The sequence below is a fragment of the Antechinus flavipes genome, chromosome 2, assembly GCF_016432865.1.
Source record: "Antechinus flavipes isolate AdamAnt ecotype Samford, QLD, Australia chromosome 2, AdamAnt_v2, whole genome shotgun sequence".
NCBI lineage: Eukaryota > Metazoa > Chordata > Mammalia > Dasyuromorphia > Dasyuridae > Antechinus > Antechinus flavipes.
The window spans coordinates 153,751,937-153,824,025 of NC_067399.1; the positions used below are offsets into that span (position 1 = coordinate 153,751,937).

At 34.4% G+C, this 72,089-nt stretch overlaps 2 protein-coding genes across 4 annotated transcripts; both read right to left on the minus strand.

Moving 5' to 3' along the window:
* Positions 1–1,092: 1,092 nt before the first annotated feature.
* GZF1 (GDNF inducible zinc finger protein 1) lies at positions 1,093–19,327 on the minus strand. 3 transcript variants are annotated; one of them, XM_051975838.1, is made up of 6 exons: positions 18,110–19,327; positions 14,893–16,252; positions 12,994–13,088; positions 9,731–9,898; positions 7,407–7,564; positions 1,093–5,451 (listed from the first exon to the last, which is right to left on the minus strand). In XM_051975838.1, the coding sequence occupies exons 1-6, from the start codon at positions 18,240–18,242 to the stop codon at positions 5,101–5,103; spliced, it is 2,265 nt and encodes a 754-aa protein (XP_051831798.1). In that variant the 5' UTR covers positions 18,243–19,327; the 3' UTR covers positions 1,093–5,100. The 3 variants fall into 3 exon arrangements, with proteins under 3 accessions (XP_051831798.1, XP_051831799.1, XP_051831800.1); XM_051975839.1 differs by having other exon boundaries at positions 14,893–16,262; positions 18,110–18,206; XM_051975840.1 differs by lacking the exon at positions 18,110–19,327 and adding an exon at positions 17,927–18,093 and having other exon boundaries at positions 14,893–16,262.
* A 1,005-nt stretch (positions 19,328–20,332) lies between these two features.
* LOC127546506 (GDNF-inducible zinc finger protein 1-like) lies at positions 20,333–39,991 on the minus strand. The gene is made up of 6 exons (XM_051973584.1): positions 38,706–39,991; positions 30,932–31,843; positions 29,430–29,524; positions 25,724–25,891; positions 23,042–23,199; positions 20,333–21,023 (listed from the first exon to the last, which is right to left on the minus strand). Exons 1-6 carry the CDS (start codon positions 39,989–39,991, stop codon positions 20,781–20,783), a joined length of 2,862 nt encoding a protein of 953 aa, XP_051829544.1. The 3' UTR covers positions 20,333–20,780.
* Between the last annotated feature and the right edge of the window lie 32,098 nt (positions 39,992–72,089).

Below are 72,089 nucleotides of genomic sequence, written 5' to 3' on the forward strand. Positions count from 1 at the left end.
TTTAAATTATACTGTTTGTATGGTGTTTTGTGATTGCTAATTCATGTTTTCATAGGGCTTTAGGGCTTTCAAAGTACTTTCTCCATAAAACTGAAGCATATGATGCAAATATCATTTTATAAATAAGAAACTTTTAGAGATACTGTAGTCACATATCTAATGTCTTACAACTAGATCTCATACATGCCCAATGTGGCATTTGTCTTTACTATTAAGTTACTAATACTTTTTCACTACATAGTAAACTCAAGTACTTTGAGTAAGATTTGACCAAAAATGGTTGCCAAGGCATTCCAAGTTTTCAAATTTTCTTCAGACCTATACCACCAGAGACATATCATGGCCTATTAGTGCAGGGAATAACTTGGCTTTTTTGAAAGCTGTAACTCAAGCCAGATAGTAATGGAGGTATCTTATCCCTTCTAGATACCTGGGGATATATCTGATTTATACAAGATATACTGCCAACCAAAATTTTAGGTCAAATATGTCTAGCTTGACATATATTGAATAAATTTACAGTGTTTCTTGCAAGGTAGTAGTTGCACATCAACCTTTAGATATATATTGGGAATGAATGTCCTCTGATAATTTTCATTGAAAGGATGCCCCAGTGAGAATGCTGGACAGAATTTATGCTGAGATTTCACTTACTATTTTCAGGTCAAAGTGAAGATACCTCATTTCTACGAATTGATTACATGACAGTTTTATTGAACAAATATGACTCTCTCTTCCTACCCCACCTCCAGATCCTGAGAAACAAATTGCTCATTACCTTCTACATTGTCATTTAAAAAAGTAACTTCACTGATGGATTTATCATTGATGAAATCAGATGAGGAATACTTTTTCTGTGCTTTATACACTGCAGTAATAACATTTACTACATCTAAATTCACTACCTGCAAATTTACTAACAGATGAATTGGATGGAATCTTACTGGATCTAAAATCTGTTTATCAGAGAGTATCTTGTTCATTTTCTCAGTGAGGATGTAATAAGCAAAGGTATATTATTATGACAACCAAAGTATAAATTCTGAAAATTAGAAAAATCATAAGAATTAAAATCATTAAAATGGCAAAAACTACATGCAAAAATAAAATTTTATTTTTCTCCAAAAACACATTTTTCATAAGCTCTCTAAACATTTGATCAATTCTTCTGATACTATAAATGGAAAAGATTATTATAAGCAATATAACCAATAAAAATAAATGTAGAATTAGTTTTTACAACAACAGTTTGAAGCAATTAAGCACAGGCACAATTTGAAGCATCTAGTCCTTATAGATAGAAGCACATTTTATTTGAAGTCTTTAGAATGTTAAGGAATGTTAATAACAAATATAGAAAAGTATTCATAAAATAAAGAAAAATAACTAATTTGTTTTCAGTTGTCCAGAAAATGCATCAATTGATGTACCTACTGCTTTTAGTGCTCATTCAGTGGAGTATAACAAAATACTTTTGTCATTTACATGGCAGCTAAATGGCACAATGGACAAAGCACTAGGCCTGGAATCAGGAAGACCTGAATTCAAATCTTACCTCAAATACGTTAGCTTGTTACCCTGAGTAAGGCACTCCACCTGCTTCAGTTTCTACTAATGTGGCTGTGAAGATAAAGTGAGGTATTAAGTGTTTACTTAAATGCTTATTCCCATCTTCCCTTTTTCTATGGGAGTATGTTATAAAGGAGTTTGGAATTCTGTATATTTTCAAGATCATAGTTGGAAAAGTTTGAGTTCTGACTCTATAACCCCATTTGGGGTTTTCTTGGCAAAGAAACCTGGTATTTCCAGGTCATTTTACTGGTGAGGAATAAGATAAAGTTAGGTGAATTGCTCAGTCACACTGCTAAATAAATGTTGAACTTCATTATTCCTGACTTGATTGTTCAGCAGTCTATCCACTGTGCCACTTAGCTGCTAATGGTTATTTGGTCCAACCCATGCCTTAACAAGCAACATACTCAGCTTTTGCTTGAAAATATTTAATGACGGGAATATCTATTACCTCTTCTCATGGAAGCCCAGAATCCTTTTTGGATAGGTCCAATTGATCTAATCCTTCAAATTATAGCTTTTTTCGATCTTTGAATATAACTAATGCCCTTATTGTTTCATCCTGTTTCTTCAGGATCATTCTTCCTATGACAGTCTCAAAGGCCATCCTAGTTATGCCCATGAACTTTTGGTTGGTTACTTAAAAGTTCTCTTTAAATAAAGGTCCTAAAAATAATTTATTCCTTAGGTTCTCTTCCCTAAAATTGACAAACCAACCTTTCAAAATCAACACAGGTAGTTATTAGGATTTATGAAGGAAAAGACTACAGAATGCAGAAACAGATTGAAATTGATACTCCAGATGAATAGTAGTATAAAAGGGAAAGGATGCAAAAAATGTGAAAATTGAGGGGAGTTGACAATTCTTTTCCTCCCTCAACATATCTGATAATTGTATCAAGATTTTGAACTTGGTTAAGTGGAAGATGGTGGATAGTATCCTGATGAAATAATGTTGGAGGGGAGGCAAACTGATGACATCAGTTTTGGAAATGTTGAGTTTGAGATTCCTATAGAACACTAAAGATTCCTCAGTTCTCAACTACATCCTATAATAGGATGTACTATACATACATATAGAACAGTAGAAAACTCACTCTAAGAATTTATATTAACAAATATAGCACTCTTCCTGTTTTTTATATATAATTCCCACAAACTTCAGTATTGCTTCAAACAGCAATATCAATACTAATAAGGTGAAGTTGATGTTGGAATCCTTACTAACTGCTAACTAATTAGAGTTATGATAGTTACATTAACCAAGATTTCTCAATATTAGATATTGTACTATCATAATAAAATGTATTATGTACATATGTACATAATTAAAATGTAATTTCTACATCAGTTTCAAAAAATTTTCTGACAATACTGTGATTATCAGTATAGAAATAGATTAACAATTTATACAGTTGAATTAAATTATTTAAAAAACCGCTATTTTTAACATATAAAATATATATTATAAAAGTATTTTAATTTCAACAGTATACCACAAAATAGCTTACATAACCATTCATTTTATAAATTGTTTACACAATTAAAGATAATTGATTGTGCTTTAGTCACAATAACTACTCAGGTTTTATCTGAGTCTAGATTTCATTAAAATATTGGATATAAAGAATTTAATAATTATAGCACAGTGAACTTAAAGTAAACATTCATCAAAAGATTGAACAGGTAAAATTTTATTGTTCCTTAAAAAGTTACAAAAATTTAAGACCATCAAACGAATCATTAAATAAAAATCTAGCATCCAAATTCTTTCTGAGTGACTTTTTTTTTCCAAGAAAAAGCAGATTAAGTATATAGGTTTTTCCTCTCCAAAAAAAAAAAAAAAAAGTTTTTAAAAAAGCTGAAACCAATTTTTTACTCTGGATACAGAGCTAGAATGTAATTTTTTAAATTGTAGTTGTAATGGTGAAACTCAAGTCACTGTGATTATTTTACTAAAAATAGATTAAATGTGTGAACTAGTATAAGAAATGGTCAAATTACTGCCCAAAAGAGAAAAGACTTTTTTTCCAGAGAAACCTTTCATAAAGCACTTTCCAGTGATTTCTTGAAAACAAAATACAATCTCCCCCATACAATTTTTGTTCATAGAAAATTTAGCAAAATAACATTTAGAGGAAACACAAGGGATAGGTTAAAATATTTGACATGAACATATGGATTTTCGCTAAGGACCATATTTGAACCAAAGCTTTTCACCAAAATACAGCAAATTCAAAAAACGAACTTTAATCAGAGCTCAAATTGGACAAAAGTATGTTTGTTTTGTTAGTTAAAAGAATACCAGCAGCATGTGCCACAAAAGAGACTTTTCAAGGGACACCACGAGATAAAAACAAGCATTATTCTTTAAAGTTCAATGAATATAATTACACAGGGAATTTTAAATACCTGCTGAAATCTTTTAATTACCAAAATACAACCTAGTACTAAAAATTTAGAGTTGTGACCATTTAGAACATCTCAAGTAAGCATATGTTTGGAATTCTATAATATGTGCTTGTCATAAGAAAATTCTGATTTTAAATAATAAAGTCTGGATAATTATGCCTCTATCCAAAAGTAGCAATAAATCAGAAGGTGGGAAAATTTAGTAGTAGTCAAAGCTACTACAATGAACTCCAAATATTTACACAAACACTACATTTTGCCAGAAGAATAAAGCTACTATAGTCATCAACAAACTCTCAAATTCTTGCATAATCTTTTAGCACCTTGTCACAAAAACTGAACTACTGCTGGATTCTTTGGTAACAATTAGGCTTGGACTTTCAGAAATGACAAGATGTGTGTGATCTTATTTGTAGAGCCAATGAAGAGATATTATTGGATTTATGATTAAAAATTCTTAATTGGTCCTTTTCTGTGCCTAAGTGATACTAAAAATGAGCTCAATAATAAACTTTTTCAATATGAAAAAGGGTCTCATTACAATGATCCTAACGCTTCAATTATTTGGCTTGATTAATCAGGGAAGACACTTGGCAAAATATGGTCCCAACATTATTTCATCAAGGAATCAACTCAACTGGAAAAATATCCTAAGATTATCACATAAATATAATTTTACAGAAGGCTGGTGTGGATTGAGGCAATGAGAAGATTACAAAGGATATAGTAACAAAAAATTAAGAGAGTGAATTGATAATGGGTAAAAAACTAGGTTCAAAAGAGCTTATCTGAATGTTTTTAAAAAATAAGAATCAAGCCTTACAATAAAAACAACAGATCTACTCAAAGTAGAATTCTAATTGTTGAGGAAAGTGTAGTCAACAACATCATGCAGATCAGGGTCTGAAAACTGAGATTTTTAAAAATGTTTTGCTAAAGATGTGCAAGTACCATGGATTTCAGGAAAATCTGAGGATATCATTCATAAAAGCCCATTTTTTCTTTTGTGCCCAAGGGAAATTTTACGTCTATGCTACTGGCATGGTTCTGAGCACAGGCAATGTGTTCAAAGAAGTCTCTCCTATTTTGGATTTTCTCAGCAAACACTTGAGGCAATCATTCTATGTTTGACAAAGCATGAAGTGATGGTTGAATTGGGTCTGTCTGTGTATGAAGTACTGTAAGATCACTTAATGTGGTAGCTATGAGGGCTTCCTGGGGGACTACAGGATCATCTGATTTACAGTCTAAATCTGTAGGACTGTTTTCATGTAAAGCAGTCAGAGCTCCTTGGACTGCAGTCAAATTTTGAAAGTGGCCATTTTCTGCAAATGAGAGCAGCTTTTCAGATATTTTGGGTGATGGATAGTCTTCATCCATTTGTTCAGTTTTATGGCTATCTTCATTCTTGGGTGAACCTTCTACAATAACAAGGAAAGATTTCCACGGTGTATTCTTATCATGTATCTACAAAGAAAAGACAAATGTCATCATTAAATGATTCAAGGACTCTAGATTCAAATTAGTAGTGTATCTTCTGCTTAAACTGGGATTCTATGTACTTTAGGCTTTATCTCTACAAAATTGGATCTAGTACTAAGATAATTGGAAAATGCTTAAGAATCCTTGAAAAGAAAATGATTAACTTGCTTGGGCACATGGGAACTGAAATGAAATAAATTATCCAAATTCATCTGTCATAAGAAAAAGGGGAGCAGAGACGGAGGGGAAATTTAAATGAAATTATACTAAAATATAAGCCAAGAACCATAAGTATAAATTTAAAAGATCATGTCAACCTATAAATATCATTATATTTCTAAAGCTTGAAGAAAAAAGTTAAGGAAAGATGATGGGAGGAAACCTATGGAATACTCCTACTCAAAGAAGCTCTAATTCTTTTTTTTCTACCTAGAGGTCCTGAAACTGCTATTAGAAGCTGGAGAGGGAGAGAAATGTAATTCACTATCATAGAGCACACAAAGAAATAATAAGAGGCAAGAGGTAATATAAGGGAGAAAGGGAGGATGAGAGTGACCTATGTGGGCATCCTCTAATGTTCTGTTCAAGTAATCTTAGAAAGCTTTTAGTTCAGATTAGATTTCAGAAACTCTGAATTCCTGTTCAAGTTGGAGGAGATGTAAGAAGTTATGTTTAAATCCCAGAATGAAAATACCTTCTAAACTTATAGCCAACATAACATGGTGATAATAGATGAATAAAATAATAAATGGCATGGAATTGTCGAAGGGATTTGGAGAGCAGGGGAGGGGAAAGGAGGAAGAGAGTACTATCTGTTTCTTTCATTGCTATCACATGTGGAGGGCATAGGAGAGAAAACTGGCAAGATACTTCTTTCCAAAAGCTCATGATATTAGCATTCCCTTGGCTTGATGAGAAATAATTGTTATACTAATCCGAACAGACTATTTTTTTTTTTTGTAAAAAAAAGTAGAACACTGATCAAAATAGAAAACAGAATTAAGAAAATTTCAAACGGACCTATTTTGCTAGTTGTTAAAAGGCTCTCGTTTGAAATACAAACGCAGAGGAATCTAACAACTGTGGTATATTACATAAAGCTGCATTCAATATAAACTGCAACTTAAAAACTATTTAAAGTCAGTGACTTGTTTTTGTGTTAAATGTTTTAAGATTTGAAATACTTCTCATATTTTCACCTTCAATTTCTGATGTTCACTATTCTAAATTGCCCCAGTGCAATCTAGAAAAATAAAAAGTTCAAATAGGCCAATATTTTTATGTGGTGCTTTTATGTAATTTCTCTGAGCATACATACATACACACACATATATAAACATGCATATATTTATACATTTTTTCTTTCAAAGTGATTTCTTTTCAGGGGTGGAGTTTATATTGGACCAATTCCTGCCCTTGCAAATTATCACACCACTATTATTCCTCTCATAAAAATAAAGAATTGAAAAAGACTGTCTGGTGACTAACAAAACTATCTGACTTTACTTATATTTCTAATGTACTGGACTCACTTAACTGTAAAAAATACATTTCTAAATTGCCCCAGTGCCATAGCTCATTTATATAATTTTAGAAAAAGAAAGAGTTCAAATAGGCCAATATTTTCACGTGGTGCTTTTACGTAATTTCTCTGAGCACACACACATACATATATAAATGTATATGTATGTATTTATATTTTTTCTGCTTCCAAAGTGATTTCTTTTCAGGAATGGAGTTTACACGATCAATTTCTGGGCTTGCAATTATCACACTACTATTATTCTCAGAAAAAGAAAAGAACTGTTAGACTGCCTGGTACCTAAAAAATTATCTGACTTATAGTTCTAATGCACTGGCTCACTGAACTGTGAAAAATATATATCAGAGGGGAAGACAGCACATGAAAGAGAACATGTAAACCATGGATTCCCCCTTACGGAAGTGTGCCGCCGGAGAGTGGACTTGTCAGTGAAGGTGCGCCCACATGCATTGCACATAAATGGCTTCTCTCCTGTGTGGATGCGATGATGACGCTGCAAGGCATTAAGCTGTGTGAACTGCTTACCACACTGATCACAACAATATGGACGTTCACCTGAAAAAAAGAAATACTACTTATTGGTGAGGTTTCTGCTGCCAAATACAGCCACGATTTCATAAGCATGCTCTTAACTATGCCGTTTTCGAGGACACCATTAGGAAGAGAAAGGGAAAGTAAGATGGACTTGTTGGTGTTACACCAAGGCCCAAGTCCTGGGGTCCAAGCCATCTTGGTCAGGCACTTGTTGGTCCAGGATAGACTTTAGAAAGCCTGAATTCCAGTTCATGGTAAGAGAAGGAGAGAAATTTACATTTAATTCCCACCATGGAAGTTATCTTTTAAATGCAGAGCCAACACAACACAGTGAAGGAGGAGGAACAGAATGAAAGGGCATTATGAGAGTCCAGAAGGGGCACTGAATAAAGAAAAGTTTTTGACTCATTCCAATTTCTAAATAAAATTATACCCAATATCTTGAACCAGGGCCACAGATGGCATACCTGCAGGTAAACATTAGCTCTACCAACCAAATCACTATTAGAGTTTGCAGGAATCCAAGTCTTAGAAGGTCCAAGACTAGTTCTTCCCTCCCTATACCATGAATAAATTTACATATTTAGAAAAAAAAGTTATTTGATACATTTTTTTAAAAAATTTAAGTTGTCCCTTTCCTCCCCACCCATATTAATTGTGTGACTCTGGGAAATTCAAACCTTTCAGAATTCTAGGCAACACTCAAAAGACTTTGTGCCAATCTATACTGGTAGAAGTTATTCATCAGGGTGTTGCCTGGTACAATTACAGGTTCAAACCCTAGATGGATAGACAGAAGGACAAAAAGGCAGATGACAGATGAATATGCCTATAATTTTAATATAAATTATAACTAACATTTTCTTGTCTATAGGTCTCTGTCTACTAAAAAAAAAAATCTCATTATTTTGATACTTAGTTAAAAACTTCAAACACTGGCAGCTAGGTGGCGTAGTAGTTAGCGCCTCAGTCCTAAAGTCAGGAGGACCTGAGTTCAAATTTGATCTCATACAGTCAACACTTACTAGCTGTGTAACCCTGGGCAAATCACTTAACCCCAATTGCCTCAGCCAAAAAAACAATACAAAACAAAAAACAACTTTAAACAACAAGAGCACAGTTTTTATCATGACAACTAGAAAAAAAAAATGCTTAATTTCCTATTTCCAGGTTTAATTAGTTGCTATTCTGATCGACTCTTCCATTCCCATCTAGCCACACTAGCAGCCAGGAAACATTAAATGAAAAAAAAAATGACACTTTAACACCCTATGTCCTTAGTGAACAGAGTCAACTATGGAGTCAGGAAGACAAAGGTTAAAGTCCTGTCTCTTGAGACATCCTAGCTGAGTATGAACACAACCACAACCTCTCAATGCCCCCAAGCAACCCTTGAAGGCTTTCAGATTCCAATAATCTGTATTGGTGGAGAGTTTTCACACTGGGAGTTCTTTAGACTGATGAAGTCATTGGTTTGAACCAAAACCATAATCAATATTCCTACTGAAACAGTACAGTATTTTTTCAGGTTACAAATAAGACAGGCTATTCCATTATGAAAACTCACATATACGTGATTTTTAAGCATTCAATACGACTGATAAGCCTGGCTATGGCAATGATGATGATGAAGTTTAGGCTCTACTATCCCACCACCATCCCCAGAAAATTCCACTCTTCATGCACAGTTACTTATTTAGTAATAAATTGTTTTGAAATAGTAAAGGATCAAAACCTTTGTTGAGGCAGTAAAACCCAACAGGTACCATTTTCCAACTCTGCATAGGTTAAACAAAAAGCTGATTCAAACTCTAGTGACAGTGAAGGAGGAGTAGCACCAATGGAACAAAAAAGGAAAGGAAAATCTTTGAGGACTTCACATTCCTCATCCTCCCACAACCTTAGACCGATCCTTGGACTGATTCTAAAAAGGACTGAAGAAAAAGTCATGTCTGCCCCTATTGAGGGGGAAAGAAAAGAAGTGTGCTTGCTCACCTGGAGCTCACTTAGAGTGGCTGCACTGAGAACCACAACACAAAAAAGAACATTGTTGTCCGTGGGACAAAATGTTCTAAGGCACATACACAAAAAAGATTTTCGCACACATTTTGGGATGTAACCTATTTGTAAATTGAAGATACTTTGTTTGCAAAATGAGTGCCTTCTCCATACTAGTTCAAGTCATACCTGTATGGACTTTAATATGCTGGTAAAGTGAATTCCTCTGTGCAAATGTTCTGAAGCAAACTTCACATTTAAAGGGTTTAGATCCTGTGTGAATCCGATTATGATGTTTCAAATACTCCTTAGAAGCAAAACTTTTGCCACATGTTTCACACATAAAAGGTCTTTCCCCTAATGAAACATTAAAAAAAATTTAAACAAAAATTTATACTAATATAAAGTAGCAACAAAAACAAATGGTATTTATATCAACATGTATATTGGTAAATTATCACTGCCAATAACCTATACCAATTCAATAATAACAATTATAAGTAAATGAGCTGGTTACACGGTAAGGCACAACATGGTAAGGCACAACATGGTAAGGCTGGAGTGTAAAATATTTTCCATACCTACTCAAGATTCTACAGGTTAAAAGCATTTTTGTCATGGATTCCCTTAGCAGTCTGAATTTTTATGGGCTTCTCCAAAAGTTTTAAAAGAAATAAAATATATCAAATAAAAAAGGAAACTAATGATCTTGAAATTCAATTATCAAGTATTATAGAAAAAAAAAGTTCATAGACCTCAGATTAAGCATTCCTGCACCAGAAGTAGAAGTACTGCTTTAGATAGTTTTAATTTTTTAACTTTTTTATGTATTCCCTTGAATAAAAGAGTTATAGAAAAAAGATTCTGGAAAGATGACAGAATAACATAAGTATTTATCTGACTCTCCCAAATTCCCCTACAAATAATTTAAAATAATGCCTTAAAGGGAATTTTAGAGCAGAGTGGCAGAAACAATTAAAAGTTGGGGTAAAGCAGCTTCTAGTCTAAGACAATTGAAAGGAAATTAGGAAAGACCTGACCTCCTGGAGAAGGGGTCTGCATTGAATGAAGTTGCAGATATATCCCTATCACCAAATAACAAGGAGGGAGGTGGGGGGAGAGGAAAGAGAACTGTGGATGGCAGTCTCACCTTTAGGAACTTTTGCCTTACAGTGTAGGAGTCAGACAATTGACTGAGAAAAGAACAAAGGGCCTAAACTAGCATTGGAGCCCAGGTGTGGTGATCAGAGGTGGAATCAAGCTGTAGCTATGGGCAAGGAGGAGTGAGAACACAATGGTAAATGTGATGGCAGAAGATGAAGGACTCTCTTATCTGTGGTTCCATTCAAGGGAGTACTGAGTTCCTACTTCCAGGGCAAAGGTGTGAGTTGCAGTTTGCAGCTCTTGAAGAGATCAGGGAAAGTAATAGCATTTGGGGTGACAGTGTTGCTGGGGACCTTGATCACAGCTAAAAAGGAGTATCTGATATCAGGAGCCCAAATAGAGTTCAGAAAACTAGAGCGTGAAAAACCCTGAAGCCTGAGACATTATTTCCCCACACCCTGGGTCTAGAGGCTGATTTGAAAATAAAATTATAAGCCAAGAAATAAGCCGCCAAAAATAATGAGTAAGCAAAAGCGAGAGCCTAACCATAGATAACTACAGTGATAAAGAACAGGATTCAAGCTCAGAATATAATGAAGTGAAAAACAATTACTTTAAGATGCTACAAAGAAAAATATAAGATGGTCACACACCCAAAAAAAGCATTCTTGGAAGAACTCAAAAAGGACTTTTAAAATCAAGTAAGAGAGGTTAAGAAAAATCAAAAGAAAAAAAAAAGTAATGCAAGAAAATCAAGAAAATAATGTCAACCAATTGAAAAAGAAGAACCTAAAACTTACCAAAGAAAATAACTCCTTAAAATTTAGAATTGGGCAAGGGGAAGCTGGTGACTTTATAAGATATCAAGAAATAATAAAATTAAAAGAATGGGGAAAAAAAGAAAAAAAATTCAAATATCTCATTAGAAAAACAAATGCTTATCAAGATAAGTTTTAAACCTATACATAACTTAGTCATAAAAGATGGTATCTTAAGCAAATTAAAGGAAAAAAGAAGAAACTGTTTTTCACAACTGTGGATAGAAGAAAAATTTGTGACCAAACAAGTGATAAGATAAAAATGGAATTTTTGATTATATAAAATTTATTTTGTCATGTAAAAATATTAAGTGAGAAAATATTTGCAGCTAATTTCTCTGCTAAAGGTATCATATTCAAAATATGTAACTAACTGGTTCAAATTTATAAAAACAAAAGCTATTCTCCAAAAGATAAATGACCAAAGAATAAGTTTCAAAGGAAGTAATCCAAAAAAATCAAGTCACACTGGAAAAAATGCTCCAAAATCACTACTAATTAGGAAAATGAGAATTAAAACAATCCTAAGATTCCATTTCACACCATCCAACTGAGAAAGAAGAAAAGTAAAATGACAAAAGAAATTAAACTGATTCCATGTCATTTTTAAACTGATCCTACTTAAAATCAATTGATTTTGTTCTATAGCTACTTAAGTCATGGTTCTTTGTCTCTGAACTTCGTTCAAAAATTTAGCTGGCTTGTAATATTTAGGAATTTATTCAGGAATTTAGGAATAAAGTTTAGGAATTCAGTTCTGGTATACTAATCACACTGTATTCTAGCCTCAAGGAAAATCTGCTATCCTTGAAGAAAGTAGGTAGACATCCCAGAATCTAATCCACTATCTCTAGATATAAGGGGAAGAAGGGAAAAAGGAAGAAGGAAGGGAAGAAGGGAAGAAGAGCAGGGAGGAGTAGAGATGGAGAGGAAGGAAGAAAGAATTTTTCTTTTATTCTTGAGGAAAAGAGGGAATGAGGAGCTAATTTGGACAGCCTCCACACATCTCTCAAAAAAAAAAAAAAAAAAAGAGAGAGACAGAAACATTTTAAAAACATAAGCATCTGTATTTCTGTATCCTACCAATAAAACCTAGCTGGAAAAGACAGAAAAATTCCAACACAAAAACTTCAGAATACTAATATATTTGGTAAGTTATTGGGAACGGAAGACAGGCTAGAAGGAAGCTTAGGTAAACACTTCATAGAATTTGAAAATAAAGTTAAACTACACATTTAAAAAAAAAAAAACTGAACTAAGAATCTCATTTTTATAGCTGAAGAGATATCACAAACCAAATGAAATTCCAAAACAAAATAAAACCAAACCAACATATATATCAAGTGAGTCCTGTTTTTTTAAAGTTATTATTGTCATTAAAATACATTTGAATAGGAAATTTAATTATTTTGTCCTCTTTTGGCCATCTGTAAAACTAAAGGATGTTACACATTTCTAAATTTCTTTTAAGTTCTAACATTAGCGATTCTGTGACTTTTTCTTTTATAGGTATGACAACAGCATACTTACCTGTATGACACCTTTTATGATATATCAGCATGTGGTTTTGAGTGAATCTTGCACCACATTCATCACAGACAAAAGGTTTTTCACCAGTATGAATTCTGAAATTACAACAGTATAATTCAGAATGCTTTTAACTTCAATTTTTTGGGCCTGTCTCTCTCTAAGAAAAGTGCCCCCCCCCCATTCTAATCTTCTTGAAATAAATTAATCTTGATCAAAACCATCTTTAACAGACCAATGAAAAGTTTAAAATAAATGGAGCTATCATCTTCACAAAAAAACCCTCAAAAACTAACATGACTCTAATATAATCACTCTGAATTTTCATTTACATCTGTTGGTTCATTTTAAAAGATATCTGTAAAGAGACCACATCTTCATATAATTTTAATTTAAATAAATTTTTTCATAAACTGCACAACTGCCACTATCTCAAGTTATACTCATTAATAAAACTTCTATAGTATCATCAATCGTAAGTATCTAAATGAACCATTTAATTTTTTTAAATTTTAGTTTTTTTTATTGTAATTGAGAATTTTTAATTCTCAAGAAAAAAGTAAGCTAGCACATCTCACTTTCTAAGGAACCATTTTTTTTTTGGATAAACTGTTACATATTTTCCAACTGTTAAGAAACTTATGATAATGCCTCATTTTTATGTGCTATCAGCAGTTAAAATGACTTTAACATATAAACCTGATATTACTTTAAAAATATGTATGCATTATGAAACTCTTTTATACTTCTGTCTCCACAGTCCTCCCTAACCCAAAAGGCTGAGTATGGTATTTCCCATTCTACACATTTTTAAAAGTCAATTCTTTTTGCCTCAGAGGTAGAGACCCCGGTAATTACAAGAGTTCTGATTGTTACCGATTCACCTCCAAATATAAGGCATTAGGAAAACTTCAGATCATTTTAAAAAATGCTTAAAGTGATTGCTATGATAATTTATTAAGTGTAATTTATTGTGTCTTTTAACAAACTCAACTAGATACTAAAAAAAGAAAAACCTATCGCATTTCCCTTCCCAGTACAAGAGCTTGCATAATTAAGCAAGTAATAAATCTTCATTCATTGCTTCCTAAGTGTAGGCATTGAGATAATAGTATTTTAAAATTCAAATGTGGAATTATGTTACAAGTTTTCAGGTATACTGGCTGGGGGCCCCCTAGTGGATGAGGCATCCCATTGCAGTCTCTTCATACTTGATTGTTGTTAATAATTATAGAAGAATAAATTTCAACTCTACCTTGGAAAACAAGGGGGAAACAACCCTTAAGCCACAGATCTTCTAGTTACATAGTGCTGGATTACAAACAAGTGTTCTGAGAACTATCCAAGCCCTCTACTGTAGCTTGCAGCCAATATTGATAAGTTCTTCAGGTCAGATAGGAGCAGAGTTTAAATTTAACCAATTAGATCAGGAATTCTTAACTTTATATTGCCATGAACCACTTTGGAAGTTGGCTTAAGTCAATGGGCCATTTCTCAGAATAATATTTTTAAATGCATAACATACACAAGATTACTAAGAAAACTAATTATATCAAAATATTTTTTAAAAAAATTCATGGATCCTACATTAAGAAATTTTGCTTTAAATTTGTAAAAATGACAAATTAAGCCCTGCAATTTCTAGATGAATATTCCATCCAGATTCGCAAATCCAGAAGAAGTCCATTACTTCAGCCTTTAAAAGGTCTTAATTCAAATAGGCAAAAACAAAACAAAACAAAAAATAAACCATCTGGCCAAAGTTATGGTTTAAAGCATGAAAACCCTATCTGCAAATAAAAGACTGTACTTTACAAGAATGTTTCCTTCTAAAGTCTCAAAGTGTTATGTGAGTCTCCATTTTCTAACCTTTTCTACAAGTACAGTGAAGTCTAGTCATACCTCATGTGTGTTTTCAGGGCAGAAGGCTGAGAAAACTTAGCTTCACACTCAGTGCACCCATATGGTTTGTCCCCTGTGTGAGTTCGTTCATGAAGCCTCAGAGCTGTTTTGGAGCTCAAGCCTTTGCCACACTGCTGGCACTGATGGCGCTCCCCACCACCTTCATGAACCTGAAGAATATGCCTTTTAACATCTTTTTTCCTCTTGAATTTTTTTCCACAGAGTTCACAAGGGAAATGGCGCTCACTGCTATGAACATGACGCTGATGACTCTTCAAATTACAGCGGTTGGCAAATGTCTGGCTGCACGTATCACAGCGATAAATTATTTCAGCAGCAATGCCATGATTGTGTTTGATGTGTTTCAGGAAACTCTTCTCATAGAGAAACTCCTTTTCACAAGTGGTACACTTAAAATTGCTCTTTTTCTTATCATCTTCTTCCTCAGCTTTTTTCAAAGCTTCCTCTAACTCAAAGCCGGCATCACTTTCCTCATTCTTTGGCTCCACATTTTTTGACACTGGCTCTATAACCATTTCCACATCCAGTATGCTTTGGTCTTCTGGGGATTTGTTCTCCCCAACATCATCTGTAGCACTTTTTTGCTGTTCTCTGAGTCTCCTTGTATATTTCTTCTTAGGGATTTCCACAAATACCTTCCTCCCAGCCAGCCTTCCACTAGCTCTTCTAATTTTAGGATAGGGAGGTTTCATAACTTCTTTTTTCTTATCTACTTTGTCCTTTGACTTTCTCAGTGGTGTCTGTGGTATTAAACCATTGCTATTTCTTTCGACAGGATAATCTGAAGAATCAGAAAGGCTATCAGTGTTAGGGACTTCTACCATTATACTAGCCTTAGAATCAAGTAGAACATCATTTTTTTGAGAGTTATTATTCTCTCCTGGCTCCTGAGACTCTGAAAAGTTCTGAAGCTCTAAAAGTACAGATTCCAACATTTGTTTCTTTAACTGAAAACAAGTTTCAGATAAGTCTAAACACTTAAGTTTTTCAGCCATTTCCAACATTCTCTGCACACGGTCTTCTTCTACCTGGACCTTTGCAGTATAGACAAATTCAAGGAAAGAAGCAAAGTCAACAACTTGTACTTCATTTAAATATACATTTGTCCTTGTTCCATCCATGTTCGATTCATTAAGGAACATCTCCTTAAAAAACTTGCTTGTGGCTGCCAGTACAGCTTTATGAGCCACAAATTCTTCTCGTACACCTTGATATTCCACACTAACAGTCACATCACACAAGTGACCAAGAAGACGTAATTGGTGCATTTCATTCAAAAGATTAATTGGCGATGATTTGGACTGTAGTAGAACTGCACCACTTTCCATCTTTTTTCTTTCTGAAAACAGCTTGAAAAGAAAAAGTTAGTTAAAAATAGCATCAACTATTGACATTGAAATACTAAACAATTAAATGTATTATTTTAATTTTATAGGGAATATAAAAAGTTCAATGGTTAGTCATTCCTTCTCCTGCCCCATCTACTCTTTTATCTATTCTCTATAAGAGCTCATCTAAAGGATTTCAATGTGTAGATGACTCCCATGGGCTTCAATCCCAATGAACACTTCATTTCCACCCCTCAAACTATCACTACATTTTAAGTATAGCAGGCTCTGATAGGTGGGATTGTTTTATCTTGATCCAGACCTTCATTCCCCTGGCCATCTTTAGAGCATAACAAAATTCCTGCACCTGACCCCTGCTTTCTATCATCCCTTTATGTGATGTGTTTCCCTATTACAACATAAATTTCTGAAATAAATGTTTTAATCTATAACACTTATCATTTGAATTATTTGAATCAACAGAAATTGAATTCCAGGTAGGTATTTCAAATACCCTGAAGAAAATAATATTCCTTCTATTCAAACTATTCTCTACTTTCAAGTTATTAAAGAAATTATAATTGTTTTCTTAGTTACTTACAATTTTAAAATATCAGAATAATGTTCCTATGATAACTTTCACTGGTATCTTAATAGTAATGAATTAAAATCCTTAACCTGTTGTTCATGGTTATCCATAACTCAATTAATTCATAAATCTGATGTCAACATTTCTCTTCCATTACTTCCCTAATAAACAGCCCACCGGTGTCTAGCTCCCTTAACATGCTATAACATTTCTTTGCTCTTTGTAGAATGTTCCTCTAATTCTTTTACAATTCTTCATGTGTTACTATTTTCCAATTCCAATTCAAGTCTCACACCTTCAAAGATGTATTCCCAGATTGTCCCATAATTAGCCTCACTCAAGTCACTTAGCTTAAGAAACTTTATTGTTATTTATGTATGTATAACCTCTCCTCTTTTACTTATCTTTGTATCACCTTACATATAGTAGATACACACAAAAAAAGTTATTTGTTGATATTAGGTATGAAAATCGGTGGACTTAATGTAAACACAACAAACCACGAAATCCTAATTTAAATTTGGCTGGGCCACCTGATTTCAAGGTTTTTTAACAGGATCATTAGAACCTCAGAAAGAAAACCAAATCTATCACATATGTACTTGTCTCCTATCACCTTAGCAGAGAAACAGAGGAGGAAAAGGGACTTCTGATTTCACAAAGTTGGAAGACAGCAGACCATGCAGTTCTTCTCCCTTACCTAAGGACAGGTTTTGCACCTGCACTACAGAAGGGGGCCGACCACCTGACTCAGATCCCGGACCGCATGAAGCCCAAGGACGGGCCAAAGGGCTGCCCGGCCCAAACTGGCCGGAATAGGGTGGCCGCGAGCAGGGAGAGGGGAGGGTACTGCCCCAATCCCGGGTAATTTGCCCTCACTGGGTGCCGCGCGTCCTTATTGGGGCCCCTCCCACCCCCGCCCGGCGCTTTCGCTCGCCGGCTCCCGGGGCCCCAAGTCGCGCGCCCCTTCACCTAGGCCCGCGGGGGCGCCTCCACCACACAGTCGGGCCAAGAAGGACCAAGGGCAGCCACGGTTACGGGGGAAGCTTGGAACCGGCTGGGACGCTGCTCTAGAGGCCGGGGCCGGGACACTCACCCGGCACCGAACATCCGCCTGGACGAGGTCCGGGTAGTACGGATGTGGGGAGAAGGCAAAGGGGCAGAAGGAGGAGGCGGCCGCCCGGGCAGCTCGCCTCCCTTCGGCTCGCAGCTCATTGGCTGCTGGGGCGCTCCCTCCCTCCCCAACCCTCCTGCTCCACTGCACGCGCCCCTCCCTCACCGGCCGTTGCCCCAGCCTCTCCCCGCTCCCCTAGGGAGGAGGGGGTTGGGGGGCGCGCTTTCCCAGTTCTTTTCCTATGGCGCCCGCCCACAGCAACTATCACAGCGATTTCGGGACCGCCATCTTGGGTCATATGGCATGACCACGCTTGGGTCACGTGGCGGACTGCGCTTCATTACGTCATGGGTACCTAGCAGAGCCACTAGATTAGGTTGTACTTTGCTACCTCGAAAAGCTTTCTGGGTGGTATCCTAGTAGTTATCTCCGCGGCGGGCGCTCCCATTACAGCTCCCTTTGAGCCAACCCGGGTGGCCGGTGGAGGATCTGGTTAACAGCAGATTTCTGTCCAAGGGGCTTCCTTTCCTTCGGCTCCGCGGCGATCCCGGGAGAGGAGGGCGCGGCACCTCGTCTAGGCCCGGGACAGCACTCAAATACTCAAACCCCTAAATGCCTCATTTCTCTTTTGTGCGGACCCGGCAAAGCTGCTAGTCACTGGGTAACAACTCAGGCCTAAAGTGAAAGTCTTGTCTTCCAGACTAACTCTCTCTTCTAGTCGGTGCGCCCAGACTCTCCCAGTCACCAAACCCTGTCCCTGCCCAAACTCCAAACATTCATGTGGGCTGCTCCCTAATTTGATAACCTTCCTCAAAGTCCTTTAAATAAAAAATAAAAGTCATTGAGACCTTTTTAATACGTAATCCTATCTTTGTTCGGCATCCACAGTGTAAGTGTGGGGCGTCTTGGGAGGCTTCTCTCTGCAAGTGAAGATTGTTCCCTAATAGGAAGGGAATCTTAGATTCATTCTAAGACAACAAGGAAGTGCAAATGTTAAAGGTACACAGAAGTGTAAATACAAAGTACTAAAAGGCCTCTGGGGCATGAAAATAGAACCCTAGAGTCAAGTAAGGGAAAAACTCAGACCAATGTTCGAGTGTAAGTGCAAAGAGCTGTGCTAGGTTCTCGGGATACAAAGGAAAAAAATTGGTAGAGTGTCCTGACCTCTAGCAATGGACTGAGATCTTGGGCCCTTGGAACTTTTGAGACCAGCACTGCACTCTACACTGCTTTCATTTAATCACCTGCTTTATTAGGTCAGTGCCTGTAGGATGTCATTGCATTTAAATTGGTGATAACTTAGATAAGTAGTTTTTGTTTTTTTTTTTAATTGAAAAAAAATTTATAATTTAGCCCCACATCTTTATCAATAGAAGCCGCTAGGTGGCGCGGTGAATAGAGTAACACAGAGTCAGGAAGACTCACCTTCCTGAGTTCAAATCCAGCCTCAGATACTTCCTGCCTGTGTGACCCTGGGCAAGGTACTTAACCCGGTTCACCTCAGTTTCCTCATCTGTAAAATGAGCTGGAGAAGAAAATGGAAAATCACTCCAGAATCTTCACCAGGAAAACCCCAAACGAGACTACGAAGTCAGACACGATTGAAATGACTGAACGACAGACTTTGTCAATGGCTTTGCATCTTACCTAGGTATTTGCTTTAAAATGCTGATTCCCATAGCTAACAGCTTAGAAAAGTTATTGCTTAAAGTTAAACAGTAGATTAGTCTTACCTATATAAAAGCATGAAACTCATTTTGCTTCAAGTTTTTCCTTTAGACATAAGCAATAACTGTCATTTGCCTGATCCTTTGATAGTTAGCAATACATCTTCAAGAAATATTTATCACCTAGCTAAAAAATGAAGGCATTTGCTACTGGCATGCTGTCCTAAAGTCATTACTATATTCAAAGAATGCTACTGGCTTGTAGCCTTAAAGAAAAATATCTTACTCAGTAAAGAAGAAAAAAGCTCTAAAACAGGTATTCAATCAGAACAAAATGATTTCATAAAAATAAATGAACACCATTGTCAATCTAAATGTTTGTAAATTACGTATGTGTTTCAATGTTCTATGACCTTTGGCCAGGTTTTAAGCTGCAGTTTCCCTAGTGAATTTAGATAAACCTTAATATATGATTCAGATTATGTTAAAGAAATGGTAAAATACAAATGTGACACTAAAATTGTATTTTCTTTTGTGATTTCCTAAACTGCTGATAAGTTTTTACAAAACTACAAATTCATGAATTTCTATAATATAAAATTAGTTTGCATTGTAAGAGACTAATACACATCATAATTCGACCATTATTATTTGCTTATTTTAAAGATTCGAATAAGATGTTTATAAAATATAAAACAGCCACATCAATATCAGTCAAATAAAAGGTAAAATTTCACTTCCCATTTTTATTCATTTCAAAAAACCCTCTAAATCCTACCATTGCATGAATGATTTCATGTTTTTATACCCTAAAAGCTTCTAAAAACTATTCTATAAATATATACAAATAAATTAGTCACTGTGTAACTAATACCATATTGTGTCCCCTAGAATTAGATGTAATAGTTTATATAAATGGTATGTAGAATTTAATATAAAAGGATTACTAATAGCATAATGCATTTATAATATGTGAATAAAAGTTCCAAGAACTGAAATCTATTAAAACAAACTTGTTTTTGCTGATGAGTCATATATCACTCCTAAAAAAATCAGATGGCTTGCTATATAATCAAAATGAAACATCTATAGTTGAACTAAGATTTAAATTCTTAATCATGTTATGTGATTGTAACACATAAACAGCTTTATCAAGATAGGTATTATTTTTACATATATACCAAGGAATTGTTATTGGCACTAGTAGTAATACTAGTGGTTATAACATTAGCAGTTTTCACAATTGCATTCTCTGGTTTATATAGTCTACCTTGGTCAACTGACCAAATTTCAGGTGTCGACTCCTCACCCATACACACATCTGATAAGGTCTCAATTTTTGACCAGTTGTGGTCTTTTTTAGTAGTAAGATCTATCAGGAAACTTCTCCAATGTGCATTTCGATCATGGATCTAACAGAAATGGGAGAAAAAAAAAAAAGAGTATTGGTTAAAAATGCTCTTGAGAAAAACCAATATGTAGAAATCATAAGTATCCTAAATCATGGTAATAGATTTTTTAAAATTAGCAGTGACAATATCAAAATGCCAACTAAAATAATATCCATGCTATGAAATTGATTTTTACTGTTTACTACTGCTGACACCCCATGGGCTAATAATACCCATTTCAGTTGCCTCTAGTGTTAAGTTTTGAAAAATGTTAATTACAATCTGAATAAAATTTCATGATTTAGTTATTTTGAATATTTTAAAAAATCATTTAAATTAGGTTTTATTACAATTTACTGGACTGAAAGTAAGGAAATCTAGTCTTATCTCTGATATTAGCCTTATGACTATTAAATTATTTAACTCTTCTTGGCTACAATTTTATCATCTGTCAAATGATGAAACTGAACTATACTATCTCTGCCATCTCTTCTTAGAATTTAAAAAGTATCTCCGTGGTCTTATCCTAATAAAGTTATGAAAATAATATTTGACACTGCCAATCCTTTCTAGGCATTCAGAAATATTTGATAATTTGCAGTTCTTATTGTAGAGCACGGGCTAGCTTCCTGGAGGGCTTCAAGGTCAGCTAGAGTCAGGATAAATCAAAGTCCTTGGTCTTTAGGGATAGAAGTGAAGGAGGCAGGCAAGCTGCCATGAGGCTTGCCAAAGATCTATCCTGGATTCCAGAGCCACCAACCTCTCTTCCTTGTCCTGCTGCCAAGTACCTCTCACTTCTCTCATCCTACCCCCCCCAATCCTTGCCTACAATTATCTTATTACCAAACATTGAGCAAGCACCAAAGGTGAGGAGAGCCATGATCCATATATATGCTAATAAAGCCATTGTCTCACATCAAATAGGTAATTAGCCTTAAGTGCTCTACATTCTCAGATTCACAGCTCCTAAACAAAAAAACTAAAAAAATTTAGGACATACTTGTGCATATAATACCCATTATATTCTATATAATCAATCCAGAATTAGCTTTAGACTAACACAATTATTCTATGTTCCTTGTATGCTTAATAATGCCAGGGAAGGACCATTGAAGAGCAAGTCAATGAAATATTTAAGGCTATATAGCAAAATGTACCTATTGTTTAATAAAAAATATAAACAGCAAAAGATAATTAAGATTGTAAATACATCGAGGCAGCATGAAATAAGGGATAGAGTGATCAGCATAGAATTAGGAAGATCTTGATGACTTAAACCTTTTAATGCTTACTAGCTGTGTATTCACTGGCAAATCACTGACTCTCTTTCTAAACATCAAATTTATCTATAAAACAGATTGGATACCTGTAATAATAATTACCTGGTTATTGTTAAGTTTATTGTAACTATTGGCTGTAACTTAGAAATGTTTGCACAGAGATTCTCCATTTTCTCCTCAAAACATTCCCAGTGTGGAATGTAGGGGACAGGATTTTATTTTCTTCAAATACTTTCATTTTGCAAAGAGGGAAACATGAAAGGTTGGGAGAGTAACCTAAGTATATTGACTTCCCAGTAATAATACTTTTTATTTGATTTACGCCATCTTCCACTTTAACCAGTATTGTCAGAAGACAAAAAAATTGATTTTTTACACTTATTATCTAAAAACCCTGTAGAAATAATACTCAGAAAACATTGCTGTTCCAGAATCGTAAGGCCAGTTACTCCTATTATTCAGCATGCCCTAATAAAATATGATTGCTAGGTGGAGCAGTAATTTTGTTCTGTTTCATTGACAGAGGCCAATTAATAAATGTATGCTGTTCATCATAAGGAGTGGCAAAGGAGCACAATTCTATAAGAATAGCTAGAAAAGCAATCCAAAGCACATATTACTCCAGTTCTGTTGTCTTCATATTTAGTTAAGAAGGCCAAAAATAAAGAAAAATAAATTGGAATTTAGATAAAATTAGTAGCTGTTTACACTAATTTCAATCAAATGAATATATATTTAAACTATGGAGAATCAACTTACCGACACGTGCCTCCTCAATGTTGACATGTCTGTAAAAGTTCTCTCACAAGCCCGACATTTATATGGTTTTTCTCCTGTGTGAATGCGTTGATGGCGTCTGAGAGCTCCTTGCTGAGTGAAAGTTTTCCCACATTGTTCACAGAAGTATGGACGAGTTTCTGGAAACAGGTGTCCAAAAAAAATGAAAGAAATACGTGGCACTGCTAGAAAAACACCGCTAACAAACTGGATGCCCATCATTTGGCTAATGGCTAACCATATCGATATATCAATGTGCTATACATTATATCTTGTTACATAGTAAGAAATAACAAGAGAAATTGAAATCTGAAAAATCTCCTATAAATTGATGCAGAATAGTTCCTGTAATATAAATAATTAAATCTATTCCTTGTTTTCATTAGCGAGGTAGGGGATTACAGGTCATGCCTAGTATATTATTTTGTATTTGTGATCTTTGCTTAACTGTCTGACATGGTCATAAGTCCAGAAAGGGGAAGGATAGAGAAATAACTATGACATAAAAACAAAAGTTATGAAAACTTGTTTTATTGACCTGAGCTATGGAAAATTTTTATTCTGGAAATACTTTTCCCCAAAAAACTAGTAAATGGAAACTAATTTTCAAAGATAATTTTTATTCTAGATTTGTACATAAAACTTGATTCTAAATTATACATCGTTTCCAGTGTACCACAAAGCTGTCAATTGTATTATTAATAATGTAGTATAAGTTCAGCAATTTAATAACTGATTTCTTGTTTTAGTTTTTGTTCATATCGGGGGAAGTGGCTTAAGTTTCATTTTATGAATGAAGCTATGCATGATTCGGAATGGCTGCATAGAAATTACAGACAGGACTGAAATAAAAACACATTTTAAAATTTGATAATTTTTTTTCTTGTATCTTGTTCAAAACCAACAACTAAGAACAGAGTTAAAGTACCAACTCTTCTCTATATATCAAACTAAGCCCTTTACTCCTTAAGCCCCTTATTCCCAACAATTCTATGAATTTGATAGACAAAAATGATTTCCACTTTGAATAATTTCTGACTCAAAACTCTGGCAGATAAATTGTAATCTTGGATTTGAAACCATGTTTACTAAGTTTCTGTTACCATTATTTTCAGCTCAAGAGTACAGTCTATTATTGACTCCTTTTCATCTTATTTTAAAGTTTAATATTTTTAAAGATTTTGTTATGAAACAATAAAAATTTAGTGCAATTTTGAATATCACCTTTACAGACAAGTCAATGTTAAGGAAGCATGTGTCAGTAAGTTGATTCTCCATAGGTTGAATGTATATTCATTTGCTTGAAATTAGTGTGAACAACTTAATTTTCTTTATTCAAATTTATATATATAATATGCATTTATGTCAAAAATATTAAATTATAGAACTTAGAAAAGGATGTTAATAGAAAAATTGTTTGTTTGTGTGAGGGGTGAGTTTAAATCAGCATTGAAATAGCTTCAAACTAAGACATGCTACATCTGATCCTGCTTAAATTAGTAATTATAGGATCTTAGAAGTAGGAGAGCTTTAGGAAGTAATTTAATCTATCAGCCCTTTTTACTTTTAAAATGATGAAATTAAAACTCTGTGATGCTATGTTACTTGTCTAAAACTCAGGTGTCCTGAATTCCTGAAAAATGATATAAATGCTATACAATGCCCCTACATTGATATTCCTATTTCAATTCCTGTAGCATGTAAGTGGCAAAGTATTAAAACACCATTCATATGGTATTTTGCTTTTTTGACTGTTTTATGTGATTATATATTGTCACTACAAATTGATTGTAAGTTATTAGAGGGCAGGGGCCAAGCAGTATGTTTCTTTCATATTCACTTAATATATGTTCAATAAATATTTTTTCCAGTGACCTTAAATAGGCTTCCTTCTTTAGAACAAGAGTCAGAAGTTATGTAAAATCTGTAAGTTAAATACTTTCCATTCTAAGCATTGGCTCTAATAATTTGCTAACTAGGAATTTAGGTAGTATGAGTGTAGTACAATATAGTAGTAGAAAGGTCATGGTTCAATCAGAAACTTTAGGTTGTGAGTCTTGTTGTGAAATAGGACAGCTCATTGAATCTTTCAAAGCTTCTGTGAGTAAACCTGTAAAATGAGGACTATAATTGTCATATCAATCAGTATGAAAATTCAATAAACTAAATTTGTTAAAGTACAAACTTTGTAGAAAGTGTCAGGCTAGGCACTGAAAGTATTTCAAAGTTTAGATTATAGACTTAGTCCCTCTCCTGATGCAGATTGTAATCAAATAGTTCAAACAAAAGAATTTCTAAGTACATTACAATTTATATAAATGTGTGAAAATGTGTGCTTTTATTAAGGAAGATAAAATGTTCCAAAAGTTTAGTGGGGTTTTAAATTACTAGAACTATTAAATTACACTAACTAAAAGTTACTTTAGTTAAAGCTGTCAGTATAATTTTAAATTAAAATTAAAAATTTTTATTTAAATTTATTTTAAAATTAAAATTTAATTTAAATTTAAAATTTATTAAAAATTAAAAATTAAAAAAAATTTAAACTGTACAAAAACTCTTAGAATACCCTGTATAAGAAAAATGTTAATGCTTTAGTAAATATGAAAACTTGATTTCTAAAAGAAATAACTTATTTGCTCTGTTCTTTAAGTATATCTTTACCTGCATGAACATTGCTATGTTGAGCTAACGAGGCTCTCAATCCAAATGTTTTTCCACACACATCACATTTATAAGGCTTAGCTCCCATATGGCATCGTTTATGGCATTTTAAGTATTCATTGGTGGCAAAATGTTTTCCACAGACATCACATTTAAAGAGACGTTCGCCTAAAATTATAAAATAAAGTCAAGGATTTGCAAATTGTTTATAAGCAGTTCTGTCATTGCATCTCTCATTATAATTCAGGAGCTGGAAGTGTATCTTTAACCTTCATAGATAACATTTCTCTTGCTTTTAAATTGCTGTCCTCTTCACTATAAAATTTCCATACTACAATTTTGTTCATGTTTCTCTTATTCTCTATTTAAGCATGAGGATAACTAATCACTTTTATTTATGCATTCCTAAGACATTTTTTGCAAAAACTGTAATGATATACTAAATGTTCCTTCACAGAGTTTTTTTTTTTTTTTTTTTTTTTTTTTTTAATCTTGTAAAGCACATACTGTGCTTGGAAGAGAAATGTCTTATCTGGTCATCTTTCCTCTTCCTTGTGACTACCAAGCTTACCACCATCTTTTCAGTCATCCAAGTTTAACATCAAGGCATCTTTATTCTATGTGTCCCATTCCTAAATTCAATCTCTTGCCAAGTCCTACTGCTATTTTTTGCATAAGCCCCTACCTCTCATCTGGCTGCTGTTACCCTAAGGTAAACACTTGGTACCTATTCCTATTTGCTACCTGAAACAGCTATTGGTTTATCTCCATTTCACATCTTACCACCACAGTCCATCCTCTACTTAGCTGACAAATTGATCTTTCTAAGACATAGGTCTCCCATGTCATCTACTGCTTAGCAAACACCAGTAGCTCCCTATCTCCAAGATCAAATATAAAATCCTCGTTTGTGGTGAGCTTTTTCTTCTCAAAACACAGCCAGGTGATAAAAGTTCAGATCTTTTATTATCTCTAATATAGCCCGGTTAGCTTAGAGGCCTATCTCTCTGCTTGGTTCCAAGAGCTCTCTCCAAATGTCTTTAAATCCAAAGGTCTGGTCCTTCAGCCTCTGCCTCTGCTTTCTTCAGCCTCCAACCAGCTCCAGTCTTCATGTCATTCCGGTGAAATCTCGACTTGTAGCGTCTTCCTCTGAAGAACTTCTTCGACTGGCCCATTGGCCTATTTATGCTCCTTCCAGAGAGAGGGATTATGGGTTTTCTCCCATAGTGCTCTCTGGCCCAAAAAGCTTCAAGGGAGGTGTGAACTCATTGAACTCCAATGAGTAGAGGTGTGAACACAAGCCTTGTATTAATTAGTTCTACTTAGTACCTTGTTTCAGGTTCTGCCCAAAACATCTTCTTGTAAGATTAGATCAACTCTAATTAGTTAGCAGTTAGTAAGGATTCCAACATCTCCCCCTTTCTTTTGTTTTAAAACACAGGGGGTTTCTGAGGGGGTACACATAAATCCATCAATATGGGCCAGAACTTTGTAACAGATATACATGGTATACACAAATCCATCAATATGGGAGGCATTATACATAATTTACATAAGCACATAGCAATATAACACAGGCTAGTAGTAGTGTAACAAATAACATGAATCATCCTGAAAATTTACACATGTCCATAAGTCCTAGAAACAGTCCAATAGGATTCCATTGTCCATTAGTTCATGTGCCAGGAATCTAATAATTCCTGTAAGCTCTGAAGTACTGCAAAAGGTCTCATCAACAATTTTTCATCTCAGGGAACCCAATGATTCTTGCTGTTTTTTCAGGAACTGAAAGCTGAAGATTTTAAAGTTCTTTTGACAGTCTCATTGTCAGTTTTGCCACCAATTCCATCATAAACTCCCCCCTCCTACTTTCCAATGTTCTTAGATACTTCAACAATGTGTGATGTAGTGAAACTGGTCTCCCTGCTAGTTTCACTACTCCCACAAGATATTTCATATCCCAACATTCCTCCTCTTCACTTCTTAGTTTCCTTCAAGGCCCAATAAAAATCCCTCCTTTTATAAGAAGTCCTCCCTGATCTCTCTTAATGATAGTATTTTCTTTTTGTTGGTTATCTTTAATTGATCCTGTTTATATCTTGTTTGTACATGTTTTCCTCATGAAAATGGTAAGCTCTGTAAGCACAGAATGGATTATATTTTGCCTGCTTCTTGTATCCTTAGTGCTTAACAATGCCTGGCATATAACAGAGGCTTAATAAGTCTTAACTGATTGAATGGTCACTGATATCTGCAAACATTAATTTTGACTTATTTTTTAAGAAACTGAAATTAAATTCTGGTCACTTATTTGTGTAATCACAACCTTTTCAGTAATCAATAAAAATTATTTGTTTTTATTACAGATCACTAATCCTTTATTAGATAAAACACTTTCTCAAAGCCATTATTTGTGATTATAAAGTATCACAATAAATGTCTAAGTGAGATAAGTAGCATATACATTTTTGACCACTTTGTAAAGGAGTACTGAGGCATATGCCAATAGCTGAAGTGTTTTGAAATCAATATCTGAAACTAGAAAAGTGAATATATCACAAATGTCACCATTTTTCAGAAGTGTCCCCGCATAAATCCACTGCAAGAATTCACCAATGTGCTGGAAGCCTTTATTATTTTCTCTCCATAGTACAAGCATCTCAGTGGAATACTCAGACTGTTCACATGTCATTCATTATACTTGTTACTAATAACTAATTTATCTTTTTTTCTATCACATTTAATTAAATTCTTTCTTAAACTCTTTACTTGTGTTTTGGTTTTTTTTTTTTTTTTTTTTTTTTTTTTTGAGGTTCATGTGTTATGTGATATACTCTGCTCAGATCCAATATGTTCCTCTTAACTACCCCGTCTGTTATTCATTGTGAATTCAGCAAACTGCTTCATGGCTTGCCCCTATACAATGTTAGTAAAATGTTGATATTCATGGGGCAGCTAGGTGCCACAGTGGATAGAGCACCAGCCCTGAAGTCAGGAGGACCTGAGTTCAAATGTGGTCTTAGACACTTAACACTTCCTAGCTGTGTGACTCTGGGCAAGTCACTTAACCCCAATTGCCTCAGCCCCCTCTCTCCTTCCCAAATGCTGATATTCAGAAGACACTTCTTTGTTTCTGGATTAATTTTTAATAACATTTTAGGAGTTTTGAAATTTTTTGAAAGCAATATAGAACTTGATTCAGCTTACCATAATCATAGTTTACATTATAAGATTTCCTGCATTTAAAATTCTGGATTATTTTTGCATAATTGAAACATTTGTTACTTTTACACAGTATTTTAAATTACTAAAAACGCTTTATATTTGATTAATCTAGAATGGATTTATTCATTTTTCTAAATTTTTTATACTTCTCTACTTCACATGGAAAGCTCAAAAAATTACCACATTTCACCAATTATGGCATAAACTTCCTGAATCAACCAAGAAGTATTTCATAAAAACATATTACATACCAGGACTAGCTTTTAGGCCCAAATTGTACATAAATTTTCAACTCATAAGGCAGAATTTTTACTGTAAATAACATGTTGTTTTTGTTAAACCTCAGTATGTCAATTTATATATGTGGTGAAAATAACTTCTAATCTAATCACTTGAATATATAGAGGAATATTTCCAGATATCAAATTAGGGTTCATGCTACACATGAAGATATTACAAGTCTCTGGTCTTAAATACAAACCTGTATGAGTCCGCTTGTGGCCATTTAATTTTCCTTTATCTGCAAAGCTAGCTCCACAATCCTCACAAATACATGGTTTTTCTCCAGTATGAGACCTATATCCAAGAAATAAAGAAAAAAAATGCAGATTTCAATAGTTGCATAAAACTTATAGATTATTTTATATTGAACTTATTTTACTGAGCAAAATGTATGTATTATATGTAGAAATAATTTATAATGGATTTATAAAAATGATTTATATCTCTTCTTCCTAATTTGTGGATATAACTATTGTTTGTTGATTTGATTTTTTTTTTGTTTTTTTACTAATTTATTTTTTACAAATTATGGCTTCCTGGATAAGAGAAGGAATTATCTAGATATGATGCTGATGTAAAAGAAAACAAAATACAATCCATAGGTCATCCTATTTAGGTGTTGATGGATATTTCAAATTTCAACCATTATACCTAACTCTTAAGGAAAGCAGAAGGATATAACTGCCAATATGTAAAACTGAAATTGGAGGACCTTTGTTGATTATGATTTGTCTCATTTTAGATGAGGTACTTCACCTCTGTGGGCCTCAGTTTCTCATGTACATCTAACGAAAAACTAGAAAACATCTAAGATTCTTTAAAGATCTATATCCTATGACTAAATACACCTCCATCATCCTGAGTAATTTAGAGCTTAGGTCCTACATTTGATTATAAAGACTGAGAAAATTAAGAATGAATCAAATGAGGATGTTTAGATATGGACAACGATTTAAGGTAATATAATCATAACCCTAGCATGCCTGTATTAGAAAATACATTCTTATTTGATTTTTTATGCTTTTCTTTTAAAGCAACTGGAAATTAAAAACTAATGCTAGATAATATTGATTGCCAAATTTTAAGAACCAAAAAACAAATTAAATCTGCTATACCACATTTAATTAAATCTAAAAACTGATTGTTTCCTCTCTTTGCATTTCACAGAATGTTCCCTTGAAGATTACAGATAAAAAAACAGATACTGGATACAAAACATCCCAAAAATTATCTCTTTAAATGTAAATTTTTAAGAATATATTATAAAGTAGAATCTTTAAGAAGCATAGAATAACAATTTAAAATTATATGCTTTAAATGGTTTGATTCCAACTCTTGCTAAAAAGAATTCATTTATTAAATTTCCCATTTTAACAAAATAATTTTATAGTTATATTTGGCAAACAATTAAAAATGAATTATTTGGGGTCAGCTAGGTGGTGTAGTGGATAGAGCACCAGCCCTGAAGTCAGGAGGACCTGAAGTCAAATCTGGCCTTAGACACTTAATACTTCCTAGCTGTATGACCCTGGGCAAGTCACTTACCCCCAATTGCCTCAGGAAAAAACCGAATTATTTTTAATTCATCAACACTGATAGAAATATTATACCAATATTGCAAGTTAACTCAAGAAAAACAATCATGAAAAAATGGGGGCAGGAATAGGTGACTAAAGAAAAGAAGGATTTGCAAAGGCTAACCTTGTGTGAATTTTAAGTTGGGATGGTTGAGCAAATTTAGCATGGCAGACACCACATTCATAAGGTTTCTCTCCTGTGTGGGTTCTCATATGGAATACCAGTGCTGTTCTGGAACTCAAAATTTTTCCACACACTGAACAAAGTGGTCGTTTTACTCTTCCTTCATGCTTTCGCATGTAATGCGTTCTTACATCTCGCTTTCGTTTGAAAGTAGCATTACAAAGAGTGCAAGCAAACTGCCTCTCTTCTGTATGCACACACGCTCGATGCTCTTTACAACTATTATAACTAGCAAAGGACTTGCTACAGATATCACACTGATAGACTTTTCCAGGAAGGGACTGATGTACATCTTTACAGTGATCCACATATTTTTTCCGGGATACAAACTGTTGATCACACTTATCACAAGTTATAACATAAGTTGACTTCTTCATTATTGTCATATTATTTACTTTCTTTATCTTAAAATTTTCATCTGATTCATTATCTTCTGCATCTTTTTCATTTGAAAAGTCATCATCTGTGCAGACAACTTCATTATCTTTGCTATCATTCATTTCGACTTCAGAAAAACCAGCATCATAATCTCCTTCCTCTTCTCCTTTAATACTTGATTTTTCATCCTGATTGCCTTTATTCACTTCAGTTTCTCTGTCATCATTTTTTTCATTTTCCTTTTCTTCTGTTTCATTACTAGAATCAATTGCATTAGATGAGCTGCCAGCATCTTCATAGTTGAGGGTGTCTTTGTTGCTGGTTCCCAATGGTAAACTATTACCTGAAGACTGTTCCCATGTTTCTTTAGTGAAATCTATTTCATAGTTTGCTGTCTTTGATCTGCTAGGAGGTGGAACAACCATCCAGTATACTGGCATAGTTTTTCTATCTTGTTTTAATTCATGTATTTTTCTGTAGGAGAAAAGAACACAACAAAATGCAACTTATAGTAGGTAAAAACATTTATATGAATGTCTTGTCTTGTGAGTAGGCTATCTTTTAACTTATGGAAGTAATTCTGTAATAGTTGAAGACATTAAGTTTTAAAACATTTTTGATTCTAACATAGCAAACAGTGCCCTACAAAGTTAATATGATTTCTTCCTAATTTAAAAGAGAGTATCTCATTCCTTAATGGTCTTCATTTATCCATAACAATGGAATAATAGGAAATTGAGTGCTCTCAGAAAACTAGTAGGAATCTTGGACTAGAATGGCAATATTCCTCTATAAAAATCTTTTGTACTGAAAACTATGGACTAGAAGTCTGGTCATATGGATTCTAAAACAATGGATCTGCCACTGATCAAGTATGTTATTTTGGATAACTGTATAGCAGAAAGAGTGTTACACTTAGGATCAGGCAAGTTGGGTTAAAACCCCAGTAATCTTGTATAATTTGTATAACTCAGTGAATAGCTATACACAGTAGATAGAATACTAGGCTTGATCTTTACTAATACTAATACTAAGACTGATCTTTATGAAGTTGTCAACTGATATAAAATATTCTGGGGATTAAAATATCTATAACCTTTGACCCACTGCTAAACATATACTCCAAGGAGTCACTGACAAAAATAGCATTGCATACTAAAGTATTTATAACAGCAGTTTTTGTAATGCACAGAACTAGAAACAAAATAGATGTCCATCAGAAGAGAGAATGGCTCAATAAATTGTGGTACATTAATTGAATGGAAAATTATTGTTTTGTAAGAAATAATTAACATGATGAACACAGATTTATGTAAAAATTTACATGATGCAAAATAAAGTAAGTAGAACCAAGAAAACAATATACAGTCATCCCTCAACATTTGTAGGAGTTGGGATACAAAACTCTCACGAATGTGAAAAATCACAAATAATTCTAGGTCTCACCCCAACCTTTAGTTTTAATAATTCTGATCATTTTATTTAACAAAAAAAAAATAAGTAAAATAACACAATGCACCCATTAAAAAGTTGTAGTTTCTACTGTCTCAAGACACATTAGTATCTCATATACTATGTAGTATCTCACATACTACACATGGAGCCCCAACATAACTGCAGCAAGTGCTTTACAAATTTCCTTTTTAAAAAAGTACAAGATATAACTGTCACTGCAGGAGAAAATCACATGAATGAGTCTAGATAGCAGAGACAAAAAGGAAGCATTCCCAAAGAAAGTATGCAGCTTATAGTTCTTTAGTGTGCTAAAAGTTTTTAACAAAATTTAACATAATAAATTTATGTATGTATACTTATGTTAGTACATGACTGAAAAAGATTAATAATATTAATAATAATATTCCAAAAATAAATAAATCCACAAATGACCAAAACCACAAATGTGAAATCCTAATATTGAGGGAAGACTATACACAGTGACCAAAGCAATGCAAATGGAAAAACTAACCACAAGGCAGTCAAAAATGTAATATTATGAAAGTATAAAGAATGATTTTGGCCCCAAGGAAAAGTTATGAAATGATTTACTTTCCTCCTATAAATCTTTGCAGAAATAAGAAATCCATGAGTGTGGAACATTTTTTATAATATCTGATATTTTTAATGTATGAATAGGTTTTGCAAGGTTTTTTTTTTTCCCCTCCTTGTGAGAAAGTCAAAAAGAAGGGAGTCTGAGGTGATAATCTGTTCTGTTTTAGACATGTTAAGATTAAGATGTCTACAGAACAGCTTCAATTGGATTTGGAGCTCTGGAGAAAATTGGTATAGAAATATAGATATCATCATCATAAAGATGATAATTGAATTCATGAAAAGTAATGAACTCACTAAGTGAAATAGTATAAATGAAAAAGAGAATAGGATAGGACAGAGTTCTGGGAGTCACCCAGGCATGACACAAATGAAAATCCAGCAAAGGAGACTAAGGAGAAGTCAGAAAGAGAGGGAGTAAAGTCATGGAAACCTAGACATAAGGATTCAACACGAATAGGGTGATCAGCAATGTCAAAGATGCAGAAAGATCCAAAGGGATGAACATTGAGAAAAGGCTTTTAGATTCAGTAATTAATTATGAGAGCATTGGTAACTTTGGAGAGAACAATTTTCATTACATGAGGAAGTTGGAAACTGGAAAGCAGAGAAATTAGGGAAAAAAGAGAGGAAGTAGAACAGCAAGTTTAGATGATTTAAGGAGTATAGTGAAGAAAAAGGAAGGAGAGAAGGAGGAAGAGGAGGAAAAGAAAAAAGAGGAAGGGGAGGAGGAAGAAAAGGAAGAGAAGAAAGAAGAAGAGGAGGAGAAGCAGTAGCAGCAAGAGAATAATGACCAGTGGAGATAGATCAAAAGAGTTTGTTTTGTTTTGTTTTGTTTTTATGGATGGGAGAAACAAATATTCTGATAGGCGAAGTGGAAGAAACCATTAAATAGGGAGAGACTAAATATTAAATGAAGTAAGAATGATAATAGAAGCAATCTCCCAAGAGGAGATGAATGGCATAGAAAGGAGTAACATCTTCATTTGAAACAGGAGTGAAAGAGAAAATAATGGAGTATGTGAGTATTATAGGAGGTGAATGAAAAAAAGGAGGGCATTCTTTCCCAGGGCCTCACATTTTTTAGGGCTAAAGATGAGTTCCTCAGCTTAAGAGGATGGGAGAGGAGGATACAGTAGGAGGCTTGAGGAAAGAGAACAATGTTTGAAACAACTACTGTAGCAAGCAATGAAGCAAATTAAGGGAGGAACAAAACTTATGCCTTGCTTCAATGAGGACCAACTGAAATTAGATTTTAAAATGTTAATGGATACAATTAGCAAAGTTTTGTGATTTTCTTTCTATTTCCATTCAGTAACACATGAATAGAGCAAAGAAATAGATGGTGGGAGTAGTCCAGGGCTGGGATTTAGGCTGTGCTTGAGTGGCAGTAGGACAAAGCTAGTATTTCACGAGTATATAATAGTATGGAGTTGAACTGTTTCAAGCAAAAGGTGAAATAAAAGAGAGGAAAGTTTAGCTGGAAGCCTAAGGCTGAATAAAGATTATCAGATGTTCTTTGAACCCACTTTTCCTTATTTCAACTCAGTTTAGAGAAAACATTTTTCTGAGAAAAATTTAAAGCAAAATCCGTTAATAGAATAATTAAGATTACAAAAATAGCATGTGGCAATAACATGTTGTCTGACATGATTTTGAGTTCAGAGCTGATATTATAAGGCGTGTGACCTCAGACATGGTATTAGACTTTTCAGCGTCTCAGTTTCCTCACCCATGAAATGGGAATAATACTTATACTACTTTCCTCTCTATTACATTGTATTATGTAAAAACTTTTGAGAACTATCACAGAATCTTGAAATTCAAAGAGACTTCAGCAACAACATAATCTTAACTGATATCCAAGAGCTCCTTATTTGACATCTCCAAGAAGTAATTGTCCAGCTGATGTTGAAATTTAAAGGTTTTTTGCTATCCTGACTACCCTTCTTTGGACATTCTTTAACTCACTAATGTCCTTCTTAAAAATTAGTCCTCTGGCTTGGAAAGACTTACATGAACTGATGCTGAGTGAAATGAGCAGAATCGGAGATCATTATACACTTCAACAACAATACTGTATGAGGATATATTCTGATGGAAGTGGATCTCTTCGACAAAGAGAAGATCTAATTCAGTTCCAATTGATCAACAATGGACAGAATCAGTTATACCCAGAGAAGGAACACTGGGAAATGAATGTGAACTGTTTGCTGTGGACTACTTGCATTTTTGTTTTTCTTCCCGGGTTATTTATACCTTCTGAATCCAATTCTCCCTGTGCAACAAGAGAACTGTTCGGTTCTGCATACATATATTATATCTAGGATATACTATAACCTATATAACATGTATAAGACTGCTTGCCATCTGGGGGAAGGGGTGGAGGGAGGTAAAGGAAAAGTGGGAACAGAAGTGAGTGCGAAGGATGATGTTGTAAAAAAAATTACCCACGCATATGTTCTGTCAATAAAAAGTTATTTTAAAAAATTAGTCCTCTGGACAGCTAGTAAGTATCTGAGGCAGAATTTGAACTCTAGTCTTCCTTACTTTAGGCTCAGCATTTATCCACCACACCATCTAACTGAGGGTTCATATTACATTAATATCATGTTAGCTTTTTAGCCAGTTATGTTATAATAATACATTTAAAGAGGTTAAGAATCAATTGGGTGACTAGACTCAAAGATTAGCTGTTAATGGTTCAGTGTCAAGATATGAGAATGTCTCTAGTACAATAGCAGCATTTGCTCTTGGCCCTGTGCTATTTTTTTTATCAATCATATATAAAATTATAGATAATAAACTCATTAAATTTGCAAGTGACTCAAAAGTGGAAGAGATGGCTAACATACTAGGTGACATTAGGAATCCAAAAAGATCTTGATGGGCTGAAGCAGTGGGCTGAATCTAATAAGAAATCCAATAGGGATAAATGTGAAGTCTTATCCTTGAATTCAAAGAATCAACACCTCAAGTTTAGGATGAAGAAGATATGTTTAAACAGCAGTTTGTCTGAAAAAGATCTGAGTTTTAGTGGACTTCAGACTCAGTGTGAATTAGCAGTACAACGAGGAAGACAATAAAGCTAATGTAATTCTAGGCTGAATTAAATCATTCTAAGAATAAGAAGGTAACGGACCCTTTAACTTTATCCTGGTCAGTGAAGCCTGAAATAAAAAACTTCCTATTGCATAGTTCCAAAGTGAAATAAGATGCCTTGGGAAATAATGAGTTTTCCTCCTCAATAGAGTTCTTCAAGTAGAGACTGGATAATCATACATCATACATGTTATAAAAGGAATCACTTTTGAGTATGATTTGGACTATATGATTTTTGCTTCTCAACTCAAATTCTATGAATCTGCCAAGACCAAGGCACTGGCTATCTAAGCTCAAGGTGCAGCCTAGCCTCTCAGAAAATAAGGGAATGTCTCTTTACTCTGAAGGTTATCAAGTGAAAAAGGAAGTGTTCCAGGGACAGCTAAGTGGCACAGTGGATAGAGCACCAGCCCTGAAGTCAGGAGGACCTGAGTTCAAATGTGACCTCCAACACTTAACACTTCCTAGCTGTGTGACCCTGTGCAAGGCTCTTAACACCAATTGCCTCAGGGAGAAAAAAAGGGAGAGATAGAAAAGGAAGTGTTCCATTAATAAAAAAAAAAAAAAGAGTTCAATATGAAAATAAAGGATGTGAATAATCAGAGAAGAATACTACAGAACAGGATGTGGTAGTCCAGATAAACTCTACAGTAAAAATATCAACATCTACATTTATATAATGTTTAAAGGTTTTTAAAATGCTTTACAAATATCTTATTCTTACAACAGCTCTAAGAGGTCAGTGTTACTGTTATATCCAGTTATAGATGAAGAAACTGAAAAAGACTGAAGCTGAATGACTTGCCAAAAAGTTGTAAAGCTAGTAAGTATGTGAGACTGCATCTGACCTCAGAGTTTCCTGAGGTCCAAGCCCAGCTTCACTGTGCTACCTCCCTGCCACTATGGAAAGAAAGGAGAGCTACTTAATGTATTTATCAGGAAGAGTGGTGCAGAGAGAAGAACAAAAAGTCTGAATCTCTATTTCTTGTTTCATGCCACCTCATTGAACTAAAAGTGTTGGTAAATATGATTTTTAAAAGTGATCTTTAAAAAATCAGGGAGAATGGAAAAGAGATTAGAAAACTGGAGAAAGGCAAATATTTCCCCAATTTTCAAAACAGTAAAGTTTACAAAACTTAGGCCAGTGACCTTGATTTTTTTCTTTGATAAAATTCTAGAACATGCCAGAATGCTTTATTTCCTTGTAATCAGGAGAGTGCTATAGTTTATATAGATTTTAATAAACATTTGATAAAGCCTCTTTGACTATGTTTATGGAAGAAGTAGATATTATTATTAGGTGGATTCAAAATTAGTTTAATTTCCAAACTATAATTACTAATTGTTCAATTCAGCTTGGATTATGGTCTCTAGTGGAGGGCCTGAGGGATATATGCTTGGCCCTGTACTATTTACCATGTTTTTTGAATAACTTAAAGGCATAGATATCATGTCTATCAGACATACCAATGAAATAAAGCCAGTAAGGAATGCTAATAGACTAGATAATTCAGAATTCAGAAAGATTTGAAAATGTTAAAATAACATTTGGGCCAAATATGAGAAGATGAGTATGGGTAAAATCTAACTTCTTGTTGTTCAGTCATTCAATCCCATCTAACTCTTCATAATCTCATGGACCATAGCATGCCAAGCCCTTCTATCCTCATAAAGTCTTAACACTTGGATTCAAAAAATTAGAGATGTATGTTTTGATAGTTTGAAAAGATCTGAGGGATTTTATGGATTATTTATGGAATACAAACTCAATATGAATTGAGTGTAGCATGCAGAATAGCTTACATTTAAGAAGTGTTCAAGTCTAATGTTGATACATCCAGTATACTCTGGTTAAGTTATCCTATTATTTGTAGTATCAATAGATAATTTCAATGTGCAGAGCTTAAAATAAAATTTGTTATTTTTGATCTTATATGATTAAACATACCTGTTATTTTATTTAAAGATTTTCCTGAGACTACAATGAATATATACCAAAGACAATTATCATAGGCTTTTCCCTAACTCTTAAAAATGTATATCTGATATTTAAATCTTTATTTATCTTTCCCACCTGAGATCTCTCATGATCAAGTTAAATAATGCAATAAATTGAAAATAAAGATAACTAATCTTGGGCACACATGTCAATACCTGTGTCCAGACATACATACACAAAATGTACCTTACATGAGTATTGTAAGCAGATCTCTGGGCAAAACTTGCAGGGCAATAGCCACATTTATAAGGTTTTTCTCCTGTGTGGGTTCTAATGTGAACGGTCAGGCCACATTTGGAAGAGATGACCTTGTCACAGTAGGGACAAGCCTGAGGATTCCTTTTCTTTTCATGCACTCTTCGTACGTGACATTTTATGTCCTTTTGACGTTTAAACTTCTTGTCACAAGATGTGCAAGGGAAATGCCGTTCATCATTATGAACTGTGAGTCGGTGTTGGCGGAGGTTCTGACGATTGGAAAAAAGCTGGTCACACACATTACAGCTGTACTTGATGACAACATTAATCCCATGTTCAATGTCCATGTGTGACTGATATGATTTGATGAAAGGGAAAGATTGTTCACATTTTTCACACTCATAGGTTTCTGTAGACACCTGAGGCAAATCCTGCAGTGTGTTGTTGCATTCATTTGAGCTCAGAGGCTGGGAAATATGAGAATTCTCATCCTCATCTCGCTCAGATAATACATTCCTGATGACTAAACAAGCTTCTTTGGCCTCCAACCCACACAAAGAAGGGTGGCTTTTTTGCCCTTCTGAATTGATTATTTCTGTGTTATAGTTCTCGGTGGGCTTTGTTCTTTTCTGCTTCACTATCTTGGCTATTCCACTTTTCACATCAGTTACAACCATGCAAGCTTGATCTGAACTGCCTGTTAACAATGTTCTGTGTTTCTGCATATCCCAGAGTTTTCTTTTCACAGGTGCCACTACTATTGGTGGAGAATCACTGAGTTTGGTCTGATGAGCATGCTGATCACAGACCCATGAAGCCCCACCATTTTCACATACCAGAGTTTTCAAATGGAGACTTAAATCCAAGTTATCCATTTTACTTTCTGTTTTCATTTCCTCACAAATGTCAAGCAGGTCCTTGCATTCAAGTCTCTCTGCCACCTCTCTCATTCGATGCAGTTTCTCTGGTTCAATCTCAATTTTTGCAGTATAGATGAATTCCAGAAAGGATGTGAATTCCTCTGTGTAAATGTCATCTAAAACAACAGTGCACCTCTTAATATCTGACATCTCATCACTTAGAAAAAGGCCTTTAAAATAGTTGCTTGAAGCAGCCAAGACTGCTTTATGTACCAAAAACTCTTCCTGGATTCCAAGATGTACTGTATGAACAGTTACATCACAGAAATGACCAAATTGATAGAGAGAATGTAAGGCACTCAGAAGGTTTGAAGCAGCCACTTTGGATCTCATCAAAATTTTCTTTTTCTCCATTCTGTTATTAAGAAAAAGATAAAACAATTAGAAAAAGCTTTTTAACCACAATAATATCTGTTTCACTGTCCCTTTTTAGGAGCTAGATAACTCATGAGATTGATACTAATTACTTTTCCATTGTAAAAAACACTAAGCCTTTAGTACCTTAATAGTAGTTTACAATTTTTCTATAAAAGCTATTAATGTTATTTAGAAATGTTTGTTAAACTGATTTTTTTTTTTGGCATGTTGATATTAAGGGATGGGCAAAAACATTCACTTATCAACAAGCAATTATGAAACTAGATTACAAATATAGTTACAAAGACATAAGTGAAATGTAAAAGGAGGTTATAATCTAACAAGAAAAAATCCATGTACATACATAAATATTTACAAAATAAATACACAATAATCTTAGGGAGCATTAGTAGATCAAGACATTAGGGGCTTCACACAAAAAGTAGAACTTAAACTGAGACTTAAAGGAATGAGGGATTCCAAGAGGTAGAGGTGGGCCACCTCAACAGAAACTGTTATGTTCAGAAGAAGGTTATACTTAAATTCTTTGGACATTATGAGTTTGAGAACTCTATAAAACATACAGTTTGAAATGTATAATAAACTGTTTGGGGCTGGAGCTCAGATATATATGACAAGGAATCATTAACTTAGATATGATAATTAAATCTATATAGCCTGATAAATTTATTAAGAGAGAGAAACTATAAAGAAAAAAAGAGAAGGTCTAACTAAGTCTAAAATGAAGAGAGCTATGTGTGAGGAGTGGCATACAAGCACATAGGTAAAAAGGAAAGAGAAGGGAAAATGTAGATAAGTGAATGATTAAGTGCACACTGTTTCACCTACAACTGTGTCAGTTTAATTAGAAGGAGTTTAGCCCAGTTTTAAATAACAGCCACAACACTACTAAAAACAATGTTTGGCCAAAATAGAGAATCTGGGAAAAAAGGAGATTTTTATTAGGATAGTCACAATTGCCAGAGTTAACTGCTATGCTGACATCTCTACTCACTATTTACTTTCTTGGGGCTCGGGGGTGGGAGGAACAAACTTTGAAATCCAGACGTTGTTAGAGTAGGTTTCCAGAATAGAATGGTAGTTGGACAAGGAATATAGAACACTGAATCTTCCAAAACAATTCCTTCTGTGCCACTGTTAGTTTATATCTTAGACAAGTTATGTATTCTTCATTTCTATTCCTTAGTTTTCTGATTAAGAAAGTGAGAATAATATATCATTATAAAAACAAAACAGCACAGAAAAATCAAAAGAGAAAATCAAATAAAAGAATCATACAAAGTTCTTTGAAAATTACAAAATACTATGTGACTGCCTTATTATAAGTAATAAAAGAAAAACTAAGGGTCCCCAAGTTTTTTGTAGTGACTTTATAATTTTAAGTAAATTCTAAGAATATCAGATTTCCCTGAGAAGCAGGTACTAAAATTAGTCTCATTTTCATGTGAGAAAACCGAAACAGACATAAATCAAGTGATTTACCCAAGTGATTTATCAGAGAATCTCCTGAATTTATTAATTTGGAAATAATTATCTTCTGTTTCAAACCAAAGTATCAGATAAATTATCAATATGATCAATTTTAGGTCAAAATCATCCTAGAGAAATAGGAAATCCAAATAAAAGATGTTTCTAAAAATTGTTTACTTTCGAATTTCTTTTAGAATCCTCTAAAATACTTCAAGTTCTGTACCTATTTTTCCCAGGATTACAGAATAACCATGCCCCATTCCATTCAATCAAGATGGGTTATACTTTTGAACTATAATATCCTTGCTGTAGCAAACACCTCAATCATCAAGCACAAAGACAAAAACATTTTATGGTCAATAATAATGGTAAAATTATTTTTATCAAGCATATAATCAAAGATATGTATTTCCATTTTTCAAATGTGTGATCCTAGAATGGACTTAGGCACACTAGTAGAAAATATTCCTATTTCCCATTAGGGAAAGACAGAAATTGATTTTTTTTTTTACCTTAAATTCACATAATTTCTAAACACCATTATTTTAAAAGCTTATTCAATGAAATGCCCTTCATACAATATCGTATCATTTCAAGATATTTCAAGGAATCATATCATTATTTCAAGGAATTATGATTTCAACAATATATATTTTCCCTCTACTACCAAATCTTAAATGCAATATATATAATTCAATATAGAATCTTCATAAGTTGCTCTGGCCAAAAAGTTATTCTATACTCAACTTGGTAATGAGTCTGTTTGAACGTAATTGGGCTAGTTTGCCAATGACTGATAGAAAGTAGACCGGTCCTCAGTCTTCCCAGGTTGGTGGAATCTGTCAGTGCTCAAATTGCTGTTACTGCCTTCTGAGAATCCATGGTCATGTCACAATTTGTCAAGTCTAACTCCCTCACATTATTAAGGAAAGTGAAGACCATGATAAATACCTATAATTCATTTTTAAAGAGCATACTATAATTATATATTAAAACAGTTTTGCTAAGAATAAATCCTATATCCTTTTATAAGAAGGATTATCATAAGCTGCTTAATCACATACAACTAACTTTTCTAATAACAGATCTAACTGCTTTTCTAAACTCTCTCATAAATAGCCTTTACATTACTTTTTCTAAGTATTTTCGCACTCAGATTTGCTACTCAATGCAGCATTATGACCCATGCATACAAATGTTGCTAAAAAAAAAAAAAAAAAAGAACTAGGATTCCATGAATAGAGAATCTATAATTTGACTCCCACAATTTGTTTCCCAAAATAAAGATTTTTCACTAAAAACAAGTAATCCCCAACGCTTAGTAGGCATACCAACAAATTCTTCTGTTCTCTGTTTTTAATATTAGCTCAGTAGAATTCATAAAAACTTAATACTAACAATGGAGGACTCTGTTCCTCCCAAATTAGTCAATCATTTTGTTGCTAACAATTGCTGCTAAAAAATAGCTCATGGAGTTATTAATGTGGTCCAAAGGTAACCATACCTGAAATAAATTCAAAACTCTTATTAAATAGGAGATTGAAGAGCAATTTTGCTTTTTTTCATCTTTAGCTTCTTTTAAAATCTGATGAAATTTCTGTGCCAGACTGAGGCTGTTAGGTGATATAGTGAAGAAAAGGCTAAACTTGGAGTTAGGAAAATCCAAGTTTGAACCTAATCTCAATTGCCGTTGTGTGAAGCTAGAAAAATCACGTTATCTTCTCTCTGAGTTTCTGTTTCCTCAGTAACATGAGTGAGTTGGACTTGACAGTTTCTAATATTCCTTCTAGTTCTAGGTATATGATCCTATGTTAGGTAGCATATTATAGATCTGTACACACACACACCCTATGTAATCAGAATGCAGGAATAAGATTTAGCTCGGGATCATCAACAAATATAAAACAAACATGTGGGAAAAAAAACCTGATTAATTCAACTATAGAGCCATAGTTGTTATCTATAATTAGAAATATAGAAGTTATTAGATGAAAACAGAAAAAAGATCAAGGATTTATAATATTTTAGAACTAGCAAGAATAACAAAGATCTGAGTTAGTGATGTTGAGTTATTTTAGTAGTGTCTGACTCTTTGTGATCCATTTGGGGTTTTCTTGGCAAAGACATTGGAGTGATTCACCATTTCCATCTCTAGGTCAATTTTTAATATATAAGGAAATGGAGGCAAATAAGTGACTTGCCCAGAGTCACATAGCTAGTAAGTATTTGAGACTGGATTCAAACTAAGGAAGAGGCAGATCAATTTGCCTGACTCTAGGTCCAGCACTGTACTGTGCAGAAACTTTTAAAGTGCAGAAAGGAATATACCTTTTTCTTAGCAGTATTTAGCACCTACACAAAAATTGAACATGTATTAAGGCATAAAAATTCATAATCAAATGCAGAAAGGCAGAGAAATAGTAAATGCATACTTTTCAGACCATGATGCAATAAAAATTATATTCAATAAAAGGCTAAGGAAAGATAGACTAAAAACCAATTAGAAATTAAACAATCTAATTTTAAAGAATGAATGGGTCAAACAACAAATCACAGAAGCAAGGCATAATTCTATCCAAGAGAATAACAATAATTATTAGAGGAAATTTTATATTTCTAAATAGCTACATGAATAAAATAGAGAAAGTGAAGATCAATGAATTGAGCATGCAACTAAAAAAAAAGAACAAATTAACCACCCAATTAAATAACAAATTAGAAATTCTGAAACTCAAAGGAGAGATTTATAAAATTAAAATTAATTAATAAAACTAAGAGTTGGTTTCATGAAAAAGTCAACAAAATAGATAACCTTTGATTAATTTGATTAGAAAAAGGAAAGAAAAAAAAAAACAAATCACCAACATCAAAAATAAAAAGGGTAAACTTAATGAAAAAGAAATTAAAACAATAGTTAGGAGCTATTTTGCCCAATTCTATGGCAGCAAATTCAACAATCTAACTGAAATGGATGAATATTTACAAAAATATAAATTGCTCAGATTAACAGAAGAGGAAGTAGATTGCTTAAATTGCCCCATTTCAGAAAAAGAAATTGACTAAGCCATTAATGAACTCCCTAAGAAAAAATCTCCAGGGCCAGAGGGATTCACAAATGAATTCTACCAAATATTAAAAAAAACAAAAATCAATTAATTCCAATGCTACATAAACTATTTGGAGAAATAGGTAAAGAAGGAGTCTTGTCAAATTCCTTCTATGACACAAATATGGTACTGATCCCTAAACCAGGAAGAGGCAAAACAAAAAGAAAATTGCAGATCAATATCCCTAATGAATACTGATGCAACATTTTAAAATAAAATATTAGCAAAGAGATTACACAGCAACTTATTACCAGGAAAATATCATATGACCAAGTGGGATTTATACCAGGAATGCAGAACTGGTTCAATATCAGGAATCATATCATATCAATATGTGTGTGTGTGAGTGTGTGTGTGTGTGTGTGTATAAAATCATAATCAATCAATCATATCAATAATAAAATCAACAGAAATCATATGATAATCTCAATAGATGCAGAAAAAGTTTTTCACAAAATACATTACTCATTCTGTATTAGAAAGCATAGAGATAAAAGGAACTTTTCTTAGAATAATGAGTAGTATCTATTTAAAACTAACAGTAAGCATTATTTGTAATGGAGAGAAGCTGGACACATTCCCAATAACATCAGGGGTAAAACAAAAACTACCATTTGTTCTGGTATGAAGGTAATAAGTGTCACATATTTATCAGGAGGAACAATGAAGGACTGTCCTGAGCTGAATGTGTCAAGTCTGAGCAAAGATACCCAGAAAGATCAACAGCAGAAGAATGGAAAACTGCTGCACCACCAAAGAACTATATGAACACAATTATGAAACATTTCTCACACAAAGTCAAATCTAAACAACTGTTAAAATATTAATTGCTCATGGGTGAGTGAAGCTAATATAATAAAAATGACAATTCTGCCTAATCTACTTGTTCAATGCCATACCTATCAAACTGCCAAAAATTATTTTACAGAATTAGAAAAAATTATAGCAAAATTCATCTGGCAAGACAAAAAGTCAAGGATATCAAGGAAATTAATTTAAAAAAAACAAACAAACAAAAAAAAAAAAAAAAAACAAAGGATGGTGGCTTAGTGGTAACAAACCTAAACTAACATTATAAAGCAATAGTCATCAAAACCATTTGATACTGACTAAGAAATAGAGTTGTGGATCAAGAGAATAGACTAGGTACACACTACACAATAATCAATGCCTATAACAATTCAATATTAGATAACCCCCCAAACTCCAGCTTCTGGAATAAGAACTCACTATTTGACAAAAATTGGTAGGAAAACTGTAAAATAATACATCAGAAACTCTACCTAGACCTACATCTCACACCTCATACCAAAATAAGGTCAAAATGGATACATGATTTGGGCATAAAGGATGATACCATAAACAAATTAGGAGAACAAGAGATAATTTACCTCTCATATCTTAGGAGAAAGGAGGACTTTATGAGCAAAAAGAACTAGAGAACATTATGAAAGGCAAAATGGATGACTTTTATTACATTAAATTAAAAAGATTCTGCACAAACAAGATTAAAAGGGAAATACAAAGCTAGGGAAAAATCTTTATAGCCAGTGTTTCCGCTAAAGGTCTTATTTCTAAAATATTTAAAGAACTATGTCACGTTTATAAGACTACAAGTTATTTCCCAATTTTCAATTTTCAGATAATGAAATTAAAGCTATCTATAGTCATACAAAAAAATGTTCTAAATCAGTGTTGATTAGAGAAATGCAAATTAAAACTAATCTGAGGAATCATCTCTCAGACTGGATAAGATGACAGGATAAGATAATGATAAATGTTTGAGGGGATGTGGGGAATCTGGGACACTAATGCATTGTTGGTAGAGTCCATATTCTGTGAGTTCATTGTATATACACACACATACATATGCCATACAAAGGGCAAATAGACAAAAATGAAACAATTTCTTCTTCCAAGAAGCTTATATTTAAAAAATAGGGAACAGCAACATATACATAAAGAATAATGTTGGTTTTAAAAATCACATATAGCAAATATAAAGGTGAATAATATATTATAAATATAAAAGTGTAGCAAAGTCCTGGAAGAATGCTATTAAGAACACTACAATTCAGAATGAACTACAGTTGACAAAGAAAGCTAAAAACAACAAAAGATACATTCAGATTTTTTTTATTTTTATTTCATTGTTTGTTTTTAGTAATACTGAGAAAAGAAGTAAAAATAAGACAAAAACAAAAATCATGGTGGATGGCATCAAAAACAAGAACTGAAAGGAATAATTATCTTATTCTTAATTTGCTTTTAATTTTAGGAAAAACACTTTCACAGATAAATGGATAATGGACTTGTGTGTAGAAAAACTTGAGGGAGGGAAATCAACCAAAAGATTGTGACTAGGTGTGAGGCAATAAGGGTCTAAACTAGAATGGCTGTGATGTGAGAGGAAAAAAAGAATATATATATATATATATATATATGACATTCTGCCAAATAGAGGGTTTTAAAATTGAAGGTAATAGAGTATGCCTATTTTCCTCCCTTTTCTTTCCTCACACAACCAACAAAACCAAACTAACTCTAAATCTTTTGTCTTCTTTTACTCCCACTGTCCTTGAAAAGGTGTGGGACTTTTAAGTACCAGATTGAGGAATTTTAATATTCTCGGCAATCAAAATTGAATCATCAGATCTATGTTTCATTCAAATTTATATTTAGTTTCTGCATAGAAACAGAAGAAACTCAAATCAGAGAGATAAATAAGATGCTATTGCAGTCATTATAAAGAAATAATAAAGAAATATCCTATGGCAATAATTATATATTCAGAGAGAATAGGATGAATGTGAAAAATCTTATGGGGCTGGGATAGACTGATTGATTATGAGGATGAAGAGAGGGAGGACTCAAAGATGACTTTGAGGTTGTAAACCTTGTTGTTTAGATGATGATATTCTCAACAGAAATAGGGAAATTTCAAGGAAGGATATGTATAGCTATTATATAACTTGTTATATAAATCTACTTTTATTTTCTACTATCAATAGTCAACTTGGTTTTTACATAGGATTTGCTTCAGAGATTGATGTGACCTTAGCTTTCTTTAGGAAAAATATCAAAAATTTCAGTAAAATCTTCAAATTTTTTGGACAAAATTGTAATGGGATGAGGCTTGAGTTGATGCACTGAGGTCCCAAGCACATGAGGCTAAATAGTAATTGGACCATACTCTATTAATATATAAGCTTGGAGAAAGAATGGCCCCCACCCACTTTTTGTGCAAGTCCTGATGTGTTGTATAGGAAATGACGATTTTGGTGGGTGCAGGCAGGGGAGTGGAAAAGGAAGGGGAGGAGAGGCTTTTTTGGGATTGCCATTGCCACGATTGGCTCGGCTCGCGTTGCTCTCTCTTAGCTGGCTTCCTGTCGCAACTGCCTATATTTGCTATCGCAATCTTTCTTGCCTATATTTGCTATTGCAATCTTTATTCACCTCTTCACTTCAATAAATATTGAAGATTTTTCCCTTTAACCTGAATTCCTGACTCCCGCTGATTTTAAATACGCGGTCATTACACAAAATGTTTTTTTCTTAATAGGAGCTGATGGTACATTTATTGTACCTTTAATGATACATATCTTTATGACAAAGTGAATTAAACAAATTATATACATGTTTTATTAGAGGTAATCAAGAGAACAAATCAAATATAACTATGAACAGTTATCTTATGATCTTATTTACCAATTTTTAACTCAAATTTTATTGATAATGTTAAGTTTGATATCAAGCATTGCAGAGATATCAAACTTGCAGAACTAGACTAAAGTATAACTAGGAAATATTTAACAAAAAATACAGTAGAACACAGATAATATTGGTATGTGGTTTTCTAAATCAATGTGCAATCCACAGGGATCCTTACTTTCTATATGAATTTGACATAACTGAACCACAACATCATAGAGCCAAAGAATTTTGATTGAAAGGAACTTCAGTGACTATTTAGTCTAAACAACACCACTATATTGGGGTCAAAGTACAGTGTGTCCAATTGTGCCTGATCAGAACATTCAATTTTGGAAGGCTGTACCACAGGTCAGGTACAAATAGTCCAAGTGAACAACTGGAGTAGAGGCATCCCTAAATTTGTCTACCTTCTTTTGAACTACTACAATTCTGCTTTGCTTGTGGGGCACATGCTTTCTTTGGTGCAGCCATGCCATGCTGGGTTTGTCCTGTTCTATTATTTCCCACATCTCACACTCCCCAAATTCCTCAGAAACATCTTGAGGATGTCTTTGAAAAAGATTTCCTTTTGACTTCCATGTGTGTGCTTGCCTTGTGTGAGTTCTCCATAAAACAATCTTTTAGGTAAACATAGATTTGACATTTGTACAGTGCAGCCAGCCCATGAGATTTGTGCTCTTTGTAGCTCTTAAGCTGCTTGGCAGTTTAGCTTGTACTTTGTCTTGCTAGGTGATCTTCAGAATCTTTGTAAGATCATTCAAATGGAAGAGATTCTGTTTCCTGGCATGGTGCTAACAGACTGTCTAGGTTTCACAGGCATACAACAATGAGGTCAGCACAAAGCCCTTCAGTTTGATAAGCAGTCTAATACCTCTCTTCTACACTTTTATATATAGCTTCTCAAACACCGAGCTAACTGACATCAACCTCATCATCATAGACATCCCTGGAAAATATGCTCTAAGTGAGTTTATCCACAGCATTCCAAATTTCTCCAACTGCTGTAACTTATGGTTCCATGTGTAGTATAGTGGTGATTGATGGCAAACCTCTGTGTTTTTGGTGTTAACTGTCAGGCCAAAATTAGCACAGGTAGCAGAGAATCAATCTATAATATAGGTATAAAACATTATAGGTGATACCTTTTGACTTGAGAATAAATTGGATTTAAGTGAAGCAGAGTCGCCCAAAGTTGTAGGCCTCATTCTTTCTTCCAGAGTCATCCAAAAATTTTGTATTGTCACAATACAAAAGTCAAGATGATTGTAAATGTTTCAGAACGAAGTGGATGACTTGGTATCTTCTATATCTAACCAAGTTCTAAGCATTCCACAGTTCTGCTCCAGTTACCTTCATGGTTCTAATCTATCCATTCTGCCATCATAGAGGCAAAGTCTCTATCCACATGCTTGGGATAGATGTCCCCCTAGCGTACTGACAGATTTGAGGCCCATTGGTTACCCTCATCCTAGTTTAGCTTGTCTGCCTAAATGTTTACCAGAATATGGTCGTTGTGAAAACTACAGCTTCTTGGAACCATCGGTGAGAGCTGGGTGCCAGGTAGAGCCCAAAGATATGGGCAGCCCTCACACCAGAGATGCTAGACCTCCTGAACATGTTTCCTCAACTCATACCTGACAAGTGACACCCCTTACTTGAAAATTCAAAGATTTCTAAACAATCTTAATAATTACAAAGCAAAACAAAAAATTCTTAGTTTTTTCATCATTCCTTTAGCATCTCAGTCTTCAGAAAGTAATCCAGGAACTCCTAGAAGTCTTTCATAAACTTTCAGGTAGTCTGTCAGGCCAAAATTAGCACAGGTAGCAGAGAATCAATCTATAATATAGGTATAAAACATTATAGGTGATACCTTTTGACTTGAGAATAAATTGGATTTAAGTGAAGCAGAGTCGCCCAAAGTTGTAGGCCTCATTCTTTCTTCCAGAGTCATCCAAAAATTTTGTATTGTCACAATACAAAAGTCAAGATGATTGTAAATGTTTCAGAACGAAGTGGATGACTTGGTATCTTCTATATCTAACCAAGTTCTAAGCATTCCACAGTTCTGCTCCAGTTACCTTCATGGTTCTAATCTATCCATTCTGCCATCATAGAGGCAAAGTCTCTATCCACATGCTTGGGATAGATGTCCCCCTAGCGTACTGACAGATTTGAGGCCCATTGGTTACCCTCATCCTAGTTTAGCTTGTCTGCCTAAATGTTTACCAGAATATGGTCGTTGTGAAAACTACAGCTTATTGGAACCATCGGTGAGAGCTGGGTGCCAGGTAGAGCCCAAAGATATGGGCAGCCCTCACACCAGAGATGCTAGACCTCCTGAACATGTTTCCTCAACTCATACCTGACAAGTGACACCCCTTACTTGAAAATTCAAAGATTTCTAAACAATCTTAATAATTACAAAGCAAAACAAAAAATTCTTAGTTTTTTCATCATTCCTTTAGCATCTCAGTCTTCAGAAAGTAATCCAGGAACTCCTAGAAGTCTTTCATAAACTTTCAGGTAGTCTATAAGGTCAAAACTACTTCATAATAATATAAAAACATTCTAATTTTTAATATAGTAAATACTAATAGATATAACCCACAAAATTTTGAGGAAGTTTTAAGAGTTTAAAGACTCCTGAAATCAAAAAAAGTTTGAGAAACGCTTTTTGAGTCATTCTTTTATTGCTTTAAAAGTGCTAAAGCATTTCATTGTTAACAGAATTCCGCTTACTGACAGATACACATATCTTCTTTGTCTCCTTCAAACTGAATGTTTTATTATTCCTAGGAGTTTTGTATGCTAAAATTCTTACTCTGGTATTCATTGATAAAGTTTGGATTCTGATAAAGATTGGATCTCAGTGTTTTTAAACAGCATATATGTTTGGTGTAGATTTTTTCCCTCATCAATAATAATGATGTATATAACTAATAAGTAACATTTATATTATATTTTATGGTTTGCAAAGAAATTGCTTTGCATTCATCATATCATTAGATTTTATTCTCACAGCAACCTTTTGAAGTGCTATTGTAGTTTCCCATTTTATAGATGAGAAAACTGAAGCTGAGAAATAGTAATTGACATTTTAATTAAACAATTCAATTACACAACATGTTCAAAACACCCAATACCACAATAGGAATTTTGGTAGAGGCAACACAAGGCATACGTAGTAAACATAGACAACTCAAATTAGAAATGAAATCACAGAATTTGCACAATACCTACTGATGTTTGGTTAAGAATTGTGCCGCCTTCTCAACTTGTGTTTCTCAGACCTTGAAAATGTAAAAACTGAAAATCTTCACAACTAATCTTATTCTCAGCCCAGAAAAAAGCTGAAAGAAACTCACCACCTGGCTCTAAATACACTGACTGAAATAAATGGTGGTGTGATATCTGAATTCATTATTCAGACTCTCAACAGGAAAAAGTATTACTAAGAAATTTAGAGTTCTTGTGACAAAGAATTAATAGAAAACTACTCTCTCTAATTTTTCAAAGACTCTGTGAACCAGAAAATGGCTCAGAAGCAGACTTTTCAAGTGAAAAAGACTTAAGACTACTGTAATCTGTCACAAAGGCTGTTGTTTGTCCTTCATTCTCACAGAGGACCAAGACATCAGTGAAGTGATGCTTTGACATGCAAGTGAATTTGATTTAAGTGAGGGAGGGCTGTGTAGGGTCACCTGCCTCACTTTCCCAGCCAGAGCCATCTGGGTCCAGTGGCCAGATATAGATCAAGAAGGCTGGAGATGGCCCTGAATGAAATCCCTTAGTCAAAATGGGGAGTAACCCCAGAAGTAGCATCTTTCCTGACTAGAGTTGGAGACCAGATATTTTAACCTCTCCACAGATTTAGGTTTAGGGACATACTATAATTCTGATAAGAATTTTCATCAACTAGCAGCATAGAGACAGAAAAATTAGCAGGTCACAGGAGACCTAGAATTATTTGACTTGTGAAGAGACTTAAAATATTACAGGGAAAACCAGTGATTTGTTTATACATGTAGTTAGACCTAGTATTTACCTATGTAAAGTGTGTCTTTTGCTCATTGGTGCATATGATAATTATGGCATATTTACATCTTATCTTTAATTAGAAACTTTATTATACATTTGACATTTGAACAATGCAGCCAGTCACGTATACCTCAGGGTAGACATTTAAAAGTCAGTTCATTAAATCCAGAAAACAAAAACTTTTGAAGAAGAACCCAGGGCTGAATATGCATGGAATTAGGGTAGTAAAAGCCAGATAGAGGTTACTGACATCCAGTTTGAGGGTACTTAGGCCAACTGGCACAAAGTATATCAGGACAGAAACTGTGTTAATGAAATTCTGCTTGCAGTATTTCTTAGAAACTTTATTATAAATAATTTTTTTTTTGCTTTTTTGCACAGATATTACTATTTATACATCTTACTATATAGACCAGTTATTATTACTACATTTCTTTTTGTGCATATTTAATACTTGTTTAATGTGAGTATGTTATTATAGGACATACTGATACAATATTCCTGCATTTGATTTATACCTATAGTCACTAGAGAAAAATCCAGCATTCAGGATTAAACACAAATATGCTCAGATACCCTAACTGATTTGCTAGAAACAGCAAATATTTTACTGGAGGGGGAAAATGTCCAGAATCTACTCACATATTAGAAAAAAATTTACTAACACTGAAATGCTGGGCTAAATATAAATGATACAGTCACAACAGGTGATCCTTTTGAAATGAGTGAATTTCAATAAACCAGAGGGGAAACAAAAATCAACTCTCAAGGATGAAGAACAATGGTTGATTGGTTGTTGCCCTTTGTCCTTGAAGAAGACCAAAATGACATCACTAAGTTAGAGTCATGTTACAAAATGTCCAACTGGCTGATCAGAGGACTGTAAGCTCAGAAAGCTCTGCCCCAGGTCTAGGCCAAACAGTCCAAGGGAACAATTAGGGTGGATTCTCTAACTTTGTGCATTTCACATTTCTTCTGAGCTACTTCAGTTGTGTTTGCTCCGAGCACAGCATCTTCTAATGAGGGCATACTATATTGGGTATGTAATACCCTGTTCTGTGCTGCAATCATTCTAAAGTTCTTAAGAGATTCCTTGAAAGTGTCATTTCGCTTTTTCTGACCACCATGTGAACACTTGCCCTGTGTGAGTTTTACATAAAATAGTCTTTTGGGAAAGCATACATTTGACATTTGAACAATGCAGCCAGTCATGTATACCTCAGGGTAGACATTTAAAAGTCAGTTCATTAAATCCAGAAAACAAAAACTTTTGAAGAAGAACCCAGGGCTGAATATGCATGGAATTAGGATAGTAAAAGCTAGATAGAGGTCATTGACATCCAGTTTGAGGGTACTTAGGCCAACTGGCACAAAGTATATCAGGACAAATACTGTGTTAATGAAATTTTGCTTGCAGTATATATTCTAAAACAATAATCTGAATCTCTTTTCTTTCCTTTTCTCTGGGCATAGGAAAATCTGTTTACTTAGCTTTGTTTGAAATATTTACTTTTTCTTAAGCATTTCTAACCATTTGTCTAAGGAGTGAAGTGATATAACTGGCTTTACTCTAGGAAATAGTGTTAAAGGTACTGTAGTTCTCTCTTTTTATTTGCTCCAGTCCTCTGACAGTTATATCACTTAATCAAAAGCAAGAGCAATGTTTCTAAACTTAAAAACTGTGATGCTTAAAGAAATAATTTCTTTTCAAAATAAAACCTTTTAAAACACATTGCCATCCACAGCATAATACAAAAGATAATTCACTAAGTAATTATGGATGTCCTCTTGCTTTTCACCCTTGCTTCCCCCCCCCAAAAAAAAAAAAAGTATATGGTAAACTCTATACATTAATATTTTGATCTATACTGCTTGTCTGAGCGCCTATGGAACTCCTTTCTGTATATTTTTTAAATGTCACAAAGGCGCACTCTCTCTCTCTCTCCTCTTCTTTTTTACATCACTATTGCAAAAGCTACTCATCCACCCATTTCCAATCAAAAACTCTGAGAAAAAAAGTTAAAGCACTAATTCCAAATTCCATAAAGGGGATTGTAACCATTCTGACTTTCCAATTCTTTAGAACACATTTCAAGTTTTAAAAAGTAAATTTGAAGTAATTTGGCTTTGAAATTAAAAAAATAAAATTTTAACACCCTTTTATACAATTGGAACTGTTTAAGAACCGTTGAAAAAAACAAGGCAGAGTATCACTGTGATATATTCTTGCAATAAAGGAGAATCACAGATTTAGGCAGGTTATCTAGCTAGTTTATTCCTCTGCTTATAAATGAAATTGTACCTAAACGAGTCAGATAAACAGATGACTATTTTATTCTTAAATTTTTCTATTAGAAGGATTCCCATTAATTATAGTATTCTATTATCTGGCTATACTAAAGGGAGTTAAGCCATTCAATGCTGATACTCTATGCTGAAAAGTCACTATCCTGCTAAAAACTAGTTTTCCCCAGATCATGCTTCCATGTTATCCAGGTATTCACCAGGAAATCAATATTTTATTTTGTTCCCTGCCCCTCCTCTTCTATACCACCTTCTGGCATAGTACCTCTGGTTTTTTTGGCTGCCACTGCTCCCCAAAAGTGAATTTCTATTGACTTGTCCTATAACTCCTCTCAAGATCCCTGTGATTGCCCAGAATCAAACTTCTTTCTCGGTAAGTGCTCAACTGAATGTAAATTCTTCTAGGGCAGTGATCTTACCATCTAGTAACAGAAATTGGACAAATATCTATGAAAAATCACTCAAAAGGCTAGAAGAAAAATGTCCAAATTCAAATCCTTCTCCCTAAGAAATTTCGTGACTGTTTTGATGCTTCCTGAGAAAATGTTAGGAATGTATACCTGAATAGCACTTTGCAACAATCTTCTTTACCTTCTGTTCCATTGCATAACTATGCTTCATACTATTTCGCTCAAAGTTTCTCACCTTGAGCTGGCTCTGCTTGATCTGTTTAATTTGGAAAGTTAATCCTTCTCACCCAAACACTCCATCTAACTCATAGATGCCTTTAGTGCAACCTAAATATCCATACTGGCATAAGATATCAAAGGCATTCATGCATTTCAAAAAATACAGTTCATGTGTACTTGTTATCCTTCATACAGAATAACTGGCATTCATACAGAACTCTAAAGATGGCCTTGCGTGCTACATGTCAACAACGTGTCACAACACAGAGAAGTGCAGTCATAGTGCTAGAGAAAGGGCCTTGGAGTCTGGGAGGAGCTGGGTTCAAGTGCGTCTACCACATCCTGACTGTGCTGATGGACAGCTCACTAAACCTTTAAGTGTCTTCTAGCAACTCTCGAATACCATTAAATTGCACGCTCACCCACAAAGGTGAAAGGAGATTCCCATAATGGGAATATCTTGCAATGACGAAATCAAGCGCAGACCAGAAAATAAAATAAGATAAAATAAGCTAACCAGCTTACGGGGATTTCCACCGAGAGTCATCAGCGAAGTTCAGATAAAGCCCCGCGCCTCCCTTTCCACTTGGAGCTTCCTAGAAAAGTAGAAGTCCCACTCAGCACCCCTCGCTCCCCCCCGCCCTTGGGGTCAGATTAAATTGCAGTAACCAGCCCCGCCCTGTGTCCCCTTAGGTTGTGGGGTCAAGAGGCCGGGCACAGGGCTCTGGTGGGCCGGATTAAACACACTCACCCTGCTACGCACTGCTCCGTGCCAGGACGCGGCCCTGGCAGGGCGAGGGGCGGGGCGGGGCGGAGCGGACTGGGCGGCTCCGTCTTCGCCGCGCTCACAGCTCATTGGCTGCTCAGATGCTCTCCCCCTACCTCTCTACCCCCCACCTTGAGCCCCGCCCCCGCCCCGCCCCTGGTTCTTCTAGCGTCCGCTGCTAGAATGCCAAGGCGATAGGGCTGGAAGGGGCCTGATTCTCGTAGTTTGACAGTTCCCTCCCCTCCGTGCCGCCATCACTCTGGTCCCTCCAGCTACAGCTGAAGAAAGGGCCTCGGAACAGCCGAGAGCAGAGATCACATGGCACACCGAGCTCGCGTCACATGACAAGCGACCGGCTCTACATTCAGTTACAAGCATCCCCTCTACCCCCACCTCCTTCCTATCAGTCCGCTGTCACTTTTCTCTACTCTCATTGGTCTTAATAGGATGATGGTATGTATGCATCTCCAGGTCTGGAGACCTAGCGAGCGGATACACTTTGAACTGCGCCTGTGCAAAATGCAATTCCAGCTCCGATTGGTTTAGGAGTTGCCATGGGTTGTTAAGGTTGTTGGGCGCGGGGTAACTAAGAACCAGGGTCCTGTGATTCTGGACACAGTCCAGTTCGGGAGAATCGTTTTAGGAAAGGAGTGAATCATCTGGCTAGTCCCCTTCTTTTGCAGGAAAAGAAACAGACCAGCAGATAGAAAAGTGACGTCCAAGTTTTCCGTCCCTTAAAATAAAAGCACCTCCTATGTACAGATGTTTACTGATATTCTTTTAACTCTTACAACATCCATGGAAAGTATTACCAGATGAGGATGAGAAAATTAAGGCAAAAGATGCCTGGAGTCACATATCTAGTAAATAAATAAGGTTATATCTTACCGTTCTCCCTGTTACCTAGTTACCGCTCGTTGGTACTTTGAGAGAATCCCAGCTTAATACAGCGTGCTTATAGATAGCTGTTGGCACGTTGTCGTACCCATTAGACTGGGCTCCTTCAGAGCAGGGCAGTGTCTGCCACATAGTAGGATCACTTGTTGACATTCTCTTCAGTCTTAAATTTAAGACTGGGGACTAAAGGTGAGGAATGCTGCAAACATCCATGCCCGCCTTTAAATTTTTGTTGTTGTTGTTGTTGTTCACTGGGGAGGGGAAATACTTCATTCTAGTAGTAAGATGCTTCTTTTGCTTTTGCTTTGTTTTTGTCTTTTTATTTGGCATCAGCACGACCACTTTATTTGCAAAGAAAATCGCAGCGACTTTCCTTTTATTTTCATGTTTTCAGAGGAGAGGTATGAGATTATGATTGTTTAACTTTGTTAAACTTTTATACGTTGAATAAAGTATAGGACTTCATTTCTATCTTCTCTCTAACTTTTATGACTTAAGAGGAAAATGCAAGATTGCAATACATAAATGAACTATTTCTCTATCATTCTGCCCTAATTTTCTTATAAGAAACTTTGTTAAGATTATACTTATTGTTCAGGTTTATTCTGAGGCCTGAATCTGTACTTAAGCAAAATAATAAAACCTAAGTTTTTACCTTCATAATTTCTGCGTTGTGGTAAATATATATTTGGCAGCCGTTAATCCACCACTTGAACTCAGGAGATATTTCTCTCATACTATTTATAAGCATGTCTTTGAAATAGAAATCTTAAAGAAAAAAAAAAAAAGAAAAATAGAAATCTTTACCTTTCTCTTTGGTCTTCTTCTTCTTCTTCTTCTTCTTCTTCTTCTTTCTTCTTCTTCTTCTTTCTTCTTTCTTCTTTTTTCTGGAAACTATATAAACCCTGGATTAAGTTCATTTTGTACTGGGTAACCATTTTAGAAATATTGAGTCTCTGCCTTAAGCATATATAATAAAGAATGGTTCTTAAAATGTCTCTGGTTGTTAATAGGTTTAGCAGTAGTATCTGTCAGAGAATATATTGGATATTTCCACATCAATCTGAACAGATTGTGATTTTTAAAACGTTAATATATCTTTTAAAATCTCAGAAATTATTCTTGTTGAATTTAGAAAGTAAATTCCACAAGTAAAGAAGCTATCTCTTCTGTGACCTTTGTTAGCAATCACTGGAACCTGAGAGTTTTTTCCTCCTCTAAACACTACAAGAACAGAAATTTCTTTTACCCTTTGCCTTCCAAGCTTGAGCAAAATGCAGAAACAGCACCTTTCACATGCTGGTTAGCAATCAGATAATGAATTAGAAAATGATGTTCTGAGATCATTCCCTTGGATAACTTGGATAACTATGATGTTAGACTCATTCTTTTTATCTGTCATTATTTGCTGAGAAACCAGGGCATTTTGAATATAGTTGCCTATTCAACACAGCAGGCCAACTCTTGCCAACATTTGGACAAAGAAGCCAATGAGGTTCATGAAACACCTTTGTATAGCTTTAAATTTCTTAGATGACTTTAATAGATCTGTCTGGAATAATTTGTGGATTTGGGGTTAATCTTTACAAATTCTGGGTTTTAAAGTACAAATTAGGGTGAATACAAGGGAATAAAGCCAATTTGAGTTGGCAGTTCATTAATCTGAACAATTGGAATATTTTTAAAGGCAAAAAAAAACCACAAAAAAACACTAGATTGAGTTAGAAAAACTGATTGTTGACTAGCTGTGTGAATTTGGGGAAATTTAACCTCCCCTTAACCTCCAATAACTTCGTTCCTCATCTTTAAAATGAATATAATAACTAGTATTTTTCTGAAGATGAATGTACATTAAAAATATTGTAGATCCAGCCTACTGATAATCACTAACATATAAGAATTAAGGGCTTAAAATTTGATCCTCATAATTACCCTGTGAGATACATGCTATTCTTGTCCTTATTTAACATATGAAGAAATTTAGATCAGAAAGATTATCTGACTTTCCCAAAGTTGAATAATTGATAAATATATATAGTAATTTTTGAACTTAAGTTTTCTTGATTTCAAGTTTGATTTTCTATATACCATGGCTTCTTAAATTTTTTTCTATTTGCAACTTCTTTTTACCCAAGAAATTTTTGTGACCCCAAGCATATAGAAATATAAAATATGCATACAAGAAAAATATTTACTGAAAATAAATCATAAAAATTTTAAAACAATTCTTTTACACATGTGATTTTACCATGTATTAAAGACAAAAGAAAATTTTCATACTAATAAGATGGATTGCTTGTTTATTTTTACATAAAGGTAAATCTTAATGGAATATTTAATACCTCCTACTGTTGCCAAATTTTTCACGATTCCCACATTCAATTATGCAATAGGATCATGACTATATTTTAAAAAGGTTTGCTCTATACTATTATATCACCTAATCCCTATTGCTTAGATCATTCCATTATGATACTTTGAGACAAAAAGACCTACCCAAATTGACTACTACAGAGATCACTCATAGAAAGCAGAATTATTTATTAGAATCTTGAGAAGCGGGCCCCATCCTAGTCTGTGAACCAAATTCACAGCAGGAGAGAGCCATTTCCTTGAAAATGTTCACAATATTTATACATTTCAGACAAAGAACCTCCAAAATCCTACCCTCTACATGGTGTGATTGGTCATATAAGTCTATTCCCCTATTTGGTCAGTGGAATGTAGTAGATGTATAGCTTTCCACCAGTGTCCTTCCTTGAATAATGGAATATAATCCAGACCTTATCTAAAATGGCATGCTTCCTCACCATGGATCCTCTTTTGGACATTGGAATGTAGTCCAGGCCTTATCTGAAATCACATGCTTCCTAAACTGAGGCCTTTAAGGCTTTAGCTAACAGTCCCTGATCGATATGTGCTTAATCTGTAAATTCTTCACCTTTTCCCCACACAATCCCCCCTGTTATTCATAAATGTATATGTATATATATATATATATATATATATTTCCTAATGAAGAACTAACATTGTAGTTAAATTCAATTAGCATTTCTACACATTGCTTGTTAATCTCCTCATCTGGATCATCCCCTGTTACTGCCTCCCATCCCTCTTTCTGTAAAATCATCATTTTAATGGCATCCCCTGTATGTAAGATTCTTGATATTGATCTTTGAATTATTCTTGTTACCAATGTAATTATAGAGGGTAAACATAGTGGCAACAGAATAATACCACTGATTGCAATAAGTCTATACTATAAGAGCTGTTTCCACCAGCCACCATCAAACCAAGACCACCAGCTATTTATGAAGGGAGATTTCTGAACTTGTACAGGCGCATGAACTATCCTGTGAATGTCCATAGTAATTTCTTTTACTGCTTGTCCTTTGTCATCAATTTGCACATAACAAGTGGACAGGTTTTGTTTCCCACAGACCCTTCCTTCCTCTGCTAATAAATAATCTAAAATTAATCTATGTTATAAAACCACTTCTCTTGTCTGGGTAGCTTGATTGGCTAATAGATCAAAGACCTGAGCAGTTTGGTTAGTTGTTACCTCTCTAAGTTGAATTAATCTGTTTAATATATATTGGTGTCCAATACCCCCAATCACCATCTTGGGCCCATGTCACCAGTCCATATTCCTTGATAATCTGTGCTGGGGGCCAGGCATCTCCCCACCCATTAGCATTACCAGGTTGAATAGGTTATGGGGTGTTTGATAAATAGGCTTCAATTAAAATTCCTTCAAATATACCTCATTATCCCCTAATGAATATTGGTGGACACAATTAAGCACTGATCCATCATTACAAACAATATTTGACTTGCTCTATCTGATTCTATGCTCACCACAATCTATAGTATCTACCCTCTCTGGGCGATGAGTAAAGGCCATTCGCACTTACTCTCTCCCATCCATGGCCCTGCCCCTGTTTGATTTAGGCAATGCCCCAACAAGGTACCCTAGATCAATACCGCTATCAAGATTTTATATGCACAGTTCATCAGTTCCTTTTAAATGTTTGTCTCAGCTTGTTTTCTGGATTCAGTTGGCAGTTCACACCCTCGGAGTGTCCATGGGTCCTTTAATTCTTGTATGCTGAGTCCCCCTCTTTACTGTGTAGCACTGTTGTTATTTGATGACAAGAAGATCTGGAATGGTCCTTCCCAGGTCAGGGTCAGTTTGTCCTCCTTCTACATCTGAACCAGGACCCAGTCTCCAAGCTAGAACTTATGCACTGTGAATCCTGAGGGAGGAATCTGAACAATAAGCCCTTTTATTTGTAAAGTTTTCAAATATTGTGGTAAAGACATGACATATTTCCTTAAAAATAAATCCTTAGTTTCAAATATTGGATCCAAGGAAGAATTTTGAATCCCTTTTTGATAAGGGTGACCATGCAATAATTCATAAAGTGTTTTGCTCTAGTTCTTAATAAGGCAAGGGGAAGGCTCTTGGTCCAGGGCAATTGTGTCTCAGCCAATTTAGTCAGTTGCTATTTAATTTCCTTATCTATCCTTTCCACTTTACCAGATGAGGGCGGATGCCATGGGGTATGTAAGTCCCATGATATTTCTAGAGCTTGGGCCAGATAGGAGGATCTTAGCTGTGAAATGGGTGCCTTGGTCCGAATATACCTGCTCCACCAGCCCATACCCTGGAATGATATACTCAAGGAGTACTTTTACAACTGTTGGCCAGACAAGGAGAAGGCCTCCACCCATAAGATCAGATGGTCCACTACGACCAACAGGTATTTGAGACACCCCACTAATGGCAGCTTGGTAAAGTCCACCTGACTGCTTTGGAAAGGTCTGATACCAGGGGGCCTTCCTCCTTTTTGGACTTGTCATTAGGCCACCCTATTCATTCTCTGACAAATAGGACACCCACTGGCCAATTGCCTGCTAGTGTGTACAAGCCAGTGCCACAGACTTAGTCAGCACCATGTCACACAGGTCTCAGACACCCCAATGACTGCCCTGATGTAAATGTTGGAGTACATGTCTCATACCTGCTGTGGTCAGTACCTCTCTGCCCTCAGGGAGGAGCCAGTGCCCGTCTTTATCCTCTTGAGCGCCAAGGCTTTGGATTTCCTGCTTCTCTTCTGGGATAAGGGAAGGTGGAGGCATTTGAGGCAGAAATGCCAGAATTAGGACCATCATTTCCTCCACACTTACAGATTCTTCTTCTCCAGCCCATTTTGCCTCCTCATCCACAAAGCAGTTTCCCCTTGTCTCAAATGAATCTCCTCTTTGGTGCCCCTGCACATGAATCACTGCAACATTCTTAGGTAATATAAGATTAGTCAAAATTTTAGTGACCAATGCCCTGTGTGCCAATCCCTTACCTTTACTGTTTCCATTCTTTAGCTAACAGTCCCTGATCAATATGTGCTTAATCTGTAAGTTCTTCACTTTTTTCCCATACACCTCAATAGAAAACAATGGCTATAAAGTGGTTTTGAAAACTATAAAATGTTTATCTGTAAACATATATATATATAATATGTACATGCAAAAATAGATTTGTATACATGTGTGTATATTTATGCATATATAAATATATATACACACAAAGAAACCTCTATAACCGACAAAATATATCAGAAAGAGATAGAAAGAGAAATTCCATTTATAATAGCTATAGAATATATGACAGCAATATACATGCTCAGAAGTAAAGTAGTTAAATATATAAATGAAAGTATATTTAAAAACCCCACTTTTAATTCAATGGAAAACATCAAGAAATAATATTTCTTTTAGTCTAAAATCCTTTCCGAAGTTTTCCCCTTTAGGAAAATGTGCAGAAGGTCAAGGACAAAGCCTAAAGTCCTAAGTATGGGGATTAAGGGACACCTCTTGTCTGCTAAAAATCTTTTCCCTTTCCCTCCCCCAGTAGTGATTTGGCCACTGACCTATCTAAAGACAGTCTCTTTTTCCCTCCACCTCCTGAAGGGATTAGTTATTAATGAGAGGGAAGAGGTTCCTTTGATAATTTATAGTTTTGGCTAACTGAGCAGGAAGATAATGAGTTATGCATCAGGGAATAGCAGAAAAGGAAGATTCATACTGGGAAAAATTAGGAAGGTAGCCAAGTAAAACAAGAAATTAGCCTCAAAATTGATTTTGTGGAATCTAGCATGTTAAATTACTGCTCATCTAAAGGAAAAGATGGTAAAGTTAAGCCAGAAATTTTCTTATCATAGTTCTTTCTCTTAGATGAAATGTTAACCCAAAGCTATAGTTTTATCATCTTATGACTTTTTCCTAGTTTGAGTCCTATAAATGTTACCCTAATTTGTCTAGAGAGATTTACATGAAGTTATGAGGGCTAATGTCAGTTTGACCATTTCTTCCTTTAAAGTAGAAATGCTTTGATTTAGAATAATAATAATAAAATTTTAAAATGTTTATGGGAGCTTTGTGTCTTAAATACTTAATACATTATTATATTTTTCTTCAAAAAATAAAACTGCTCTTAAGGAGTCCCTCAAATTTGTCTTTTTGAATTGCCATATTTTCCAGAAACACTGGACCTGGTATGCAGGAAACCCTCAATGTATTAAGCAAGAAGCTGTCCCCAATAGTCCCACCTGAGATATTTTTGCATCTCATGTCCTAGCAAGTCAAAACAGGCGCCAATCAATCTATACTAGGCTGAGAAACTGCTTGTGCAATTGGGACCCATATAGACAAACAAACAATCTTACCTTTCTGGTGTAGAAGTTCACAAAGGTCTTTTGCATTTGCATTGCCTCTCCTTCCTGGGAGGGGTTTTGTCCTTTCTCCAGCTTAATTGCATCTTTCCCCCTCCCATGCCATTCTTCTTTAAGAGAAGATTCCTGCTACCTCCTCCCTTTGTCTACTGTTAAGCAAACTTCTGGATAGATTGTAAACTCTGAGCTCTGGCTTTGGGTTCCACATGCGTGTTCATTTTTTTTTGTAATAAACCTAGTTCTACAAAATGTAATAAATATAAATAAAGATAGCCCTAAAACTTGAAGGTATTAATTGCTCATAGCTTACACAACACATAGTTGTGTAGAATAATAATAATAATACTATCTAACTTACTCATTCAAGGTCATTCCAACTGAACTGCAAAAGGATTATTTTATAAAACTAGCAAGAAATTATAAAATTCTTTTGGATGAATAAAAGACAAGATTCTCTAGGAAAATAATGGGAGGGAAAGGGTGGACAGTATCAGATTTAAAATTATTCTTTAAAACAGTAATTATCAGAAATATTTGGTACTAGCTTAAGGATGAATGAAGTGAACTGTGAAAGCTGTCTCACGAGATGGAGACAGTATTCTAAAGACTGAGTGAATGTTGGCTGTGTCCCAGGGCTAGTTTTCGTTCTCCAGAGATCACATGGTTTATAAGTAGTGGGACCTTTTCTTTGTGAGACTAAGTTGGGGCCCCCTTGGCACTAACTCCCATATAAGGTAATTTAGTAATCTTAAAGATATGATTGAGTTAGAAGTTTTTCCTCATTTGTGACTTAGAATGTGAGGTCATTTGTCCTGGCTAATCAGGGCAAAGATCCAGCCTATAGGGAGTGTTAGCCCAGACCCCTGTTTAATTCTTTTGTCTTAATTGGGCCTCTCCTCTCCTTGCCTAAATGCTTGTGGGAAACTGTTTCCTTTACTGAAGCTGTGTTCCCTTTAAGATTATCACTCTGAAACTGTATTTTCTTTTGATCTCTGATCTCTTTTGGAGTCTCAGCCCCACCTTGGGAAGGCATATCCCCCAGATAAGTTATCTTTCTGGGATGTCAGAGCCTTTGATTCAATTGGAAATCTGGTCAAAAAGCACCCCTTTGAAGTGTTAATTCCAATAGGAGATCTCATCTGGAAACTGATAAGCATCTAAACTTGGAAACCTTCACTCCCAAAGCCTCAAAACTCCTTTTAAAGGGCAGTTTTTGGACTCACTCCTTGCAGAAGCCCAAGCAATTTGCTAGGACTCTCTCTGCCCACTGAGAAGGCATTCTCTTCTAAGTGCAAGAATCCATTTCCCCATTAGGACTTTGCCATTATAGAAGTCAGTCTCTTAGCAAACTGGTTTCTATCCAACAATAAACTTTCATTTCTGCCATTAATAATTTGGGATAAGTGAATTCTTTTGCTTTAAACCTGCAGCTGACCAAAAGGGTGTTATTGCCACTCATCACCATCGGGAATTGAGAGGATACAAACCTCATCAGAGGGAGACACCCTTTCTCGTGAGATTGTAATAAAATTCCTTTCTGCTTTTGCCTTGAGAAATCTTCTTAATTTATTTGAGCAGAGAAGAAAATTAATAACAGTACAGTGTTCAATAAACTCAGAGACCCAAACAACTGGAGTAAGGACAAAATATTTGACAAAAATTGGTGGGAAAAAATGAAAGCATTAGTGTCTGAGTAATATCTCAGGCTATGTATCACATTAAACTCCAAATGCATACATAATCTCTATATAAAAAAGTCACATCATAAACACATTAGAAGAATAAGGAAAAAATACTTTTACAGTCATGAATAGAGAAAGAATTCATGTCCAGAAAGGATATGAAAAGGATTGTCAAACACAAAATAAACAATTTTGATTGCATAAAATTGAAAAATTTGCACATAAAATGTTAAATTTGATTACAAGTTAAATGTTCATAATTAACTTTGAAAAGAAATGTTTACAGCAAGTTTCTTGGAAAACATTTTATATCCTAGATGACAAAGGACTGATTCAAATAAATAAGAATGACATCTCTTCTCCAAAAAAATAAATAATGATGAAATGATATGAATAGGTGATTCTCAAAGAAAGAGATGATCACTATCCACTGAAAAATACTCCAAATGGCCAATAATGAACTCATTTTAAAATTCAAATTAAAGCAACTCTCAAGTTCTATCTCACACTTATCATGAGTGAAATTCAATAAAGGTAAACCAAGATATGGACTGCAAGTAAAATCATTTAATTGGCAGTGACTCAGCACATATCCTTTGATCCAGAGAGTCCACTACTAGATTTGTATGCCAAAGAGATAAGATTTTTTTAAAAAGGAAAAGAATCTATTTGTGCAAAAATATTTACATCAGCTCTTTTTGTGCCAAAGGATTAGACATCGAAGGAATGTTTATCAATTGAGGAATAATGATAAATTGTAGGATATGATAGTTTCAGAAAAATCTGAAAGACATTTACAAACATGATACAAAGTGAAGTGATAAGAACCAGGAGAATATTAACAGTAACAACAATATTATGATCAACTGTGAATGAGTTACCAATTTTCAACAATATAGTGATTCATGATAATTGCAAAGGATTCATGATGAAAAATGCTATACACATCCAAAAGAAAGAACAGATGGAGTCTGAATGCAAATTGAAGCATACTATTTTATTTTATACTTGGGTTTGTTTTTTTTTTTTTTTTTTTTTTTTTTTAGTCCTTGTCTTCTTTCACAGCATGACTAATATGTAAATATATTTTACATGATTTCATGTATATAACTCATATATCAAATTGTTTACCGTTTCCCAGAGGGAGAAGGGAAGGAAAGGAGAGAAAGAATTTGAATCTCAAAATGTTAAAAAATGAATATTAAAATTTTGTTTTTATGTGTAATTGGGAAAAATAAAATAGTCAAATCTTTAAAAAGTGAAGTATATAACTATTAGCAAAATGAGTCAGACTAGCCACATCAGTAAGGCCAAAGACTCCAACAAGAAGAGGCAGATGCTCTTTATTGAAATATAGGAAAGGAGTAATATTAGGATCATTACAGTTGGCTAGGCTAAGAAAGTGGGTTGGAATTCGGTATGGCTAGTCCCTCTATGACAAGTAAGGAATGTTAATTCTCTTGTAATCTTTGCTAGTGGATCAGAATTATCAGGCTTGCTGACTCTGTGGAAAGCATCAAGTCTTCCTTAATTTCATAGACAGATGACATTTTTTAGTGAGTTGGTACCAGGTTAGGCCAGTTAGAGCATATAGACAATAAATATATGTCTCAGGGGCTAATAGTATATAAAATAACCACATTGTCTTTCAATCACACCTTTAAACTGACTCAGAAGGAAAACTGCTTTCCTGAGCAAGGTGAATTCAATTATAAGAATCAATTGTTATTCAGTTGTGTCTGTCTCTCCATGACCACAATCTGTAGTTTTCCTAGCAAAGGTACTGCACTGGTTTCCCTTTTCCTTCTTTAGCTCATTTCACAGTTAAGGAAACTGAGACAAACAGGGTTCAGAGATTTTCCCAGGATTACATGGCTAGTAAATGTTTAAGGTAAGATTTGAATTCAGGAAGATGAATCTTCCTGACCTCAAGTCTGGCATTCGATTTACTGTGTTACCTATCTACCCCATAAAAATATAGCATAAAATCAATTACATTATAAAATCAATACAATAGAAATCAAAGGTAATATTAATTTTAATTTTTTACACATCATATTGACAAAAGATTACAAACAAAAGAAAATTAAAATTGTTTAAGAGGCCATGGGAAAACAGGAACTCTTGGTGGAGATGTGAATTAGTATAGCCATTTTGGAGAACAATATGGAACTGCTTAAAAAGTTACTAATGCACCTTTTGACTCAGCTCTATGTCTACTAGGCCTATATAACCAAAGAGACTAAAGCAGTAAACTCATTTCACGTAGAAATTCATTCTTTTTAATTATATCATCAGTACTTAGCATAGTGACTAGCATTTAAGAGATATTAATCTGAGATTGAAAAAAAGGTGAAAAGATTAATAAATACAAAAAATATTTATAACAGCACATTTTATTATATCAGAGAAACTAAGGGGGTGCCTATAAACTTCTGAACTAATCATAGTAAATTAATATAATGGGATATTAATGGCAAAAATGAAGATTTCAAGAGAATTCTGGAAAGACTTGCATTAATTGATGTATACTAAAATAAGCTAAACCAAGAGAACGATTTATACTATAACAGCATTCTAAAGAAAAATATCTTTAAAAGTCTTAAGAATTTTGATTAATGCAATCATCAACCACAATTTTGACTATACAGATCTTGTGGGCGTCACTGCTTTTTAGTATGCTGTCCAGATTTGCCATAACTTTTCTTCCAAGAAGTGAGCATCTTTTATATTCATGGTTACAATCACTGGCTGCAATGTTACTTTGAGCCTAAAAATATAAAATCTGACATTGCTTGCATTTCTTCTTCCTCTCTTTACTAGAAAGTGACAATATGAGAAGGAAGGAAGGAAGGAAGGAAGGAAGGAAGGAAGGAAGGAAGGAAGAAAGGAAGGAAGGAAGGAAGGATGAAAATAGAGAGGAAGGAAGGAAGAAAAAATTGAAGGAAGGAAGTGAGGGAGGAAAGATGGAAGCATGAATTTGGACAGACTTTGAGAGGAAGTGGAGTACAGAAGGACATATTGTGATCCATGGAAGTCACAGAGTCAGATATGATTGAACAGCAACAATGCCATGAATTGTTGTGAGGACCAAATAAGATTAATGTAAAATGCTTAGCACAGTGTCTGACACAGAGTGAGTGCTATAAAATGTTAATTATTATTATTAAACTGGATTCAATTATAGAATATTTGTACATGAATCCAAATCTGGGAGCAGGATGCTGTTATCATTCATATCAGCAGGAGAATTTTTTCAGCTTCTTCCACATAGATATTGTTTCCTGTTACAATAATAACCTCTCTTCCTTATAGTTAAGGCTTTTAATAAGAAGTATAACATAGTTTTATGGTATTTAACAACCTAGTGAAGAAAAGGAACTCAAATTGGTTGATACTGAGGATATCTCTGGTGATTGGCCAAAGAACTTATTATAAAGAACCTCTGCTTTAAGTCTGAGGCTTGCATATTCATTACATTATTATAAAAAGACATTAGTTAGTTTGAGCAGCTTTATATGGAGGTATATCTATGTTGATTTATAAAAAGAATAAATATCATTTTTAGGTCTTATGATCATAAAACTTCAATGATATCCAATTTAGAGTCATAAGGGTTTGGAATTACTACTCTAAGGTTATGAGCTAAAGAGAAATCCAATTAATACATTAATTTATTAGAGTTTATATTTATAGATTTTTAAAAACTTGTGAGGGCTAATAATTAGGACATTTTTCCTTTCTTAGAGTCATTATCAACTATTGATAAATGGTAGAGAAAAATATCCCAAATATGATTATATTTTATGTGCTACATTTTTAGGGATATTAGTTAGAGTGCATTAGCTGACACATTCATTGAGTGCTTATTATATTTGTGACATAATATGTGCTATTTGGAGACCCTCCCCCAAAATAAAAGTAATGTTCCCTCTTATAGGATCACTAACTTTGAGGTGAAGAGGACATGAGAGCCATGTAGTCTAATATTTTTATGTTGCATTGAGGAATTGAGTCCCAGGGAATGTTAATTGATTGGTCCACAGTCACAGTTAGTGAGTTTCAGAGGAACACTTGAAAAAAAGGTTTTCCTAAAGGAATTAGAGTAAATAATGAGGAAACCAAATTATCACTCTTTGCAGATGATATGATGGTATAGAGAACTTTAGAGAATCAACTAAAAACTATTAGAAATAATCACAACTTTTTAGCAAAGTTGCAGGATACAAAATAAATCCACATAAATCATCAGCATTTTTATACATCACTAACAAAATCCAACAGCAAGTGATACAAAGAGAAAGTCCATTTAAAATAACTGCCAAAAAATAAAATAAAATAAAATAAAATAACTGCCAATATAAAATATCTGGGAATCTATCTGCCAAGTCAGGAACTATATGAACACAACTACAAACCACTTTCTACACAAATAAAATCAGATCTAACTAATTGGAAAAATATCAAGTGCTCTTGGATAGGTTGAGTGAATATAATAAAGATGACAATACTCTCTAAACTAATCTATTTATTTAATGCTATACCTATCAAACTGCCAAGAAACTATTTACTGACTTAGAAAAAATAACAACAAAATTCATCTGGAAGAACAAAAGGTCAAGAATTTCAAGGGAATTAATGGGGAAAAAAAAAAAAAAACAAATTAGGGTGGTCTACTTGTACAAGTATTTAGTACTTGTACTAAAATTATATTATAAAGCAACAGTCACCAAAACCAAATGGAAGAAATAGAGTAGTAGAACAGTGGAATAGGTTAGGTTCACAGAACAAAATAGTCAATGGCTATAGTAATCTAGTGTTTGACAAATCCAAAGACCCCATCTTTTGGGATCAGAATTCACTATTTGACAAAAATTGCTGGGGAAATTAGAAACTAACATGGCAGAAACTAGGCATTGACCCACACGTAACACCAGATACCAAGATAAGGTTGAAATGACTTCATGATCTAGACAAAAAGAATAATATTATAAACAAATTAGAAGAACATAGACTAGTTTACTTCTTAGATCTGTGGAGGAGGAAGGGATTTGTTACTAAAGAAGAACTAGAGATCATTATTGATCACAAAATAGATAATTTTGATTATTTTGATTATATGAAGTTTAAAAGTTTTTGTACAAACAAAACTAATGCAGACAAGATTAGAAAGAAAGTGGTAAACTGGGAAAACATTTTCTACATTCAAAAGTTCTGATAAAGGCCTCATTTCTAAAATATATTGAGAATTAACTCAAATTTATAAGAACTCAAAACATTCTTTAATTGATAAATAGTCAAAAGATATGAATAGACAATTTCCTGATGAAGATATTGAAACTATTTCTAGTCATATTAAAAGGTACTCTAAATCACTATTGATCAGAAAAATGCAATTTTTCTGAGATATCACTCACACCTCTCAGATTGGCTAAGATGACAAGAAAAGATTATGATGAATGTTGGAGGGGATGTGGGAAAACTGGGACATTAATGCATTGTTGGTGGAATTGTGAACGGATCCCACCATTCTGCAGAGCAATTTGGAACTATGCTCAAAAAGTTATCAAATTGTGCATACCCTTTGATCCAGCAGTGTTTCTATTGGGCTTATATCCCAAAGAGATCTTCAAGGAGGGAAAGGGACCCACTTGTGCAAAAATATTTGTGACAGTCCTTTTCATAGTGGCAAGAAACTGGAAACTGTGTGGATGTCTATCAGTTGGCGAATGGCTGAAAAAATTATGGTATATGAATGCTAAGGAATACTATTGTTCTGTAAAAAACGACCAGCAGGCTGATTTCAGAGAAGTCTGGAGAGACTTAGATGAACTGATGCTAAGTGAAATGAGCAGAACCAGGAGATCATTATACATGGCAACAATAATATTATGCAATGATCAATTCTGATGAAAGTGACTCTTTCCAACAATGAGATGATATAAATAGTTTTAATGATCTTGTGATAAAGAGAGCTATTTACACCCAGAGAGAGGGAATTGAATGTGGATCACAATATAAAATTCTCACTCTTTTCATTGTTGTTCACTTGCATTTTGTTTTCTTTCTCAGGTTTTTTTCCTTGTTGATCCGATATTTCTTGTGCAGCAAGATAACTGTATAAATATGTATACATATATTGGATTTAACATATATTTTAACATATTCAGCATGCATTGAACAACCTGTCATCTAGGAGAGGGAATAGGGGAACAAGGGAAAAATTTGGAACACAAAGTTTTTTAAGAGTCAGTGTTGAAAAATTATCCATGCATATGTTTTGCCATTAAAAAGCTGTAATAAAATTTTTTAAAAAGGAAACAAAAGAAAAAAAGGTTTTCCTGAGTTCAGCTCCTGTACACTATTCTTGATATACTTACATTGTACCCAAGGACACAGGTCACACATGAATAGATAAATGTTATAGGCTCAGAAAAGGAAGAGATCTCTATTACTGGATAGCCAGGGAAGTCTTCACAGGGAATTCAAATAGAAAGGAGGGGACACAACTTTCAGGCAAGCTGATGAAGAATAGTATTGCAAAGGTTTAAAGGAAATTATATAGAAATGAATATGTATACTAAAAAATTAACAATAAGTTTTAGACAAAACTTCCCAATGTAACTATAAATATGACTTTAGGTAAGAATTCTGTGGTTAATCTTCCCTACTTTGTATATGGTACTTTGATAATAGCTTTTTCATTTTTTTCTTTTTCATGTTTAAATAATGA

What these genes read in the sequence shown, in the direction of transcription:
- LOC127546506 (XM_051973584.1), bottom strand. Translation starts at nt 39,991, where the DNA reads ATGGAGAAAAAGAAAATTTTGATGAGATCCAAAGTGGCTGCTTCAAAC. An exon ending in CAACTTAAAATTCACACAAG is followed by an intron (nt 29,525 to 30,931) that starts GTTAGCCTTTGC and finishes TCTTGGATATAG; the next exon opens with GTCTCATACTGGAGAAAAAC. An exon ending in ACATAGCAATGTTCATGCAG is followed by an intron (nt 23,200 to 25,723) that starts GTAAAGATATAC and finishes ACCTGTTTCCAG; the next exon opens with AAACTCGTCCATACTTCTGT.
- GZF1 (XM_051975838.1), bottom strand. Translation starts at nt 18,242, where the DNA reads ATGACCCAAGATGGCGGTCCCGAAATCGCTGTGATAGTTGCTGTGGGC. An exon ending in GCCCTGAAAACACACATGAG is followed by an intron (nt 13,089 to 14,892) that starts GTATGACTAGAC and finishes TTGTAATTTCAG; the next exon opens with AATTCATACTGGTGAAAAAC. An exon ending in CTCTCCGGCGGCACACTTCC is followed by an intron (nt 5,452 to 7,406) that starts GTAAGGGGGAAT and finishes TTTTCTTTGTAG; the next exon opens with ATACATGATAAGAATACACC.